At 47.1% G+C, this 63930-nt stretch overlaps 3 protein-coding genes across 7 annotated transcripts; 2 read left to right on the forward strand and 1 right to left on the reverse strand.

The window, feature by feature from the left end:
- Positions 1-13736: 13736 nt before the first annotated feature.
- On the forward strand, positions 13737-23464 carry Eef2kmt (eukaryotic elongation factor 2 lysine methyltransferase). Of its 4 annotated transcripts, XM_021233784.2 has the most exons (9): positions 13737-13882; positions 16899-16961; positions 18551-18637; positions 18911-18991; positions 19934-20035; positions 20339-20472; positions 20554-20819; positions 21764-21910; positions 23155-23464. In XM_021233784.2, exons 1-9 carry the CDS (start codon positions 13787-13789, stop codon positions 23277-23279), a joined length of 1101 nt encoding a protein of 366 aa, XP_021089443.1. In that variant the 5' UTR covers positions 13737-13786; the 3' UTR covers positions 23280-23464. The 4 variants fall into 4 exon arrangements, with proteins under 4 accessions (XP_021089443.1, XP_005081754.1, XP_040604054.1 ...); XM_005081697.4 differs by lacking the exon at positions 18551-18637; XM_040748120.1 differs by lacking the exons at positions 18551-18637; positions 18911-18991.
- On the reverse strand, positions 23434-34007 carry Alg1 (ALG1 chitobiosyldiphosphodolichol beta-mannosyltransferase). Of its 2 annotated transcripts, XM_005081758.4 has the most exons (13): positions 33774-34007; positions 32177-32254; positions 31953-32056; positions 31323-31471; positions 29398-29487; positions 28985-29095; positions 28113-28234; positions 27964-28002; positions 27616-27675; positions 26701-26811; positions 25747-25861; positions 24698-24773; positions 23434-23943 (listed from the first exon to the last, which is right to left on the reverse strand). In XM_005081758.4, exons 1-13 carry the CDS (start codon positions 33979-33981, stop codon positions 23812-23814), a joined length of 1395 nt encoding a protein of 464 aa, XP_005081815.1. In that variant the 5' UTR covers positions 33982-34007; the 3' UTR covers positions 23434-23811. The 2 variants fall into 2 exon arrangements, with proteins under 2 accessions (XP_005081815.1, XP_040604051.1); XM_040748117.1 differs by lacking the exons at positions 31323-31471; positions 31953-32056; positions 32177-32254; positions 33774-34007 and adding an exon at positions 30890-30914.
- Positions 34008-40680: 6673 nt separating this feature from the next.
- On the forward strand, positions 40681-60735 carry CUNH16orf89 (chromosome unknown C16orf89 homolog). The gene is made up of 8 exons (XM_005081696.4): positions 40681-40923; positions 42523-42672; positions 54797-54947; positions 55859-55976; positions 56582-56717; positions 57701-57805; positions 59926-60009; positions 60371-60735. The coding sequence occupies exons 1-8, from the start codon at positions 40728-40730 to the stop codon at positions 60559-60561; spliced, it is 1131 nt and encodes a 376-aa protein (XP_005081753.1). The 5' UTR covers positions 40681-40727; the 3' UTR covers positions 60562-60735.
- Positions 60736-63930: the final 3195 nt, after the last annotated feature.

A 63930-nucleotide genomic window follows, 5' to 3' on the forward strand; every position in this document is an offset into this window, starting at 1 on the left:
AAGCCCATACAAGGCACCATAGGCTAACAAACAAAATACCCAGTGCCAAGAATGTGTTAACCTCTTTTGAAATTCTTGGCAAGTAATGTCCCATAGACAACCCCCCCCCAAACATTATAAGCCATTGGCAATAATCTGGTTGGCCTTCAAAAGGTAAGACCCTACTACTAGAAACTTATTTGAGTCACAGAACAAAGAAATCAATCTGTACTCACCACGAAGTCCCATCCCCACTAGCTGACTTTTATAGTGCTGGAAGGTACTGTGTACACTACCAGAGGAAAAAAGTCATCATAATAGCATCCATCTGTCACTACTGAGTATACATACAATAGCCACCCACCTAGCAAGACATGCCCATTGGTGCAATAACGGCACAAATGTTATCGAGGCCCACTCCACAAGTTGAAACCCATTATTGGCACCCAAACAGGCCCAGAACCCTATGGCTCTTTCTAGGGGAGAACCTACCACTCTTACTCTGCTAAATGAGCACAGTATTATACTGACTCCCAATGACTTATCACTATACCTATAGATTAGTGTATCTCTCAACCCTCATCTCAGAAGCTTCTTTTGGCAGTAGACAGTGATTGACACAGACACCCACAACTGGTCATGGTACAGGGAATAAAAGACTATGGGATGCTTGGCCCAAAATAGATCATGTACATCACACACCTTCCTCCCAAGGTTCAGGGATCATTGCAAAAGAGAGACTAGAAATGTAGGGGCCTGAAGCAGTGAATGATGACTACAAGGAAAACAGCATCTTCCGGATACATGTGAACCGACAGCAGTTGGGACAGCATGCACAAGGTCTACACAAGCTCAGGCCAGCCTAAATCTCAGCATGAAGCGAGGAGGTGGGCGCTCCTTGCTAGGGAACTATTGGCAACTGGTAGCTTCAGCAAGAGAGAGGGTCAGTTTAAGGTATGGCCCTGGTGGTTTGCCCACACTCCAGTGGAAGGTCACACATTTAAGAGGGTATGAGAAGCATAAGTTAGACTTGAATATTTAAAAAAAATAAGATACAACATTGGATGTGTGGGGAAGGGATCTTTGAGGAGTTGATGGGGGTGAATATAAAAATACATTGTATGACTTTCTCAAAGGACTAATACAAAATGAGAAAAGGCAATCACAGAAAAAATAAGAGAACAGAACACGAGCTGGAGATGGGGTGAAGTGTTATTTCTGGAGAACAGAGAAGAGGAAGGGCTGGGAAGAAAGGGGAGGAAAGGGAGAGGAGAGGGGGATTCTGAGATTTTTATGTGTAAAATGATAGGTTTGGGGTTTTCTCCAAAACTGGTGAGAGAGCAAGCAGACACGGGGAGGGGTGACAGGAGGAGAGCTGGGCAAGCTGCCCGTTGCTGAAGCGGGGTGAGGAGACGACACTGCGTTTATTCTCCTGTCTTCACATTGTCTGAGGTTTGCATTAGGAAGAGCTGGCTTCTTGATGCTCTGGTTTTGTTTTTGAGATAGACTAGCCTGGAACGCACAGGCTGAACTTGAACTCTTGATCCTCTCGTCCCCACCTCCCCAGTGCTAGTTCTGTTTTCTTTCTGAAAAGTTCTCCCCATGTCTGCCTCTTCATGTCCAAGGGCTGGCGTGCACTTAACACTTGGTAAACATTTGCTGGGACTCAGTGTGATGGTGCCAACCAAGGCTCTGTAGTGAGACCCAGTCTCAGATTAATTAATTAAAATTGTTAGAATGTGTTTGTTTTTCCTGTGGAACCTGAGAACTCCCCAAATCCAGGAAAACAAGTGAGAGACCTAAGCCTGAGGGAGGCCTCAGGAGTTGGCACCATTCCATGGACATTTAGTATTCATTTTTCTAAAACAGAAATTCTATTCCTGTGAGGCTAACCTGTGGGCACGAGTGCAAAATTTCACCATTAGGACCAGCAAGATGATGGCTCAGCAGGTAACTGAGTTGTCACTAACCCTGATGACCTGAGTTCAAAACCCTAGGACCCATATAGTAGAAAGTGAGAACCAACTCCTATAAATTATCCTCTGACTACATGTGCACTGTGTCACATGCCACATGCAAGCACACATGTGCACACACACACACACACTCATGCACACACCAATTACATGTAAATTTAAAAAATTGCTGGGCATTAATGGCATGTACTATTAATCCCAGCCCTTGGGAGGCAGAGGGTGGTGGATCTCTCTGAGCTCAAGACTAGCCTGGACTACATAGTGAGTTCCTGATGAGCCAGAGCTACAAAGGGAGACCTTGTCTAAATAAATAAATAATTAGTAAAAATGAATTTGGGAGCTGGAGAGATAGATAGTTAGTGGCTAAGAGCACTGGTTGCTCTTCCAGGAGACCTGGACCCAAGTCCCAGCACCCACATGATGGCTCACAACTGTCTGTAACTCCAGTTCCAAACTATCCAACACCCTCTTCTGGACTCTACCAGATCTTCACACACATAGTACACAGACATTCTTGCAGGCAAAATACCCATGCATAAAATAAAAATAAATTTCAAAAAAATAAAGCAAAGTTATACCCTGAAGACATGGGCTTCAAATCCATCTACACAGACGGCCCTGACAGCCCCCTGTCAGAGCAGCTCAGGACAGACACAATGTGCTGGGACCCAGGGCCAGGGTAATGGGATGGGGCAGGAGATGCCATTTGAGGAATTCTGTCTGGGATGGAGTGCACTCTGCCACACTGAGCTCAGGCGACTGTCTGAAAGCTTGCCCCCACATTTGCCTCACCTGGGGAGTGCATTCTGGCTCAACAATAGTCTAGTCGCTCCTGAGGCTCCTCCTCTTCTTATCCTGTGTCACAAGTGTACAACAAGGCACCATGAATGCCCCTCCCAGTGAAGAGAAGAGGAGTGGAGAAGATGGGATGGGAGCTCGCCAACCCCAACCCATGGCATGCTTCACCACTACTTCACCCATGGAGGGTACTGCACAAAGAGAAGTCTGAGATATCAGGGAAACATAAATCAAAACTTCACTGATGTTCCAGCTCACCCCATTCGTCATGACTGTTGCACAGAAACAGGTAATTGCCAGTATGGATAGAGCCTTTGTGCAGAGCTAATGGCAATTCAAACCAGTGCAGCCACTGTGGAGATAGATCAGTATGAATGTTCCTTGAGAAAATAAAACTAGAACTACCACGTGATCTAGATATACCCCCATTACTCAAAGGAATCTAAGTCAGCACACCACAGAGGTACCTACCCATTCTGGCTGCCACTGCCACATGTACACACACCTGTCACTATACCAGAAACTAGGACTTGGAAAGTCTTCTCTTTGCTCAGCAAAACATATAAATCTGCTCTAATGGACTCAAGAAATCATCAAAGAATACTATATAAGCTTTAGCCCTACCACAGGCCCCTCCCTGCACAATCTCCCGAGAAAGAACAGAGGTTAATGAGGCTGCTGGTATCTGCTGACTAAGTGCTGGCCATGCAAGCTCAGTGCCTTGAGGTGGATTCCACAGTTGGACCCAATTTGTCTAGGAACACTTAAGAAATGCGTTCACAGACAAGAAGGCAAAGCTGCAGGCCTGTGTAAGCAGTCAGGCTTCCATGGGACTCTTGCTTTTCCAAAGTGTCACCCCACACTTTGAAGATTTATGTAGTATTCAAGGAGGCCAGAAGAGGGCGTCAGATCCCCAGAGCTGGGGTTATAGGCTGATGTGAGCTACCCAACGTGGGTTCTGGAAGCCAAACTTGGGTCCTCTGTGTAGGGAAAAGGGCCAGCCAAATAAACACACTTTGACCCTGAAACCAGAGCCAAATTTGCTCCTGGCCAACTAAGAGGAAAACCAACTAATCCCTGAGCAAGGAAAAAATTGCAGTCCCTGAGCAGAAAACCAACCAATCCCTGAGCTTAAGATCTAGCCAATCTGAGCTCAAGGGACTGAAATCTAACCAATCCCAACCCTGGAAATCTCCCTGGAAGAAGCCCTACAGAAGCCCTGTACCTGTTCTATTTGCTGCTACCTTCTTCTATCCTGGCAGAGGCAGGCATTCTCCTGAATTCTTCCCTCCCAAAAAATCTCTTGAATGAAGTTTGGTTGAGACCTTCTTTCACCAGAATGGAGCAGAGGAGGGAAGTAACAACTTTTTGCAGGAGCAGAGATGGAACGGAGCAGAGTGGAGCAGAGCTGCAACACTTTTGCTGGGGAAACTGTCTCCTGGCAGAGCAGAGCTGTTACACTGGAAAAACCTTTCCCTGGAGCAGGGTTGTAAGCTGCTATTCTTACTGTGACCTGTGGTAGTCCTGGGCTCCTGATTGCCAGGATACCTTTCCGTCCAAGCTGCAATGCTTACACTCTGCAAGATCAGAATGCTTTTAATCACTGAGCCATCTCTCCAGCCCCTATACCTCATATTTTGAAACAGCTCTTTTAAAGATTTTATCACACAATATATTTTTATCTTGTTTTCCCTCCCCAACTCCTCCTAGATCCTCTTCACCTTCCTACCCAACCAACTTCATGTTCTCTCTCTTTGCCTCTGTGTCTGTCTCTGTCTCTGTATCTTTATCTATCTATCTATCTATCTATCTATCTATCTATCTATCTATCTATCTATATCTTTCTTTGTACCATGCATTCTCCCCACCAGTCTGGTCCCAGAGCCTCGTCAGTCCCAAATGAACACACAGGACACTATATTAGTTATGAAGCTGTTGGACATTTGCTATGGTTTCTTAATGGCTAGCTCTGACTTAACTATTAACCAATAATTACTAATATATATTTTTATAAGGTCTTATCTTACCTAGAACGCCAGACTTGAGCCCTCTCCTCCCGGGATCACATGGCAACCCTCCACTCTTGATTACATTTCCCAGAATCCTCCTGGACTCCTAGTCCCACCTATCTTGCTTCCACATTGACCAACAGTGCTTTATTTATCAACCAATCAGACAAACATATACATAGAAGGACTTCCTCCATCATTTCTCTATCTCAAGTAGCCTTTTAAACCACTCTCTCACCATGGAACATAAACTCTAAGAAGAAAATGACCATGTTTGTACCCTCGTTTTATTTGCACACCCAGCTATGTGTGACTATATCTAGCATATGCACTCAAATGTTTGTGGAATGAATGAGGGGAAAAAGCAGATGCACTGGGAGAGGGAAATGAATGACCACAACGTGTGCTGACACCTGTGTTTGAAACCCACTACTCTACCTGCTGACTTTAAAATTTCATTTTAAAAAACTGGGGCTGGAGAGACAGCTCAGCAATTAAGAGCACTTTCAGAGGTTTCCTTCCCAGCACCCATATCAGGAGACACACTGCCTCTAACTCCAGCTCCACAAAGCCCCCTCTTGGTCCTTGTTCCTGTCTTGTTGGAGTTTGTCACACTCTCTGACTCCTGGTTCTTTCTGGCTGCTAACAGGCTATGGATTTTAGCTCCTCTTACAAGCAGCCCTTTTCAGTTAGAAGGACAAAACACTCATTCTCCTCAGCATTACCCAGCTCCATCACCGCCATCCCAGAGGTTCTTGGTACCATTCCAAGTGCAGACTGGTAGTATGCCCCTCACCTTTGGGAATTGAATTAATCCCAAAAACCTCCACCAGACAATGTAGTTCAGCATCTGACTGCATCAGACTGCCAAGTGGCAATCAGTCCTTTCTGCATCTTGCTGGACAGTGATAGGCAAACAAGTAGCCGACATCCCTTCTACAAGGTGAGGCTGATGGATGCTGAGATGGCATCACCCCCACAGGATTGGCTTCACTGTGGAGAACATGGCCTCCTTGGTTGGGTGCTTCCTCCTCTAAAGCTCCCTCAGGACACCTATGGGCATCTGAAAGGGACATCAGGGTGACCAAGGACAGGCACATTCTATGCTCAAGGTTTTGCTGATAGGAACTCCAAAGACCTCAAGGTTATGGCTTCTTGTCACTACCTAACCTTGACATCCACACCTGGCTTGTTAACAAGTTGAACCTGCAGCCGTGTGAACAAGATTAGACTGTTCTCAGTCCTCAGGGATTAGTAACTGACTCTGGGTACATCACTCTGGCTTCCCTGAGCCACTGAGACATCTGGGAGTTGTAACTGTAGCCCCATGTGATGGTGACCAGCACAGTGTCCTATCAAGCACAAAGGTGTTCTTCAAGGTCATAACACTTAGATAAGAAGCTGGGGAGCCCAAATAAAACCAACAGCCATAATTTAAAAGAAAAAAAGCATTCAAAGTAATAAAGACTTGAAGATGGTTCATTGGGTAAGTCACTAGCTGTAAAGACATGTGGATCTGAGTTCAGATCCCCAACATTCATGTAAGAAATTAGGCATAGGCCGGGCGGTGGTGGCGCACGCCTTTAATCCCAGCACTCGGGAGGCAGAGGCAGGCGGATCTTTGTGAGTTTGAGGCTGGGCTGGACCGACAGCCTCCAAAACAATACAGAGAAACCCTGTCTCCTAAGACCAAAAAAAAAAGAAAAGAAATTAGGCAGATCCTGAGGCCTCACTGGCCAGCCAGCCAAAGTAGCAAGCTCCAGGTTCAATGAAAGATACTGTCTCAAAAATTAAAATGGAGAAATCATCAAGGAAGACACCTGAGCTTCCACACATGCCCACATGATAGAAGGAAAGGACTTACTTCTGCTAATTGTGGCAGTAACACACACACACACACACACACACAGACAGAGAGAGAGAGAGAGAGAGAGAGAGAGAGAGAGAGAGAGTTAATGAAATTGTGTTTTAAATAATTCAAAGAAAGAAGGGTCTGGAAATGTAGTTCAGCAGCTAATACTATACATACTTTTGCAGAGGACCCCAGTTTGGTTCCCAGCATCCACTGGGTGACTCACAACTGCCTGTTAACTCTATCTCTGTTTCCTCTTCTGGCTTCTGCAGGCAGCTGCACTCATATGTTCACAGCCCCATTCGGACACACAAGCAAAAACACATTATTAAAAATAATTTTTAAAACAGGAGGCTAAGCACTGGGCAGTAATGGCACATGTCTTTAACTCCAGCACTCAGGAGGCATAGGCAGGCAGATTTCTGTGAGTTCAAGGCCAGCCTTGTCTACAGAACAAGTTCCAGGGCAGCCAGGGCTATACAGTCTGTCTCAAAAAAAGAGAAATAAAATAGGAGACTGGAGAGATAGCTTATCAGTTTAGGGCACATACATTGCTGCAGGCCTGAGGCCAATCCCCAGTGCCCACATCAGGCAGCTCACAACAGCCTGTAACTCCAGATGCCCATAGCTTCTGTGGGTATCTGCATATATATACTCACACAAATATACACTGTGACAGTCATTCTTGGTTGTCAACTTGGCTACATATGGAATGAACTACAATCCAGAAATGGAGGACACATCTGTGAGAGACTTCTTGCTTGGTTTGAAGTGGGTGAATCCACTTTTAGTCCAGACTTTGAGGCAGGAAGATACATGCCTTTAATTTGGATCTTGAGTGGGAAGACACAACTTTAACCTGGGCCATAACACCTTCTACTGGAAGTCTATTATGGACATAGAACAAGGAAGATTTGCTTGTCACCTGCTTGCCCTCATCTTGCTAGCACATCCATTCCTTCACTAGCATTCAGCTTACTTCTTCAGGATTCCAGCATATACTGAAGACCAGCTGAGACATGTAGCCTTGAGGACTGAGTAACTACTGGATTCTTGGACACAGTCAGCCATTGTTGGATTAGCTGGACTGCAGCCTGTAAGTCATTTCAATAAATCCCATGGTGGAAGGAGAGAACAGGCTCCTTCTCTGACCTCCATGAAAACACACACACACACACACACACTTCCACATGCGTGCACACATGCACGAGCATGCACAAGAGAAATTATAAAAATAAATTATAAGCCTAGGAATATAGCTCAATAGTAAGGGTGCTTGCCACCAAGCCTGACAACCTGAGTTAAATCCCAGGATCCTCATATAATGGAAGGAGAAAAGCAATTCAATACATGTGTTGTATATACACATACACAAATAAATGAACATACGTTTTTAATTTTATAAATAAAATGATTAACAAGCTCTCAAAGGAAAATGCTAAAAACTGATGCTGACTGTGAGATAAAAACAAAGTGGTTTGCATTTTACTCGTACAGACTGGTAATTCTCAGCAACAAGAAAATCTAGAAGATCTCAGAAGTACCCTGTGACAGATGTAGCCCCTTGTATGGTGTGAAGGACACTGGCTGTGAGCAGGAATCATATACTGTCACTACTTGGACAACCTACTTCCTCTGGGCTTGTCACCACGCCAGAATTTAACAAGGGTGAGAAAAGTGCTCTGTATTTGGCAGACATATGCTCAGTAAAATGCAGCTATTTATCACCTAAGGTGCTTTTCTTCTTTTGAGCCAGGATTTGGATTTGTAGCCGAGGCTAGCCTTGAACTTCCAATCCTCCTTAGCCCCGTGAGAGCTGGTATTACAGGTGTGGGCAGCCGCACTGACTTTGATTGTAGGAATATGACTCAGTCTCTGATAAGCAGAACATCCCATAAGCTAATTTTTCAGAAAATTGGCTTTTAGCAAATGAGTCCTTATGCAGAATGGTCATTGGGCAAATTTGTCATTTAGCCAAGAGGTCATTTAGTAAATCGACTTTCAACGACTTGCCCTCTGAAAGTTTGCTATTGCGAGCATTTTCTTGTGCTAAATGTCCATTTGATTTCCATAATTAATATTCACTGGAGCATGGATGGGAAACTTCGCAAGGACCCAGGAGCAACCAGAACAAGACTTCTAATAATCAGACTATTAAAAATGCTTTCATTAAAAAAAAAAAGAGGATCAAAGATACAGGGTGTTTCTGCTTCCTGAGACACAGCTATCTGGCTTAGAGTTGTGAAAAAAGGGTCTCAGGGTTCTGTTTGTTGTTCATATGACACATGCAGTCTCTCACTGGAAAAATAAATGTTCTTTGGATTTGGAGTGGTCAGTCATCGAGTCATCATATTGCTATACGCCATTGCGACAATATCCTACACTCCACTGGGGATCCAGTCATGTAAGACTAGGACCCAGGTCCAGCTCCCTGGCCTCCCAACCCAAGATGCCCAGGACAGTGCTTGATTTATTTTATCTTATTTTGAGACAAAGTCTCACACAGCCAAAGCTGGTTTCAAACTCCCAATGTAGTCAAATGTGTTCTTAAACTCCTGATCTCCTGGGCCCATCTCCCAAGTGCTGGGATTACAGGTCTGTGCCACCACTCTCCTGAGTGAGCAACATCCCCAACTGCTACTGTTTGTTAGATGGGCTCTTGTTATGTAGCCCAGGCTGGCCTTGAACTTTAGACCCTTCTGCCTTAGCTTCCTGAGTTCTGGAATTACAGGTATATACCACCATACCCAGCACCATTTTGAAATTCTTGATTCTTTATCAAATCCCCTAGTTCTTTTTTTGCAAAGGAGTCTCCAAAGTAACTGGCCAGTTATTTTCATTTCTAGGACTTCAATAGTCAAGTACCACACTGGGTGACTTAAGCAAGAGATGCCTGGTGTCTTAAAAACCTGGAGGGTGGAAATCCAAAACAAAGATGCTGGTAATGCCAGGCTCCCTCCACCTTTGCTTCTTCTAGCCTTCGATGCTACAGCACTTCTCAGTGGTGTTGGCTTGCTGCTGCATCACTCTGAGCTCTAAAGCAATGTGGCCATTTTCTTCTGTGCCTTTGATTTCATGTGGTATCTTCCTCTCCTATAAGGAGAGTCACTGGTACCCAGGATATCCCTAGTATGTTTTCCTCTGCAGTCACTCTACTTTCAAAAAGTATTCACACTCCTAGGAACCAGGGGTTAGGAATTCCAGTCTACCTTTGCAGAGGATAGTTCAACCATTAATACTGGTCCTATTGCAAACCCAAATATAATATAATTGGTGTTGACACTGTAGCTCAGCTGGTGGAGTGCTTATCTACCATGCCTGAAGCCTTGGACTTGTGTCCTGCACTGTTTGAAATGACCCACAGTTGGAATCCTGATGCTGTAACGATAAACGGCACACTTACTGAAAGTAAAACTAAGTATTTATTGTAGAAATTACTCACAAGATACCAAACAAGTAACCCAGATGAGCCGAGTAGTTTTCCGCCACCGAACTGGAAGCCAAAAGCCGGAAAAAGAGACCAAGATTTCCGTTATTCAATCTTTTATACCTTCCCCCGTAACGCCCCCTAGCCATGCCCAAAAGTGGGCCTGGCTAGTGATGTAGTTCACCGCCTACATACATAAATACGTCTTTACGTCCGGCCATATGCGTCTTTAGTCATGCCTAAAGTGGGTGTGGTTAGCGGTGTGGTAAACTGCTCTTTTATTACCTCATCTGTATGCACCTCTAGTAAGTCACATGGTTAATGGCCGCATTGTTTTCCTCCTACAGAATCCTGGTACTTGGGAGGCAGAGACAGAAGGATCTGGAGTACAAGGTCATTCTCAGCTACATAGCAAGTTGGAGGCCAGCCTGGGCTGCATGAGACCCTGTATCAAAAGCAAAACAAAAACAACAAGACCATCATATAATCCTGCTGTTTTGTCTTTGTGTGTCCTGGGACTGAGACCATTATACCAAGCTTCCTATATGTATTACACCCAAGCCTGTGGAGACTTTAATGAAGCACCTGTCTCCAAAGCTGCAGGGCTTCTTGGATGCTGGAAACAGCCTGAGGAAGGTTCAAACTTTATTTAACCTTAAATCCTATTATAGAGTCTGCATTTGATGCAATTTATATTTGAACTATAAAATTTTTCTGTAAGTTGAAACATGACCTATAAAAGGTCGCTGCACCCTGAAGCAACATTCTAGAAAGAAATCAATTGGTCCTTTTCCTTACAGAAGCCATTAGCCAGAGGATAGATAAAGGAAAAACTTCCTCATGCTGATTGAACTCCAAACCCAAAGCATAATTTCTAAAAGGCAATGGCTTCATACAGCTAAAATGCATTAGGCTATTATTAGATAATAGAAAGCCTTTAATACAGCTCGTGCACCTACTGCCTCCTACAATGAAGGGTCAGGAGCACTCAGATGTGTACCCAGGCCTTGTTCCAGACATCAACATCTGGAATCAACACTCTGCATGACAAGAGGGGTCTTAGCCTTCTCTTACACCTAACACATGGCTCCTGTGAGGTTCCTGGGTCCTTAACAGCCCTTCAGTGAGCTGAATAATGGTTCCGTTGGTAAAGGGCTTGCCTTACAAGCATGAAGGTTGGAATTTGATCCCCACACTCATGCACACTTGTAACACAAGTGTTAAGTTTCGGGGAGCAGATAGGTCCCTGGGGTTCCCGGGCCAGTCAGATGAGCAGTTGGCTCCAGGCCAATTACAAACAAGCCTTGCCTCAAAAGACCAAGATGAACAGGAACAACAGTGAAGGCACACATGTACAAACACACACACACACACACACACACCACACACACACAAGATCCTTCAGTGACTTGTCCCTCCTACATTCAGATCTAATTAAGATGTTTGGTTTTTTTGTTTGTTTGGTTGGTTGGTTTTTTTGTTTTTTGGTTTTTTTGGTTTTTTTTTTTTTTTTTTGTCTTGCTCCAAGAGAAGATGGCTCTGTAGCCCACAGAGGGTCTTTTCTCAATCTGCTCTGGGAAAGGCTAAACCAGCCCATCTAAAACCTTAGGAAAACATCACACAGTATTATTATGATGTCAACTGTTGCTCTTCTGTTCTGCAACAGTGATTAATAGCTAATATGGGTGATATACAAGTATCTCTCTCATTCCCATTTTTTTTGCATCACCAGCTGCAGAGAGCTGATCAAAAAGGCACATGTAAGCCAGTGTTCCTGAAGCCACCTCTAAAATCACCTCCCTCAGTTATCCAGACCCATACTCCTTGTGAGGCCTCAGAATCTCGGGTGACTGCAGCCAGGAGTGTGCAATGTAAAAAATACATGCATGGTAGCACATGCCTATAATCCTGGGCATTTAGGAAGTTGAGGCAGGAGTATCACTGCAAGTTCCAGGCCAAGATGGGCTACAAAGGGAATACCAACCTAGCTAGGCCTATATAACAAGACTCTGTTAAACAAGTAAGGCTAACTAGATAACTCACTTGCCTAATGCCTTGAGTTCAGCCCACATAATAGAAGGAAAGAACCAACTCCTGCAAGCTGTCCTCTGACTTCCACTTATATGGTGAATCTCTCCCTCTCCCTCCCTCCCTCCCTCTCTCTCTCTCTCTCTCTCTCTCTCTCTCTCTCTCTCTCTCTCTCTCTCTCTCTCTCACACACACACACACACACACACACACACACACACACACAAATAATAAATGTAAAAAAAAAAAAACGAAAAGACAAAATCCCACAGAAACAAGCACAGCTCACTATATTTAAGTCGACCCAGGCTGTGCTGGCCTGGCTTCTTGGAGGGTCACAGACCTGACTGCAATCAATTCCCCTCTGTTCTCCTAAACAGGCCTCAGGTGTTTCCCGTCTATAGGAACTAATGGGACTTAATATGTCCCCCTTATCTGCCTTCTGCAAGCATATTTAACAGGCTACATCAGGAAGCTTCCAAATGGAGTTTTTTGAGACATTTGCTAAAGTGAGCTGTTCTGCTTTGAATGACAGTACAGAATCCCAGTGCAGCAGGGGTGGCTTGCCAGAGTCCTGCCTTTCAACTCTAGCAAGACACATTAACTTTGAAAACTCGGCCACCTACTGCAACTAACTCCCACTCTTCGTTGGGATTTTTTTCCTTGCAAGATCAAACGAAATTCCTGTTGGATGCCCCTGTGCTTCTGTGCACTCATCTTCAGCGCAGATATTGCTACTGTTTTATGTTTCCGCTTGAGGCCCCAGGCCCTGGAAGACAGAGACCACATCGGCTTTATACCATTGTTGCAGCCCTGGTCTTGCCAATCATACTAGCGGTGCTTAATAAAAATTAGATGATAATTGGGTTGCAGACATAAAGGCTGGAGTAGACTGAGGGTGCCCTTCCTGGCGGGTCCCAGAGGGCGGAGCTGATGGAGAGGGTGTTGATAAGGACTGCCGCGTTGACTACACACGCCGGTGTACAGGACCCGGGAGATTACGGTGACCTGGAACTAGCCTGGGTGGGCACGAACCCGTCTCCCCGGACCAAACTTCGGGAGTGAGGCCCGCTAGGACTGCAGCAGGCAAGGCCGCGCCCTAGCCCACCCGACTCCGTCCCGCACTAAGCGACAACCCTGCCTCAGGCTGGCCAGGAGCTCAGCTGAAGGATCCCAGGCCGCGGGCAGCACTTCCGAGACCCGCCTCTGCAAACAGACGGACACTTTAGCCCCGCCTCCGGCTGATTTGAACCCGCCCCCAGATCAGCCAAAGGACCGCCCCCCTAAGCTCCGCCCCACCTCGGACCGCCCCATACCCACCTCGGGCCGCCTTCCAACCTCTAGACTCCACCCCCAGTCTTGGTCAAGGGCCGCCTTCCGAAACACCCCTCCATCCCCCCCCTCCCCACCCCCGCTCAGGCCAGTGTAGACCCCGCCTTCAGATTGCCAGCTCCAGTTCCACGAACTTGTTTAGAAGGCGTCCGGGCCGCCGGCGTTAGCCTCTCCCTAGCTAGGCCCCACCTCCCAAGGCGCAGCAGAGCACGGACCCCGAAGATTACACCCCGCCTCTGCTCCTGCCCCACCGTTCTCACCTTGCCCCACCTCCTGGGCCGGAGCTTGACTAGCCCCGCCCACATCTTGCCGCCTCTTTGCTCCGCCTCCTCAGACTCAGGTCTCGCTTCCGCTGGTTTCCAGGCAACGCTGGCCCCGCCCCGCGATGGCGCCTGAGAACCACGAGGGGCCCACGTCTCTGCTGCAGAGTTTCGAGCGCCGCTTCCTGGCGGCTCGTGCGCTTCCCACCTTTCCCTGGCAGGTGGGCGGTGGGCTCGCGGCGCGTGTCGGGGGTCGAGCACCGGGAGCTGCTGGGCCGGGCGTCTCGGGATGCCTTTGCTCACTTCCGGACCAGGGGAGGCATGCTGGGCCCTTCTCTGGCAGAACTTGGAGGCTGGATTATTTTAGCGACTTTTAAAGCCGGTGATCGGTCATCTTAGCGACTGCAGAAGCTTTGAAAACTAAACATCTTCAGACGGCACGAGCCGCGCTCTTTTGCAGGGGAGGTCAGGTCCCCATCCGAAGGGCAGGCTGCAGGCAGAACCATTTCTGGGCGGGGGGGGGGGCAGTTCAGAGGGGAAGGAACCTCCCGGTGGTCTGGGGACATGCAGCTCGGGCAGGAGATTCCTTTGGATCGTGCCTCGCTGGTAACTCGTGTGCAAGGAGCTCACCGGCATGAGTCACTGTAAATTTGTATTCCTCCAAAGTCTGCCCAGTTTCTTTGGGTGGTTTAGATAGTTGTGTTATTTCATCGACATAAAGCATAATCTAGTCTTAACACAGAATGGAACTCTGTAGTTTATGGGTCCCCATTCAATGGCAAGTATAGTTCATGTGCCTAGCTAAGTACTTGCTCCGGCTCTTGTCACTCGGTTTAAGAAGGAAAGGATCAGGGCCAGAATTCTGACCAGGGAGACCAGCTTCCTGCTTGGAGTCCTAACTCAAAGCCGGGAGGTGGCCTAGGCCTGTAATCCCAGCATTCTGCCGGGAGAGGCAGGCTGAGGCAGATCTCAAAGAGTTCAAGGCCAGCCTGGTCTACAAAAAGAAGAATCCTAGCTCAAACTCCTATGTGCTGTGGAAATTATATGCTGTGGGACCGTATGTAAGTGGCTACATCTCTGCCATCTTTCCTTCCTCCCTTTCTTGCTTGCTTTTCAAGACAGGGTTTGTCTGTGGCTTTCGAGCCTGTCCTGAAATTCACTCTGTAGACCAGGCTGGTCTTGAACTCACAGAGATCCGCCTGCCTCTGCCTCCCAAGTGCTGGGATTAGGCTGTGTCATCATTTCTAAATAGCACAGTGGAGATACAATGTCTCTTGCTACCAAACATCTGAGCTTCTTTTCCTTTGCCCAGCCAGAAACTATAGGTAGACAAGAGGCTCAGGGCACGCTGATCTCTGGTGACTTTGTTTTCCTGTGCCAACTGTAGGCAGGCAAGAGCAGCAATTGCAGGTTTCTTGCATATGGGGACCTCCTTGGTCCTTGTGGTCTTGAGGAGTTCTTGGGGTATTTTGGCTGTCAACTTTCTGGCAGACCTAGGTATTGAAGTTCTTCAACCCTTGGCAGCAGCCCTTACAAACATCCAGACAGGTCTTGTGCAGGCCTTGGAAGTGAAAATTCCTTAGCTCTTGACCATGTCCAGCAGCCAGGCAGCTTTTACCATTCTGCCAGCCACCGTTGGGTCGCTACAGCCACTGCTGCTCTGCTGTCTCTGCGTCTGCTTTCTCCTTGTGGCCACCTCAGCCTGCACTACTGAAATAGGCAGGAGACCACTCCCTCCTTGAGCCACGGCAGCAATTTTATGTAGGTATCTGAACCAGTCACAGCCTGGCCTCTTGGTACCATCCCAGCCACCAGGGGACATGCTCCCCGTCTGCACACCAAAATGGGTGCAGTGTAATAGAGTGTGGACCCAGGATTATGACAGCAAAAGGTCTGGTGCAGTGTTTCAAACAGCCCTGGATGAGGCTGCATCTTCAGGAGCCATGAGAATCAGCTATGGTGTCTAAAGGTGTTTATGGAGTGTTCAGACAGCCAAGGCTGATATGAGGGAAGTCCTGCTAGTTGTCTGACTGATAGTCCTTTTGCTTAAGGCAGCCAGGGCAGGAAGGGAGAGTTCAACAGCTCCAAATTAGGGAGTCACATTGCCTCCATCTCCCAAGCCTTTGCTTATTTATAGGAAAATGAACACAAGTGTGCTTACACCAAGGACCTAAAGGCTTTATCATGAACACTAATTGTGGATTTAACAGCCTTAGCAATGTTTGCTCCAAGATAGGCAGCCCCTCCTGCATCTCACTTTGTGGGAGTACTTAAATACAAACCCCAACTCGCACCTGGCTGTGGAAGTGCACCCAGTGTTGCCTAGCAGTTACTGGGTCACTAGATGTTTACTTACTGCTGTCCCTGAGCTAAACACCAGGGCAGAGCAGAGCACTTTAGAGACCAGGTCCGCTCAGACAAGAGACAATAAGTAACCAGAAAACACCAGGCAAAAACACGTGTGGAAGCCAATCACAGCTCGGGATGCTAAAGCAGGAGGAGCTCTGTGAGTCAGAGGCTAGCCCCAGCTACAGAGTGAGACCCTATCTCAAAAGAAAAAGCAAGGAAATGGCAGACAGTAGAGTCATCAAAGGCCTCCCAAAAGAGGTGACATTTGAACTGCTACCCGAGCCTTGAAGCAGTCAGCCATAGGATGGCCTTGGAAAACAGGAAGCAAAGGTCTTACGATAGGAATATGGCCGCTGTGATTAAGAACAGTAAAGGAGCTGGTATTGCTATAGAGAGCAGGGATGAGACCGAGTGTAGATGAGGTGGATCAAGGCAGGTTTTAAAGGACCTGTTAGGACATAGTAAAATACTCTGGGTGGCTTGCTGTGTGTCACATAATTGCCCTGATTGGAGCTGGAGTCCCTGTAAGAAAGATGGCATGGCCAGGCTTGGCACCACACATCTGAGTTCCCATTGTAGCTTGAGTGGCAGGTTGCAGGCCTTTACGCTGTAACTGATTCTTAGCTTACCAGCTCAGCCTCAAAGTTGCTGTGACCCGGGTAACTTCAGCACAGCCACAGTGATGTGAATTGGGAGTTAGTCTTCTCATACTCAGCACACATGGCCCATGGCATCAGACTGAGTTCACCTCTGGTGGCTTCCGCTTCAGGTTGGTTCCAAGTCCCTGGGTAGAGGTTACTAGTGCTCTTTTACCAGAATATTCCACAGCAGTATAATATTCTGAGAAAATGCCCCTTAGGATTATCCCTTTCTCTCTCCTTGGAACAGAGCCTAGAAGAGAAATTAAGGGAGCCCTCGGGTTCTGAGCTACTGCTGGCTATTCTGCAGAAGGTAAGAGCCCCAGCATCCCCAGACAGCAGAGCCAAGGCTCACTGGTACCCTCTTCAAACAGTGTCCAAAGAACAAAGATACAGCACTTGTGTTGGCATGCGCATGGGTGTCATCCCCTCACACAGCTCTGGCTGCTTGGTTTTAGTGAATGAAGATATTCAAATAGATTACTGTACAAAGTAAGGGAAGCTGGGGGATGTCTTTTTTATTTTTTAAGCCGGTCTTTATGAAGTACTACTATGCCATTTTTTTTAAAGATGGTTTTAACTTTCGAGTTTTTCTTTTTTAGTATGTGTGTGGGTGTTTGCCTACATGTATATCTGTGAAATATATGCATAGTGTTCTTGGGGGCCAGAAAAGGGACTGGAGTTAAAGACAGTTGTGATCCACCATGTGGGTACTGGGAATCAAACCTGGGTCCCTTGGAAGAGTGAGCATCCAGTGCTCTCAACCACTGAGCCGTCTCTCCAGCCCACCTACCTTGGGAAGTCTTGATCCACAGGGACACCAGGTGACCGGTTACTGCTTCCAGCACTTATTAGCTGCTTTTAAATGTTCTTCGAATTTAAGGCAAAAATAAGAAAGCTCATCTTAAGCCGGGCGTTGGTGGCGCACGCCTTTAATCCCAGCACTCGGGAGGCAGAGGCAGGCGGATCTCTGTGAGTTCGAGACCAGCCTGGACTACCAAGCAAGTTCCAGGACAGCCTCCAAAGCCACAGAGAAACCCTGTCTCGAAAAACCAAAAAAAAAGAAAGCTCATCTTGCTGGCTCAGTATCAGAGGCAGAGGTTTGGTCCCAGCAGTGCATGTGCCTGTGGGTAGAGGCCTCCTGAGTCAAGGACAGATCACACCACCGTGTCTTGGGCCTTGACCTTCTTAAGGTCCTGACCTTAGGAAGACTACAGTTCTTCCTCCCCCAAAGGAAATTACCAGAGGAGCATGTTTGCACACAGATTCAAGGAAAACACAGACATTTGCCCCCAGCTACTAAGCTCACCCTAGGAGCATAGACCAGGAATTCAAAGTCAGCCTGAACTATACGGGGAGATCCTGTTATCAGAAAGGAGATAAAGGAGGAAAAGAAGGAGGAAGCAGCCAGACTCTATTATATCCTTCCATGGGTAACCCAACAAAAATTAGAGCTTACTGCTTCAAGATCCTATGGGGTTACCCTATGGGGTTACCCATCGATAAACCCTCAGTAGGAAGCTCTGGAGGACTTAAGGGGATCCTGTGGTCCTCCCAAGGTAGCAAGCTACACCTTCCCTTAGGCCCATTCCCATCTGCTTCCTGCTGGTCCTGTGGTCTCCTTTCAAAACTTCCAGGCCAGAGCCACCAGAAAGCTACCCCACACTGCTCTCTCTGCCTGGAGACCCTGCTTCTGACTCCTGGAGGCTTCCACTGAGTCATTAGTTCATCTAAACGGAGCCTTTGCTCTTCCATATTTGCCCACTAAGCCCCCATCTCCAACCCCCCACCACCACCTAGGCCTCATAGCCAGGAGGACAGGCATCTGGTGGGTCTGGTTCCTGTCACTGGACTCCTACCTCCTCCATGAAGCCAGATACCCCACTTTTGTCCTCACAATAGACTAATATTCCTGCCAGCCTGGATGGACAGGAAAGGGCCTGTGAGCTCAGGTTCCTGCACAGAGCTGTGCCATTACATGGAAATGCGGTAAGGAAAGATCTTAAAACTCAACCTTAAATTGGGAGTGGGAGCACATGCGCTAACCCTAAGGCGGGAGGACTGCAAATGTGAGGCCAGTCTGTGCTATATAGCAAGACCATCTCAAGAAAAGACTCCGTCTTGCAGGGTACCCAGGACACACACCCCCATTGTCCCTGCACATCTTTGCTGGAACATCAGGCTCCCTCCAATCGTGTGAAGCTTCTAGGACACTAAAGGCATGTCTCTGTAGCAATCAACTTCTTGTGTTCTGTTGTCTAGACGGTGAAGCACCCTGTGTGTGTACAGCACCTGCCATCTGTGAAGTATGCCCGCTGCTTTCTCTCAAAGCTCATCAAAAAGGTCAATGATGGGCTGCAGCTGCCGGGGCCGGGCCACATAGGGGAGCACAGGGGTCCAGAGCTCTGCCAGGTTCTAGCAGCCCCAGCTCCCTGCCTTGGCTTGCTCTGTGGAATATGACGGGAGGGCAGGGTGGGGCAGGGTAGGAGAGAGACCAGGGCTCTCCGCAGCAGCTTCATTTCCTAGACTCAGGTTCTCCTTCCTGCCAGACACCCCTGCCACTGAATAAAGGATGCCACCTGCTTCCACACTACCAGCCATTTCCTGGCTGGCCCACCCACCCCTGCTGAAGTTTACAGTGTCTTCTCCTTGCCACTCTAGCCAACCAGCCAGAGACAGCAGCAGCAGGCTAGCCTCACTCAGCCCCTAACAACAGCAGCTGCTCACTCGGCTCAGCCCAGGTGTGATCTTCTGCACCACCCTGGACCCCAGAGCCCCCGTACCTCGGTGCCTCTGTAGGCAGCACCAGGAGAAACAGGGCTGTGAGGACAGGTGAAGCCGCACCTCAAAGCCACCGAAAGGCAGCCTGGAAGCTGCACTGGGAATCTGGGCTCACTTGAACACGTCATCTAAGGACAGTAGCACCTCTCCTAGGCAATGTGGCTTTCTCCTGGACTCTGCCTCCTGACCTAGGCCTTACCTGCTCTAACCCTCTCCTCACCTCTCCTTGAGGCACCCCACCAGCACACTTTTAATTCTGTTGATTTTAATTCTAAGTTGTTCATTTCTAAATCTGGTTAAAAAACAAAAACAAAAAAAGCAGGCTGCAGCATAGCTCAGCAGAATACCAGCCCAGCATACACAAGGTCCTGGGTTCCATCCCCAGCACCACGAATGCTGTGAACGCCACCTAGTCCTGTTCACAGAGCAGACAGAAGCAAGTGATGGAATGGTTATTTCCAGGGGTTAGTGAGCCCTCTGTTGAAGCTCACTCTCTGTTCCCAGCATGAGGCTGTGCCCACCGAGCCTTTGGATGCACTGTACGAGGCATTGGCAGAGGTTCTGATGGCCAAAGAGTCCACCCAGTGCCACCGGAGCTACTTACTGGTATGAGACATGCATGTTATTGTGTTGTGCCTACCCCTACCCCACCACACACACGCTTGTCTGTGATTGGGTCATTTGAAAAGTATTAGATGAAGGGGATCACATAGCATAGGACTTAGATTGGCTCCTTTCACTTAACACAGTACCCTCGAGATCACCCATATTTCTGAATGTAGTAAGTTTGTTCCTTTTTATTGAGTACATTCCAGTGTACAAATATTCTGCTCAGCCATTCAGTTGCCGTGGTTTAGGACCTTCCAGTAATACTGATAGCCTTGTTCACCCTCCTTCCTGTCTCTGCAGCCTTCAGGAGACTCAGTCACACTCTCTGAGAGCACAGCCATCGTGTCCCATGGCACCACAGGCTTGGTTACATGGGATGCTGCACTCTACCTAGCAGAGTGGGCCATCGAGAACCCAGCAACCTTCACTGACAGGTGACCTAGAGGTACAGGGCAGGGTACGAGGGCAGATTGCACTGGTGAAGTTGTGAACAAAGGTCCCTGTCTCCCACTCAGGACTGTCCTGGAGCTAGGCAGTGGAGCTGGCCTCACAGGTCTGGCCATTTGCAAGGCGTGCTACCCTAGAGCATTCATCTTCAGTGACTGTCACGATCAAGTGCTTGAGCAGCTCCGTGGAAACGTGCTCCTCAATGGCTTCCCTTTAGAGCTGCACACTCCCACTGACCCAAGCAGCCCAAAGGTGACAGTGGCCGAGCTGGACTGGGATGAGGTGACAGCTTCTCAGCTCTCTGCTTTCCAGGCAGACGTTGTCATTGCAGCAGGTAATGCCCAGACAACAGCAGAAAGAAGCAATGGGTGCTGCAGGCAGGGATAAGCAGGGCCCCAGAGAGACACCCTAGACACCCTAGACACACACAGCACACACTCCAGAGCCCCAGATCCCTCTGTGGAGACAGACGCCCTCATTGCTGTGGCATGAACAGCTGTCCCAAGAAGACTTAGGATGAGCAGGGCAGGTTCCAGGGCAGCACACTAGCCTAGACTACCTCGTCCCCTCCCTGATCCTATAATAAACACAAGAGCGGTCCTGCCCATCACACCAAGACTGTGCCTTCCATTGCTGGTGATAAACAGCCGCTGTGCATCGTCAGGTAGGGCGGACTGACCGTGCAGCCTTGGTTCTCTACCTGTTGATAGCACCATCCTAGGTCATGTTTCAATGGGCAGAGGCCAATTCAGGGAACGGGAGCTGAGTGGCCCTGCCACACTGTCTATGCTGGCTCCATGCAGATATGACAAGGATTCATTATTATCATCACTATGCCATATGGTCTTGGCTATACCCACCAGTACATCTGGGTCCCAGATCCCTGTCCTGATGGAATCTTTGAGAGAAAGCAATGTTTGCCTGGACTACCAAAGATTCTTCCTCCCCTAGCATAGCAGAGGTCACCAGAAACAGCACCTCCCACACTGCAGCTGATACACTAAGTCCCCCAAAAAGCCCAAAGCCAGGCTAGGACCTGCTCACCAAGCAAATGAGCAAGGGGCACAGAACCGATGTTGCCAGAAGGGTGGCTTCCACTGTAGAGGCTTTTAAACTCCCTTTCACCCAGGGCATCTGCCTGTGGAACAGCACAATTCTTTACACCGCCACTCAACATCATGGTCCTTTCCCCATGCAAGTCAGCCCAGAACTACACCCTCGCTCTGGGTGCAGATCCTAATAGGAGGCCTTTTCAATAACAGCCTTTCCGTTTTGTAGATGTGCTATACTGTGGGGAAGTGACACTGTCACTGGTCAGGGTTCTGAAGATGCTCAGCGACTGCCAGAGGAAGAATGCTCCTGATGTCTATGTGTCCTATACCATCCGCAGCCAAGATACCGGCAAGCTGTTCATCACAGAGCTGGGTCAGTTCCTGGCCTGTGGGCCACCAGTTTGTCCCCAGCAGGGTTTAAAAGCTGGGCTGACACTAGTCTTGCTAGCCTTGCTCCTCAGCAGCCATCGCCTGAGGCCCACCTGACCTGCTGAGGCAATGAGCAGACATTTGAGTACTCTGCAGCTAGGAGCTAGGGGGGATTTTAGGAAAGGGATAAGGGGCCCCATCTGCAGAGCCCCCAAATGGCAGTACCATGAGCCTTGTCTGTCCTCCAGTCTGACTCACTGAGTTATCAGCACTCGGGATGGCTGTACTATCATCCCGAGAATCTCACTAAGGCACTCAGGTCAAAGCTGCCCACACTCACCCACCACAGCATCTGTGGACAGACTGACAGACTACCCCCATTCCACATAGGGCAAACAAGCAGGGGAATGGTTCCAGAAAAATTAGAGCTAGGAGGAATTTGTAGTGTGCCAGCTTGTGTTTGCTGTACTCAGGTGGTAGGGTTATAGGACCTCCCATATTTTTATGCCTGTGCTACTATTATTTAAATTACTAGCCTTACTTAAAGTGTAGTTAAGAGACATATTGGCCCACAGTCCTTACAAGCCCCATGAAACCAGGCGGCTGCAGTTGGATCTTCACTCCTCTGCCTGTGCCAACAGAGTAGACAGGTACAGAGCAGTAGGGGACCCAGTAGGTGTGGTGGGAGGGGCCACACCTGTTTCAGGCTAGAGAGATCAGCAGGCAGATGTGCTCACTGCACAAACATGAAGACCTGAGTTTGAACCCTCAGCACCCGTGTATAAAGTTGGGTTGTGAGCCAAGAGGAGGTAGTGGCTCACACCTTTAATCCCAGCACTTGGGAGGCAGAGGCAGGTGGATCTCTGAGAGTTTTAGGCCAGCCTGATCTACGTAGTGAATTCCAGGACAGCCAGGGCTACAAAGAGAAACCCTGTCTTGAAACCCCAAAAAAAAAAAAAAAAAGTCAGGTTGTGGCCACAGCACTGTAACTCTAGTGCTGTTGGGTTGGGGTAGGAACAGGGTTGCTGGGGCTTGAGGGAATAAGGTGGAAACTGGCAGAGCAGCACCCTGCATGCTCCTTAGACTGAGCATGCCCACACATGCAGACCTTTAGGGCATCTGCATGGGCCTGGGAACCTGTGGCCAAGTAAATCAGCTCGAATACACAACTGTGTCAACAGCCATGCACTAACAGATTGGCTTTCTGTTCCCAACACTGCCCTCCTGAGATCTCTGTACTTTGTCTAGACCGAGCAGGGATCTACTGGGAAGAGCTGCCCCCTCACGCCAGCAAGCTGTTTCCTTATGAAGAGTATTCAGCCATCGTAATCCTGAAGCTGGTGCTGAACGGTTGCCACAGTGTTGGAAAGTGACTGGAAACGAGATCACTGTGGTGGGAAGAGTCCACAGGAAAGCTGAAAAGGCTCTTGTTAAATTACAAACCACAAAGGTACAGTAAGCATGGCTTTGAGTGCTGGTGCCTGCCCTGTCAGCTCGTCGAGAATGGACACAGGCTCGGAGCAAGCATTTCCATTGTACTAATAAAAACATGAATTTATCAAGTATGACTGTCCTGCCAGGCAGCTCAGGGCTTGCTCAGCTAAGCCCAGTGAGCACACGATGTCCCAGAGCTCATGGCAGCCCAGCAGAATTAGAACACAAGGAATGTGAAAGTCAGGAGACAAAAAAAAAAAAAAAAAAAAAAACAGGGTCACCAAAGAGAAGTGCCTCTCAGAGACACTGAAGCAGCTGCCAGACCATTCATTTCCCAGATGTCGTCCACTGCGGTCCTTAGGCTTCTGACCACTAGGTGGCACTCAAAAGCCCACCAGGGACAAAGTGGAGCAGGTGCTGTCTGGGAAGGGCTCCACACCAAGGATAGGTCTCTCGCCTCCAGCCTGAAGGTCATTTGTGAGTGACTAGAGGGAGCACAGTCCGCTGCCAGCTCTCATCCCACCGCAGTTGCTCCGACTCCCGGAGCTCCTTCCGAAACTGGTGTAGCTTTCCAGCAGGGTCAGGAAACTTGGAGAAAAGCATCTACAGGAAAAGGAAGACGGGAACTCAGCTCCCTGCCCACTCTAGCCCATGCCAGATCATTCTTGCTCATGTCCAGCAGTGCCCCTTCCCTCACTATATACTTGAGGGGCAATCTATTTACCCACAGCCCTGCCCTGGTGAATGGCCAGCCTCCACCTGCTGTCCTCTTCTCTCGCCCTCTCCCATCCCCAACACAACTGCAGGTTCAGTTAAGATGGAGGCTATGACAGCTCTGCTCTAGGTATCTATCAGGGACCAGCAAACTGCAGCCTTCAGGCTAGATCCTGCCCACCTGGCTTTGTAAATAAGGTTGTACTGGAACGCAGTCTACCTGCACATGGCCACAGCTGCATTTCCATCCACACCAGGATGGAGTTGCAGAATTCTCACATGGACTTAAGGACAGAGCCTCCCTCCATCAGTACAGAACAAGTCCCTTGTCAGAATGAGAGCACATTAGTTTTATAAGGACAAATAACCTTCTACAGCTCTCTTGGCCCACTCTCCCTAAAGGGCAGCACAGATCCCATCTTTACACACAGGAGGCAGGAGTATATGTCTGTGTCTGGCTCTTCTAGCCCTCAGCACTGTGAATGACCACCGGCAGCCCCGGCTGAGAGGCCATCTTGAAGGCCTCTGCTTCCTCCATCCCAGAGTCCCACCACAGCTGTCCTTGTGTGGGAGGCAGACCTCAGGGAGCCGGTCCAACACCAGGCTTCAAACCACCAAGCCCCGCAGGGAGAAGGCCCACTACCTGCAGCTGTGCGGCCAGCTCCTCCGCGTCCTTGAAGACCAGGCCATTCTCTCCATGTCTTACAAGCTCATGCAGACTGCAGAGAGAACGAGGGAAAAGAAAGGGAACACAACTGGGCCACCACTACTCCCTCAAGTGAAGCCAGCATCAAGAATGGCAGGGTGGCCTCTGTTCTAAGATGGAGTATTTGGACAGAAAAGCCTACAAGAGCACATGTCAAAATACCAGGCTGATTTAGAGAAGGGAAGGTGACCTTTCTGTGCCAAGATGGTTTCTATGGGTTTTTTTTCTCCACTCCAGCCTAGGGTCCCAGCTCTACACACTAAGGGCAGCTTTTCAGAGTCACTAATAGATTTGATCCTGACAAACCCTGAGCTTGGCTCACACAAGGGTTTCACATCCTGAACTCTGCATCCAGAGGCTTGTCCCCAGCTATCAAGCTCCAGCCTCCGTGTCCACACCCATCCTGCTGTGCATGATTCCCATCCAACTGTAAAAGATGAGCCACAGGACAGAGATAAATCCAGTTGACTGCAGACAGCTCTGGCTACCATGCCCTTCTCACAGCATCAGCCTGAACAGAATGCTAACCATGAACAAACTCCAGCCATCCCTGTCCCTGTATGTGTAGGACTCATTCCTGGAGCCCTTTTATAGCCACTGATGCTCAAGTCCCTTATGTAAACTGCTTTGCATATGACCCACATGAACCCTGCTCTATATTTCACATCCTCTTTAGATGATTTCTAACATCCCAGCAATGGAACAGGATAATGAAGCTAATGTTGACACAGACCCAATCAACATACACTCATTGTGTAGCACAGGCTGGCTTTAAGCTCAGGGATACTCTTGCCTCTGCCTCCAGGCTGCAGGCGTATACTAATATTTACCACACCCTAACGACATTTTGCATCTGGGTGACTGGCATGGTGTGGATGCGCCAAACTGACTGTCCTTCACTAAGGCTCAGCCCAACCACAGGGCATCAGGGCCGCCAGCTGTTGGTATAGAATATGCCCCAGGTAAGGCTCAGTATCTGCTCCTACCACTTGAAGTTCACAGCACACACAGGCAAGCAGCACCCAAACATGTCCACCACCTTCATGGGCAAGTCCAGACCACTGGAGGACATGTGTAGACAGACTCCCAGGTCCGCTGACCCTGCAGAGACAGTCAAAACACGAGGATACATTTCCCAGTCTATGTGCCAACCACTAGACAAGGAGTGGAAATCAGAAGCTGTCCCTGTGAGACTGTCCACAAATACAAATAGCTGGCCAAGGAGCCCGGCAGCCTGACCAGACACAAAAACATGATTGGCCACTGGGACCTGTCTCACACTGCCTAACGATTAAAATTTGTTTTTGTTTTTATTTGTATTGATTTATTGTTTCTACTCAGCCATAATTCAGTTTCAAAGAGAAAATTCCAAGGCAGTCACTGTGATCAGCAGAATTTTTGGCTATGGTTGTGGTTCTTTCAGCTTTGTCGATAACACTACCTAGTGACCACTTAAAAATGACTAGAGGCGGCTGGCTTGGCTTAGCAGGTGAAGGTGCTTGCTGCCAAGTCTGACAAACTGAGTTCCATCCCTGGACGCCATAGTAGAAGAGAGCCAACTTCTCTAAATTGTCCTCTGATCACCACATACTTGCCATGGCACAAGTGTGTCGTCATCCTACCCACCCACCCCTACCCCCACAATAAATAAATGAATGACTAGATACAGTGACGGCTTTTGTTTTATGTATTTTGCCAAAATAATTTTTAAAAAACTCAAGATAAATGTGGAGCATGCTGGGTGTGGTGACACAAACTTTTAATCCCAGCGCTCAGGGCTAAGGCATGAGGCTCTGCTGCAAACTCAGGGCTACCCTAGGCTACAAAGATCCTGTCTCAAAGATTATAGGGTAAAAAGAGAGGTTGGAAACATGTGCCCCATCTGCCCCTGTGGGATAGTGTAGTATGGTCCTCTGTCCCCCTGAAGCCTGCCCTCTCACCTAGAAGCAGCGGGTAGTCCTCGGCCTCCAGCCATGGGGTGCAGAACTGGACATGCCGGAAGCGCTTCTGGCTGATGAGCTGGCGGTAGTGCTCCCTGAGAGGCCCCTTCCCTTCAGAGAAGAAAAGTCACTTACATTGTCACTCTCCATCACTGCGCTGGGCAACCCTTTCCCATGACCACAACCACCAGTCCCCCATCAGACCCTGACATTCCATGGCCAAAACGCTAAGTATACCCCAGCCAGCTGGCACAGGGCTACAGGTTGCAAAAGGGTCTAAGATAAATACTAGAGTGCCAGCATATGGACACAGAATCTTCACCTGCACCGAGTGACACAGGGACTGTCCTAAGCATGCCAGGGTCCCCTAGGAACCTGACTGGGAGAGAGCAGGAGAAGGTGGCTGCCTAACCCTCTGACTGGACAGAAGACACACTGCTTCTAAACTACAGAGACTAGAAGTGCACTGGAAAGGGGAGAGTGTGGTCCAAATAGTACCATCCAGATTGAAATCTGAATTCTCCAGTCCTTTCTGAGCCTCAGCTTCCCTATTTATCAAGTGAATGAGAAACAATATTCCCAGGGACCTGGTGACACAGGCCTGTCCCAGCTACTTGGGAGGCTGAGGCAGGTTAGCATATCAAGGCCTGCCTGGACTACACAGTGGGTTCAAGGCCAACCTGGACAACCTGTAAGACCCTCTCTCTACACATAGATAAAAGCTAGAGATGTAGCTTGGTGGTGGAGCACCTGCCTAGCTTGAGCAAGGTCTTGGGGAGGAAGGGAGAAATTACCCTGGAGGACTGAGGTGATGACTAGTGAGACAGTACCCTACAGAGGTGTTCTGTAAAGGTCATATGCCTCTGCCATCCTCTGCCCTTCTAAAAGAATATGACATGGCATTCCCATCAGTACCTGTTATCACACAGACTAGGGAAGGAAGGCCGTCTCCACTGAGTGTTAGTTGTTCAAACTCTGTTAAAAAGAAAAAAGACACCAACCAGGAGAGGATAAGATGGTATGTATATTGGGGACGCTGCTCCCCAGGGGGCTGCTAGTCTCAAGATACATTCAGAATGAGGGTCTAGTCACCCAGTGACCATGTAAGGGCAATAAGCTTCCCATGCCTTCCCTTACTGTCTCAAGCTGGCCCACCCATGACACCAGAGGTACACCACATGACAGGTTGCCACAAAAAGCCAAGTAAGTGCCTAGCAGCAGCCCCTCACAAGCTCCAAGCTGCTAATGCAGCCACACACCTACTTTCTAATGCTCCCAGCAGGATGGAGAAGTCTTCGTCCTCTACAGAGAGAGAAGGGAGAGGGATCATAGACTGCCTCCCAAACTTCCCACCCAACTCATACATCCAAAGACAAGCTGGGCACACACCCCAGGTGCTGAGGGAAGCAGACCTGTCCAGCTAGTGCTGCTCACAAGCAGTGCTGGTCGCCCATGCAGACTCCTCACCATCCCGCTCTGACAGTCCCTCTCGGTGAAGGCCGACCTCTCCATGCCCGGGTCCAGGGGCTCTGAGCTGAGAATCAGAGGAAAGGGATGAGCTACTAGACACTGTGGCACAGGAGTAGAGCCACAGGCAGGCCCCAGCCCCAGCCATTTGGCACCCCATTACCTCACATCCTGGTTGCTGGCACTGAGGTTACAGAACAGCACCTACTCCACCACTCAGTTGCACCTGCACAGTCTCCCAACTCTACCTGCTCGGCATCCCAGTGAGGAGGACCTGCCCCGCCTCCCAGCAGCCACGCCTGGTTCCCAGGAGCACACACAGGACATGGGCAGAACTGTAACAGGTGCCTTCTCTCCCCAGTGTGACACCAAGAGGACACTGAGGTCCCCCTGTCCCACAAGAACCCACTGGCAGCAGGATGAGGTAACATAGGGCTCAGGAGGCCGTTTCTTAAAGGGCCGGAGAGTAGATGCTTCAGGTTTTGTGGCCCATAGACTCTTGTGAAACTTGGTTCCACTGCTGCAGTTTGGGAGAAACACTGCTTTTAAGGTAAGGTAAGGTAAGGGCTTGCTGCGTAGCCCAGGCTGGCCTCAAACTTACAATCTTCCTGCTTCAGCCTCCACAGTGCTGGGAATAGACATTCACCACCACCCCAGACATCCAGCAGCCACCGACATTACAGGTGAATGGGTAGACTGCTCCAATAAAACCTTATCTACAGCAATAGGTGGCAGGCCACAGCGTTAGCTTTCTGCCCTGGATAACGGATACACAGGTCTACAGGAGACCAAGACAGAAAAGGTAAGGGAGACATACCAGCTCTGGAAAGAGGAGTACGTGCGGCTCAGCTTCATGAAGAGCTCATGCTGCAAGTCCAGGGGCGTCTCCTTAAAGAAAGATGCTGGCTTGTCGTAGACAGTCACAGCCCTGACATGAGATGGGATTGGCAGAGAAAAATCTAAGCAACAGGACACAGCAGGATCCCCAAAAGCAAGGGAGCTTGGGGAATCCCGGAGACAAGAAAATTCAGGATTACTTAGAATAGTGTAGATATTTAGGACCAAAATGTCCTAGGCCACATGGCTGGGAGGGAAAGACAGCACAGTGCCCCCTCCCTTAGCTTCTCAAACCAGGAACTCTCTCCCAGGGCCTGCGTATTTCAGCACAACAGGGCAGGCGCATCAGCTCTAAAAGCACATGGGTTGGTACGCTTCCCAGGCCCTGCATACCTGATATGCCAGTTCTCCGCCAGGTCCTCCCGCATGGCACTGGTCACACACAGGTTCAGGTGGGACAGGCGCCCGAAGAACTTCTCGTACCTACAGAGATGTCTTGGGGATCAGCATGGAGTGTGGGATAAGCCTAGATGCCACCCCAACCTCCAAATGACTTGATACCCATGGGTAGTGAAAAGGCTGCTGAGCTAGGGCCCTTGAGCCTGTCGGGACATGCCATGAATGAGCCTGTCGGGACGTGCCATGAATGAGCCTGTCGGGACGTGCCATGAACTCCCTGTACAGTTACTCTAACTCCCGTACAGTTACTCTAACTCCCGTACAGTTACTCTAACTCCCGTACAGTTACTCTAACTCCCGTACAGTTACTCTTTCACACCTTCCTTCCCTGACACTGTTCAGCTTACACACAGTTACTTTAAAAAGAAACACTCTCCACAAATCCAGCCTCATGCAATAGAGGAGAAATCAAGTAATGGCCACTTAACCAAGCCTCGGCCACCCTGGACTAGCAGGGCTGCAGCTCTCTCACTGTGGTATGAAGGGAGTTGAGACTTTGTCCCAAGAGCATGAGGAAGAGGAAGTCGGGGTTACTAGGCTGTGGGCTGGGAATGTGGCTCAGCCGACAGTGCTTGCCTGGCAAGCTCAAGGCCCTGGTTCTGCTTCGAGTGCTGCAAACCCAGGGCACAGTGGTACACTCCTATCCAAACACTCAGGAGAAAAGGCAGGAGGATCAGAAGCTCAAGTTCATCCTGTGATACACAGGGACTCTGAGGCCAGCCTGGGACAGTCACTGTTTCATATACATATGCATGACTAAGGATGTAGCTCAGTTGGTAGACTGCTTGCCCATAATGCATCAGAGTCCTGGATTCCATCCCAGGCATATCATAAAAGTGTGGCAGTGCACACCTGTAATCCCAGCACTTGAGAGAGAGACGAAGGCCAGCCTACATTAAATGAGACTCAAAAAACAAATTTAGGGGCCAGATAGCACGGGCTGCTCTTCCAGGGGACTCTGGTTCAATTGCCTACATCCACATGGCAGCTCACAACCAGGAGATCTGATGCCCTCTTCTGGCCTCCACAGGTACCAAACACATGACAAGCATTTAAGGAAAATGCCCATATAAAACTAGTTTTTAAAAATTAAAATAAATCTGAAAAAAAATTACAAAAAAATACATGAAAGTAGGATTACCAGCTGGGCAGCGGTGGCGCATGCCTTTAACCTAAGCATTCAGGAGGTAAAGGCAGGCAGATCTCTGAGTTCGAGGCCAGCCTGGTCTACAAAGGGAGTTCCAGGACAGCCAGAGCTACACAGAGAAACCCTGTCTCATCGAGGGAAAAAAGGATTACTAAACTGGGTGTGGTGGAGTGTGCCTATAATCCCAGAGGATAAGCAGCTGAGAGAAGAGGACCAACACGAATTCAAAGCCAAAGTGAGCAACGAAATGAGAAAAAGTATTAGCTGCCACCATAGTACCTACTGCAGTCGTTTCTTCCCTCCACATATGGAGAAGGCTCTGGAATGGAACTCCCTGAGACTGATTCCTGACTTACTTCCTGGGTGGGAAGAGACAATATGACTCTCAGCCCACTCTCCTAACTTATACAGTGCACCATATCCAGGGGTGATGGAGACAGATGGGAGACACAAGGGCCTGGCCTGGCACCCAGCATGAAGCTGGTGCTGTGTGACAACTGCCCGGGCTGCTGGTCAACAATGAGCATCAGTCCCGGGAGGGGAAGGGAAAAGGCACAACTAGCTACTCCCAGAGCTGGAAGCACACAATGAGACAGGCAGCCAGGGTCAGAGGAGAACCAAGGACCCTGCTCCAGATCCAGCCCGCTCCCCCAGGCCCTTCTCCTCCCCCCCCACTCCAATGAGGACTCAGGGAACCGCCCAACCCTCTCACCATTTGGCCAGCAGCACAATGGGATGCCGGGGGCCGTGTACCAGGGCCATGATGGAATAGCCATAGTTGTGCCAGTCGATGACCAGTTTGCTCCCACAAATGCAGCCCACAAACCAGCATACAGCAATGGCAGGCAGGCCTGGTGGGTTCTAGGAAAGAGAGACTTGGAGGCAGTGGAGGAAGCGCAGACCATGGCCTGTGTAGCCCGACTGAAGAGGAGTTTCCACACAGCAAAGAGCAAAGAGACCATGACCTATAAGGTTCTCACCAGTCAGTGGGCAGAGGGAAAACCCTCTCCACCATCAAAAAGAAAAACAAAGAGTAAGAAGTTATTTTAAAAAAAAACTTCCCAGTCTGAAAACCCCCAAATCATCAACAATCAACAGCAACTGAGTTAAGGAGATGGCTCAGTAGGTAAAGAATTTGCCACACAAGCATGAGGACCTGCATTCATGCTAGACCCCACATATGTAATATACTTAAAAATCTGTGCATTCTGTGTATTGCCTGGGACTCAAATTCAAGACCTCACTGAAGCTCACCCACAACCCAGTTTGTGCATGTTTAAAAGGCCAGCAAGTGAACTGCTAACGGCGGTTCTCACAGGAGGAGGCGGCAGCTGGAACACACCTGGAGGAAGATGTAGGCTGCAGGCTCTGTGCACACCAACTTCCATAGCAAGTACACTGCCTGAAATACAACTTTGACTCCATACTGGAGAACTCGGGGTCCAGCTGCAAGTCAGAAAACAACGGAGCTCTTGGAAGTCTGCTAGTCCCCTCATCTGCCCAGTACACAACCACCCCTCCAAACCACCTACCCCTATTCAGGAACCTGGAGCTGTCTAGACCTACCTCCCAGACTCGGCAGCTCTGACAACTTCACAATCTGAATGCTATCATTCTGCAAGAGCTCATCTCGAGGTTTAGAGTCTGCAAATGCAAATAAATGTGCCCTTTAAGGTATCAGAAGTAGTTACAAACAGCTGGATGTGTTCCTTCACATCTGTAATTCCAGTATTTGAAAGGACAAAGCAGGATAGGGTATTCAAGGCCAGCATGTGCTACAAAGCAAGACCCTCTCTCAAATAAATAAGGCGGGGGGGGGGAGTGTTCCTATCAATACCTCTCTGGTCCTCAGTAGCCAGAACGGAAAGTGAAGCCACTTTGTGTTCTTCTACTAGAATATCTTCGAAGCTGGGCATTGGTGGCTCACACCTTTAATCCCAGTACTTGGGAAGCAGAGGCAGGTGGATCTCTGTGAGTCCAAGGCCAGCCTGGTCTACACAGCAAGTTCCAGGACAGGCTCCATAGCTACACAGAGAAACCCTGTCTCAAAAAAATCAAAAGGAGGAGAAGAAGGAGAAGGAGGAAGAGGGGGGAGGGGAGAGGAGGGAGGGAGGGGGAGGAGAGAGGAGGGAGGGGAAGGAGGAAGAAGATGGAATGCCCTCAAAGGGCATTCAGCATATCCATGTTCTTTGTTTTGTTGTTGTTGTTTGTTTGTTTTTCTTGACAAGGTTTCTCTGTGGCTTGGAAGGCTGTCCTGGAACTAGCTCTTGTAGACCAGGCTGGTCTAGAACTCACAGAGATCCGCCTGCCTCTGCCTCCTAAGCTGGGATTAAAGGCGTGCGCCACCAACGCCCTGCATATCCATGTTCTTTAGCTTGATGGCTGGCTAGCAATTGGGACTCAAATTGATGTAGAGTAGACTCCTGGATGTCAGAGTCTGGGTCAGTCCCTTCCAAACAAGGCCTGTGATGGCATTCCACAGGGACCAATAAAAGCTACTCCCACCTTTCCTTAAACGGAGCTGAGCCACCCCCTAAATTCGCAGATGTGTCCAACTTGAGATGCCCAGAATGTGTGGGAGGATGGCTATGAATGTGCCTGGTGTGCTGGTAGATTTCATATCGCTGTGTCAAAAAGCCTGCAGGGCTTGGTAGTGCACATCTTTCATGCCAGCACTCTAAAGGCAGAGGCAGGTGGATTTCTGTGAGTTCAGGGGCACTGTGGTCTACATAGCAAGGTCCAGGACAGCTGCTTAGTGAGACTGAACCCCTGCAAAATCAACATGGGGCATAATGAGGAAGTGTACACTTCTGCCTGCACCTTAGGGAACAAGAAAAACATCCCTAGATAGAAAGGCTCTGCGCTGGATGAGGGACGTAAAGAAACACGGCCTCTTAGCTCATTGACAAGGCAGCACGAGGAAATAGTGGCCAGTACTGAGGTCTCAGCCCCGGTCTTTGTACTACCTAGAATTAAGTGGGACCTTGGAACCGATCTCTTCGTAGTGCTCACGTATGGTAACCGGCGGGTGACACAGGCAGTAGGAAGCAGCGGTTCTGGCCAGAACAGGCAGGACAAGAGCACAGCCACTCCTGCCTCGGTCTCAGTACAGAACGAGCCAAGGCTCTAGGCTGAGCATCCCTCCCAGGTCCCCGCCACTCACTGTAGAACCCCAGCAGCGTCACCGAGAAGCCGCTCTGAGCCAATGACAGCGCGTGGTACTGCATGCGGGGGCTTCGGCCCACGTCGCCCAGCACCACGACGACCACGTGAGAGGCTGAGCCCGCCTGCCACCCTCGCTTCCACGCGCCCAGCAGCAGCACCGGCAGCAGCAGCACCAAAGCCAGCAGCGCCACACAGGTCGCCGCCATCTTGGCCGGCCGGCGCCGGGCACGTGACCTAGAATCCTCGCAGTGCGCAGCCGCAGACCCAGGCCCTGCTGGGGGACGATGAGACCGCCTCTGTAAGGTAGGGGGCGGGGCCTTGGATAAGGCGGTGTCTGGAAGAAAAGGAAAGGGGGGGGGGCTGGAAGGTGGGGGCGGGGCCTGAAAGGGGGGCGGAGCCTAAAGAGAATCCCAGGCCCTTCAGTAACTAACTGCTTAAGCAGCCCAAGAATCGGTAAGTCATAGCCATGTCAAGTTCCCTGAACTGTGTTTTTTCCCTATGAAAAAGCTGTTCCTTTATTAGACTCTAAGAACTTCTTTTTCAGAACTCTAAGATAAATTTCAAACTATACTGATGATGTTTCCTGCTGAAAGACTATACTTCCAGCTTCCTTCGCAGACTATGAAGTGATTTCCATCCCTGTAAAAGGCCATATTTCATCTTCTGTGGGCATCTTGGCCACCGGCACACGTAGGTAACAAAAATACCCCCAGCGGTGAACAAAAAAGGTCCCAACTAAGATCAGACCAAAGCTCTCTTTCCACCCTCCTCTCGCTACAGCTACCTTTAAATGTAGCAAGTGAGATTTTAAAAAGGTCCTTGTTGTCACGGTAGATTTCAAGCTCAGGAACCCACACAATGGAAGGAGAGAACCAACTCCCTCTAATGTCCTCTGACCTCCAACTCACACTGTGACACACGTCTCCCCAACACACACACACACACACACACACATGCGTACACACGCTAAATAAAATTAATTTGGATGAATATTCTAGTTATGTTAAAGAAAGAAGCCATTCCCTGGAGAGTGTATATACATGGGAACTGATCTTTGTTGATAGAAGGGAAAGGTCCACAGGGCCTCCAGCTGGTCATTCTCTCTTTAACAGAGGTGCCTTCCAGTGGGAAAAATCTGTTAAGCAAAATACTTCCCTCTTCATGTGTTAAGATGCACGCATATTGGTTACATTTCAAATACAAAAGAGCAGCCAGGCATGGATAGCATATACCTGGAAACCTAGCACTTTGGGGATAAGCAGAAAGATCAGGAACTCAAGGTTGGCCTCTGCTTCATAAAGAGTTCAAAGTCAACCTGGGCAGCATAAGACTGGATCTCAAAAAAAATAAATAAGGGGCTGGAGAAATGGCTCAGCATTTAGGAACTCTTGCTTGCAGTTATGAGGACAGGCGTTCAGATCCTAACATCCATGTATCAAGCTAGGCATCACTCCAGCTTATAAGGAAGAACAGGATCCTCAAGTTGAGAGAGAGAAGGAACAGGCAAAGAGTTGCAAAGGAAGACAGTCAGTCCCATAGTATATACACAAGCATGGATACCTGTGAGCTCACACGTGCATGCACACACACTCACAAAGATGCACACAGAAACATAAATAAACAAATTTTATTGTATTTTTGTTTTTGTTTTTTTACGAGACAGGGTTTCTGTGTATTGTTTTGGAGGCTGTCGGACCAGCCCGGCCTCGAACTCACAGAGATCCTCCTGCTTCTGCCTCCCGAATGCTGGGATTAAAGACATGTGCCACCATCACCTGGCAAACAAATGTTTTAATTAACTAAATAAGTGAAGTGGAAAAACAAAAATAAATAAACTAAGAAAGATAGCAAAAGCCATAGATTTTATTGGCATGTACTGGTCACACAAAGTCAGAGGTAGACTATGTTTTTTTAAAAATGATATTTCTTCTTTATTTTGTGTGTATGAGTGTCTGACTGCATGTGCATATAGGCACTGTATGTCTGAAGAGGTCAGCAGAGGGCGCTGCATCCTCTGGAACTGGAGATGGCTGCGAACTGCTAGGCAGGTGCTGAGAACCAAACCTGGATTGACAGCTGAACCATCTCTTCAGCTCACTGTGGCGGCTCTGTGCGTACATGTAGCACATTTGGACCTTGCTCATTGTGGTGGTTCAAATGAAAACGTCTGCTAAAGGCCCACAGGAAATGGCACTGTTGTCAGGTGGTGTGACCTTGTTAGAGGAAGTGGTCCCTGTGGGCAGGCTTTGAGGTCTCAGATGCTCAAGCCACACCCAGTGTGAAAGTCACTTCCTTGCGGCCTGTGGATCCAGATGTAGAACTCTCGGCCGCTTCTCCAGCACCATGTCTGCCTGCACACTGCTATGCTTCCCACCATGATGATGATGGACTGAGCCTCTGAACTGAAGACCAGCCCCAGTTAAATGTGTTCCTCTGTAAGAGTTGACTTGGTCATGGTTTCTCTTCACAGTGGTTAGATCCTAACTAAGACGCCATCCTCATGCTGAGAAACCCGGTGAGCACATTGTGAAGCCAGCCATATCCTCCTGGTGGGAGCTGTGCCAGCTCATCAGAGGCATGCCTGGAGCCCTCAGTGGCCACTCCTAGGCCAGTCTCAGTGTCCCCAGGGCTTGAGACAGGACTTGGCAATCTTTCACTGGCTTTTTACAATGGTCCATGACCTTACATTCCACAGACTGGGGAAATCAAAGCCACACCATTGGAAAGTATGTGTTAGGCGGAGCAGGAGGCTGTGGCTTTCAGATGAAAAGGAAGCTCTGAAGGTATTGATTACTTTTCTCATTGCTTTGACAAAACAACCTAAGGAAGCAAGAGTTTATTTTGGCTCCTAGTTTGATTGTACAGTCCATCAAGTGGGGAAGGCGTGGCAGGAGGAGTATGACGCAGCTGGCCAGATAGTGTCCACAGTCAGAAAGCAGGGAGCTGTGAGTCCTGGAGCCCAATTCACTTTCTCCCTTTTATTCAATCCAGGATCCCAGGATCCAACCCATGGGATGGTGCTGCCCACATCTAGGGAGGGTCTTCACACAGCAGTTAACAGAAATCTAGAAACACCCTCAAAAAGATACCCAGGGGTTCGTTTCCCACGTGATTTTAGATCCTATGAGGTCAATGGTCAAGATTAACTCACATCTCAAATGTGAGATGATGGCAGACCCAAACCATGAGCACAGTGGTCACTCCAGGTCCACTTGAGGCTTCCTGGCTGGATAGACTGACTACATGTACCAAGGGCAGCTGCCACCCATGCCTGTGAGCTGCAGAGGAGACACAGCTCTCTTCAAAAACTTCTCAGATAAAGCTAGGATTCTTGAAAAGAATTTCAGGATGAGTCAAAAAGAATTGAGGTTTATCAACAAGACCACACCTCCTAATAGTGCCACCCCATTTGGGAGCCATTTTCTTTCAAATCACCACACTGAGAAAGGAAAAATACAAAATGTACGGTTTGAGGAGATTAGGAAAATTAGGAAGTGCAATGTTGGAGCCAAATCCAGATAAAACGTTTAAAGAAAAGCCAAGTGCTAAATGGAATAAAAGGAGTGGTGGCCTCAGGCAAGACCACACTGAGCTAAGCAAATTACAAATTATGAAAAGAAATTAAAGAAAAGCAAAGGCAGTGAAGAAAAGCAACAGCAACAGAAAACTGGTGCAGATGTAACTGAATGAGGAGGCCAAGTTCCAGCCGCAGTCAAGGATCAGAACTTGGCAGCTTTGATCAAGTGGTTCTGACTTTAGAATCAAGGAAACAGGAAAGGAATTGTGAAATACTTCCCTCCATAGCCAAGGAAGGCTACTGAGGCGGGCATGTATCAAGGGTGCCCCTGTGTGGAGGCCCAGAGAGGCTATTGTGGGAAGCTGTGAAGGTGAACATGGATTGTGTTGGAGACCCCCAAATGTTAGACATGCCAGAGTCATGGGATAATGGACTAAACATCTGAACTATAAGCAAACACCCAATTAAATGTTTTATTTTATGAGTGGCTGTGTCGTAGTGTCTCTTCATAGCAACAGGACAGTGACTAAAACACGCCTTTCCTCACTGGCTCATGGTACAATCTGGGTCTTGTCTTTCCCTCTACCACTTAAATTTGTTTTCTTTCTTATCATTGTTTTCCTCAACAAAAGCCATGTGCAGGGTAACCTATGGTTTGCATCCTGTTTTTCCTAAAGCTTATCAGATACATGACCTTATCATGTCTGCAGATCCTTGGGAACCCTGGCTGTCCTTGTCTGTTAGTGACTTTTCATTCTAAACATCTAGTTTTGGGGATGGCAGTCAGACTAACTGTTCAGATGGTAGTAGCTGTTCAGTTGGAACCTGCACCTCACCCTACATAATATGGAAAACAGCCATTCCTATCTTCTGTCTTTCTGCCTCCAAACCCTGCCCAGAGAGTCTCCAAATTCAAAAGAAACAAAAACCAAAACCAAAAACAGTTCCTCATTTTTGGCAGTTATTACAATTTCCTCCCCTGAAGTTGCCAGCCACCCAAGTCCCCAAGTAAAGAGCTCAGCTTTTGACAATACTTGGGCACAACAAGCCCAATTTGTGGTAGGCATGTCATCACCCCTTGCCTACAACCTATAAAGTCTTCCTACTTTAGTTATTGGGGGGGGTGGAGTGCTTCTCAGGCCTCAATCTCTGGGACTGGAGAAATAGCCTGGGAGTTGTTTTGCTCAAATAAACTTTTTGTTTATAACTTTTCAATTTGGCTTAATCTGGTTTACTGGGTCAGTGAAGAAATTCGTTATAGGGCAAAGGGTTGGGGAGGGCAGAAAACCTATTAGTAGCTAATAGACTGCCATCGGGAGTCCAGCATTTTCTGTTTATCAATAATTGGACCCACACTATTTTCGCTTTGAAAATGAGCCATTTGATTTTACTTCTTATATTCTGTATGACTGATCTACATCTTAGCACTCCTGTTATGTTTTTAAGTTTTGAGTCAGGATCATCAGGTTGCTCTGGCCTTGAACTCGCTATAGATTACAAGTTGCCCTTAGATTTACAGTGGTCCTCCTTCGTCACCCTCCCAAGTACTGTGATCAGAAGCATGTTCCAACACCTAACTTCATAGCTTAGATCTGTTCCCGCTGCTCCAGTGCCATCCTGTGAAAGCTTGTGAATACAATGTACCTGCCAATGAGTTAGCTCCAAACTTACTTAAAACAAGCAAACCTGTTGGTCACAGTGGAACACACCTTATTTTATTTTATTAATTTTTTTCATTTATTTGAAATACCAACCAGTTTCTCCTCCCTCCTCTCCTCCCATTCCTTTCCGACCTCGCCTCCCTTTACCTCTCTCCCCATTCACTCTTCCTCTGTCTCCATTCAGAAAGGGGAGGGCCTCTCATGGACTTGAACAAAGCATGGCACATCAAGTTGAGGCAAGACCAAGCTCTTCCCTCTGCATCAAGGCTGGGCAAGGTAATCCAGCACAGGGAACAGGTTTCCAAATGCCAGCTAAGCACCAGGGACAGGTCCTGATCTCACCACTAGGAGTCTTACAAACAGACCAAGCTACACACCTGTCACACACATGCAGAGGGCCAAGGTCAGTCCTATACAGGCTCCCTAACTGTTGGTTCTGAATCCCATGAGCTCCCACGAGTTCAGGTCAGCTGTCTTTGTGGGCTCCCCTGTCATGACCTTGACCCCCCCTGGCTCATACAATCCTTCCTCCCTTTCTTTAGCAAGACTCCAGAGCTTAGCCCAGTGCTTGGCTGTGGAACTCCACATCGGCTTCCATCAGTTACTGGATAAAGGCTCTCTGATGACAATTAGGATAGTCACCAATCTGATTGCAGAAGGTGGCCAGTTCAGGCACACTCTCCACTATTGCTAAGAGTCTTAGCTGGGGTCATCCTTGTGGATTCCTGGGGGCTTCCCTGGCACCAGTTTTCTCCCTAACCCTGAAATGGGACCCCTTATCAAGATGTCTCTTTCCTTACTTTCAGACCCCCAACCTGCCTCCTGCACCCAGTCCACCCCACCCACTCCCTCAAGTTCCCATCCCCCTGCCATCCCCCCACCCTCACCCTCAGTTTCCCCAGGAGAGCTCTTCTATTTTCCCTCCCCAGGGGAATCCATGCCTCCCTCTTTGGGCCCTTCTTGTTATCTAGCCTGGGGTACATGTGTTTAATTATAGCACTTGGGAGGCAGAAGCAGGTGAATCTCTAAGTTCCAGGCCAGTCTGGTCTACAAAGTGAGTTCCAGGACAGCCAGGGTGACATAGTGTAGTCCTAGTGGTAGGGAGAAAACTTTGGATTTTTTTTTTAGCTTCAGTCACCCATGGCTAGATCAGTGGTGGGAAACTAAGTCAAGAAAGATAAGGGAGCTGGGGACACAACTGTCATTCAGTGAAGTGCTTGAAGTGCTTGCTGAACAAGCATGAGGACCTGAGTTCAATCCCTAGAACCTACATAAAGCCAGGCATGATAACACATGCTTGCAATCCCAGCACCAAGACGACTGAGACAGTAGGATCCCTGGAGCTCACTGGCCAGCCAACCCAGACTGCTTAGCAAGTTTCAGGCCATTGAGAGGCTCTATCTCAGTCAAGGTGGATGGCTCCTAAGCAGTGGTACCATGATACCAGAGGCTGGCCCCTGGCTTCCACATGTGCTCGAACACACACACACACACACACACACACACACACACACACACACACACACACACTGCACCCACACAAACTCATACCCATACACACTTACACACAAAAACAACCAGCAAACCTCCTGTGCCAGACTGGTCTGACCATGCCCATGGCCTTGTGGTGACCCCGGCAGCCCTGCCCTAGCATTGGTCTCCAAGTCTTCCTGGGGAAGAGGGGTGGAGGGAGAGGCGGGAACAAGGTATTTAAAGGATCTGGGAGGGTTCCTGGCCTTTCAGGGTGTGGCCATTCACCAACAGAAAGCCATTCATGGCCAGGTTCAGGCTGTTTCTACTCCTGCTGCTGGCCCTGCCACCACAGCCCTCCTCACTGCCATGGCCAGACACTGCGCAGGGCACCATGGCAGGCCTGATCCTGACTGCACTAGAGAAAGCCACCTTATTCCTGGAGGACAGGCTGCCTGCAATCAACCTGGACGGAGCAGTGGGATTCCAAGTGCTAGAAGGTATGTGATCCTTGCCACCGGATGGATGCTAGGAAAGCCAGTTCCCCCAAGACCTGAGACCCCAGGGCCCCCTGGATAAGGTGAGGATCCTTGGGCTCTTCCTGAGAGTGTGGTTCTCAGCCAGCTCTTATCAAACTTTGTAGAATAATGACTTAAAGACAATATGAAAAAATATTTGGCAATTATAGTCTCAGAAGGAAAAGATCTCTTTGACAGCCCTTTCTGACAGGCTGGGAACAGTAAGGGATTATCACTCCCCTTGCCTAAGGGTGGCTGGAGACAAAACAGGAACCCTCCCCCAAAACATGCCCCTGCCTGATTTCCTCCCCTTCTGACAAAAGCAGCTAAAGGCCCCAAGAAAACAGCCAAGTGTTTGTTAGCTTTGGGAGGCATATGATCTGGAAGGAGTGGGCTGGAAACTGGCCAAAGTACACCAAGACACAACGGTGTGCGAGCATATGAGTACTCGTGCAGGTGGCAGTGAGCTCCTGCCCAAAGTGACAAAGATCTCATGCCTGGTGTCTACCTAGTCTTGGGCAATAGTCGTCCCCTCGGAGATTCCCATCCCCTCCAGGCTGAGATTAAGTGAGACAGAGACATATGCAGTTTTGCCAAACCCCATCTAGCATAAGCTAGATGAGGTGATGTGTGCTTGTGATCCTAGCTCTCAGGAGACAAATCAGGTGAGCTTTGTGACACTGAGGCCAGAATGATATACATGGTGAGTTCCAGGACAGCCAGGGATACAGAGAGAGATCCTGTCTCCAAAAAAAAAAAAAAATCCAACAAGGAATGAAGAAGGAGGAAGAGAAAAAGGAAGAGGAGAGATAGTGGGAGGGAGAAAAAGAAATAATAGTCATGATTTACCTCAGGCTGTCTGGCTTTCATACCAATGCTACCCCCCATAGTTTTAGGAACCTATGAAGATATCTTAAATGGTAGATAAATAGACACCGGCCATAAGAACAAATCCATGCCTCCAAATGCCTTCACCAGTCTAGACTGTTCCCTGCTTATCCCTCACATACTAAAGTCTGTCAAGTCAATACAAAAAGCTGAGATTTGGGGCTGGAGAGATGGCTCAGTAGTTACGAGCACTGACTGCTCTTCTAGAGGTCCCAAATTCAATTCCCAGCAGCCAAATGGTGGTTCACAACCATCCATAATGAGATATGGTGCCCTCTTCTGGCCTGTAGGGTCATAGGCTCATATGCAGGCAGAACACAGTATACATAATAAATAAATAAATCTAAAAGAAAGGCAAACTTCGTTAGTTGCTTTCTTTGCACAACGGAAAATGCTGTCTCCACACATTAGCTCACTTAATCCCTAAAACATCCCCCCTAAGAAGTAACAATTTATGATGATGAAGGAAGAGAGAGTAAGTGACTTTTTCTGGCCAGTTGATGAAAAGGCATGGAGAGTGAAGATTTGAACCTAAGCCTGTTTCTAGAATTCAGGCTTAACCTCACCCCCAGCCCAGATCTGCTTTATAGGAGCCTCATTTCCACTCAGGACCATGAGTATAGCCTTGAATGTTTTTCCCTGCACACGTTTGATCAAATGCTAAGATGAATGACCTCTGACCTCCCCTTCCAGTGCAACTGAAAGGAGTCCATGAAAAATGGGCTTCCAACCCCCTGCTGCAGCCTCTCAGCTTTCGTGCTGAACAGCTGGCCAAAACACTGTCTGCTCTACTACAAAAATCCATCTTCTACCTCAAGCAGAGTGACCCCACATACCTAAGAGGTAAGAGCAGGGTGGGCCTATTGCATCCTGGGTGCTCACTGAAACACCTAGATATGAGCTTCCCCTGAAGCATGGCAGGGTCAGGACAGTCCACACCAGTCACTGGGAAGCCACAGATGACACAGCCACTTCCTGGCTTTAATCCAGACTACCCATCATAGACCAGAGAGACAATCTGAGGTGGCCTGACTCCTTGCAAAAAAAAAAAAAGTCCATCGTCTTGCCCCTTTTAAGGATCCCCCCACAGAGCAGTGGTTCTCAACCTTGCTAATGCTGTGACCCTTTAATACAGTTCTTCATGTTGTGGTGACCCCCAGACATAAAACTATGTTCATTGCTACTTAATAACTGTAGTTTTGCTACAGTTATAAATCATAATGTAAATATCTGTCTTTCCCAATGGTCTTAGGTGACCCCTGTGAAAGGGGTCAAGACCTACAGGTTGAGAGCCACTGCCACAGAGGCTCCTGTCTTATAAGCCTCATTCATCTGTTCCTTGTAGATGGGCTTTTCTTTCCCACCTGCCAGTTCCCAAATAACTGACATGGAGACTCAATATTAATTATAAATGCTCGGCCAATAGCGCAGGCTCATTACTAACTAGTTCTTACAACTTAGATTAACCCACTTCTACTAATCTACGTATTGCCACATAGCTCATGGCTTTACCTGTCCTCCAGCATGTCTTGTTGCCTCTGTATCTCCTGGCAACTCCTCTAACCCTGCCCTTCTTCTCCCCAGAACTCTGCTAGTCTGGCTCTTCTGCCCAAACCCTCCGGTTCAGCTATAGGCCATTCAACTCTTTATTAACCAATGACATTAATACATATAGGACTAATATATTACATATAATACAGGAGTATGGGTGAGGGGGTACTCACAGGAGTATTGGTGAGAAGTTACTCACAGGCTTATGGGTGAAGGGTTACTCACAGGAGTATGGGTGAGGAGTTACTCACAGGAGTATGGGTGAGGAGTTACTCACAGGCTTATGGGTGAAGGGTTACTCACAGGAGTATGGGTGAGGAGTTACTCACAGGAGTATGGGTGAAGGGTTACTCACAGGAGTATGGGTGAGGACTTACTCACAGGAGTATGGGTGAGGAGTTACTCACAGGAGTATGTGTGAGGAGTTACCCACAGGAGTATGGGTGAGGACTTACAGGAGTATGGGTGAAGGGTTACTCACAGGAGTATGGGTGAGGACTTACTCACAGGAGTATGGGTGAGGGGTTACTCACAGGAGTATGGGTGAGGAGTTACTCACAGGAGTATGGGTGAAGGGTTACTCACAGGAGTATGGGTGAGGGGTTACTCACAGGAGTATGGGTGAGGAGTTACTCACAGGAGTATGGGTGAGGAGTTACTCACAGGCTTATGGGTGAAGGGTTACTCACAGGAGTATGGGTGAGGAGTTACTCACAGGAGTATGGGTGAGGAGTTACTCACAGGAGTATCTCTGTTTCCCACCTGGCTAAATCCTCCCTGTCAGTTGGCTGAAACAGCTTTATTCATCAATCAATAAGAGAAACATATATTCACAACATACAGAAGGACATCCCCCATCATCTCTCTTTTCTAAAATAAAAGGGAAGGTTTTAAATTTAACATAGCAAAGTTATATATAACAAAACAGTTATCAAACAATAATTATAGTTACAATATTTAGTCCATTAACATTTGACAAAATTTAAAGAAAATATTCTATCATCTATCCTATCTTTGTGAGTCTACAGTTTTATATGTAATCTATCTTTTACCATACCTAAGGAAAATCATAACTATCTGTCTTCAATTCCATCAAAGACCCCAGAAGGATAAAATATAAACTCTAGAATTGACAGAGACATCTTGCTGCCTGGAGAGTCACCCTAAGTTCCTTTGTAATGTTGAGTCATCCATCTTCAGCCTATAGGCCCAGAGTGTCTGACAGACTTTTTTTTTTGGTTTTTCGAGACAGAGTTTCTCTATATTGTTTTGGAGGCTGTCCTGGAACTCGCTCTGTAGACCAGGCTGGCCTCGAACTCACAGAGATCCGCCTGCCTCTGCCTCCCGAGTGCTGGAATTAAAGGTGTGTGCTACCAACACCCGACTCTGACAGACTTTTTGATGAAGCAGGAACATTGAAGGACCATCCTGTCCCTTGGCAAGTTCAGCAATCTCTTTTCTTTGTAACCTGCTTGTTTAGTTTGGACAGTGTGCTGTCAAGCAGTCCAGGCAAGAGAAGTTTTTGTCCAAATGGCTGTCCTTGCCACAATGAAGGCAAGCCCAATAATGAGTTTCATTGATACCCATCATTCTCTCTCATGTAATTGGTGTTGCCAGGAATAAATGTGCCTCATTGTCATGAAAAGTCCTAAGTTAAAAAAACATTTTAAATGTCGTATTCTGTAAGTCTTTGAAATGTTTTAAGACTATCTCTCCTTCTCAAATATGTCTCTGTATATTTAGAGAACTAACATGACTATAAGTTTTGACTATTAAGATGACTATCTATAAACTGTGCTTTTTAATTATACATTACATTTTGTTTTGTTTTTCGAGACAGGGTTTCTCAGTGTAGCTTTGGAGTCTATCCTGGCACTCGCTCTGTAGACCAGCTGGCCTCAAACTCACAGCAATCCGCCTGCCTCTGCCTCCCAAGTGCTGGGATTAAAGGCGTGTGCCACCAACATTACATTTTAAATGAACTGTATGGACACAATACCTAAACGATAGTAGAAAATATACATATAACAAAACTAACCTTAAATTTGTATCAGTAAACTAAAATCTAAACCAATGTATTAATTTTATATCATATTTTCTTTAGAAAGAGATTGACTGTGATCACGAACTATTTATGATTAACCCCATTTAAAGGAAACAAACATTTATAAACAATATTTGGGTATTTGGGGATTTGAACATAGTTCCCTCCAAACTGCTTCCTGCTGTTTGGGTGCACTGTCAGTCCCATGGGGATCCTGAGAAAACCCAGTGAGGCTGCATTGTCTCAGCTGTTTTGGATGTTGCACCACCTGGGCCACTGCTTCAGGGGCTCTTGCTTGATCATATTAGTCTGGAAGGAATTCACAGTTTTTCATCTTCTATGGAGACAAAAGCAGAACCTCTTTTGCAAAGTAACATGTCCTTAGACTTAAATTTTGAAGTCAAAGCATTGTGAAAATATATAGGTGGGATTAATCCAGCAGCGTTTATAATCAAATGTCTTTTAGCAGCTGTTGCTCTTTCCTCAGCAGTCAAGCAATTCAAAGATGACATAATAACATACAATATCCAGACTCTCTGTGTATTTTCCATCTTTATGTGGCTTTTTAAAATTACTATATTTTGGTTTTTTTGAAACAGGGTTTTTCTGTGTATCCTTGGCTGTCCTGGAACTCGCTCTGTAGAACAGATTGGCCTTGAACTCACAGAGATTCACCTGCCTCTGCCTCCCGAGTACTGGAATTAAAGGTGTGCATCACCAACGCCCAGCTCTATTTCTTTTTTAAGGACTTTATACTTTTTTTCTCTCCCAAGCCTACATATATTCTTAAACACACTATAAACTGTTTAAAGGGGTTTTGTTGTTGTTGTTTGTTTTCCATCTGGATCTTTCTTTACTGTATATCTCTATCTTTTCTGACCACATGAGTCTTTATTCTGCTAAGCTGCATGGATTAAAGCTGTGGCTTGGTGGCTGGCTCTGCCTCATTCTTGACTTCCCGGGAGTCTAGCTTCGTGGCAGAGGTACTGGCAGGAGACATGTTTATTGCCACAACTCTGCAGAGTTTCTTGGTCCATGCTACCACCAAGAAGTGTGCCGCCAGCTGCTCATAAACACCACCTAAGATTTGGCAGCAGGGCCTCTTAAAAGAGCCCTGCAGTTTTTGGCACTAACATTGAGTCAGGAAGCCTCCTGTAGAAAACAGAGCCCATCTGAGGGAACGCTGCTACCACCATGCTTGACACTATTCTTTTGTGTTCAGAATTCTTTTTTAAGTTTTCTTGACCTGCCTTGTCTTGGCAAGGTTTTCAGTCACTCTTTTTGGTGTCCTGTTTGTCAACTTAGCTGGGATTGACATGCTGATAATTATCATTTTGATAATTTTTGTTGTCATTTTGATAACTCTTAGTTTATCTCTAAATAATTGGTTGATGTAAGTGCTAAGAAGCAGACCTTAGAAAAACTTATTAAAACACATTATAAAGATATTAAAACCCAGACTGAGGAATTACATGGAGAACCAAATTCAGCATTGCATTTTCAGGTTAAAAACGAAAACTCTAAGGTCTTAAGAGAACCACCTTTAATATATCCAGTAATGGAATAGATTCTAGAAGAGCTACTTGGAAGCCTGTGACAAGTTAGATTTAGGGAAATTCAAGGAAGTAATAGTCTCATATGCCATCCATTCACCATTTGTGAAGCAGATGATAAACACATGGTCTGTTTGTAATAGAGTTATCCCTATAAATTGCATAGATTTGATTAAAGCTGTCCTAGATCCTAGACCACAATTACAGTGGACTTCCTGGTTCATAGAAGAGGCTAAGGATATTGAACAAAATACTAAAGCTAAAGGTATAGATATCTTACAAGATCAAATTCTTGGTGAAGGAAATTATGCTCCTTTAGAAAGGCAATGTCAATATGATGACCACCTCTTGGGTTTATTCCATGTAGCAGCTTTGAATGCTTGGAACAGAATTGGAGAAGCAAGAAAGAAAACTGAATCATTTACAAAAGTTATACATGGCCCGGGGCTGGAGAGATGGCTCAGAGGTTAAGAGCACTGACTGCTCTTCCAGAGGTCTTGAGTTCAATTCCCAGCAACTACATAGTGGCTGACAACCATCTACAATTCAATTTGGTGTATATGTAATAAATAAATAAATCTTGAAAAAAAAGTTATGCATGGCCCAAAGGAAGCATTCATGGATTTCTTACAAAGGCTCATCAGCAGTCAATAGCGTGATATCATACACAGAAGCTAGAAAAATAATAATTGAAATTATGGTTTTTGAAAATGCTAATGCCCAATGCAAAAGGATGATTAGGCCTTTAAACTCAAGATCAGCACCTTTGGAGGATTGGCTCTGAGACACAATTAACATTAAAGTTCATGGTCATGATGATGATACATGGATAGGCAAGGTGATTTCAAGAGGTTTAAAGAAAAATCAAATGTCAAATGTTTTAATTGTGGCAGACAAGGTCACCCGAAAAGGGCATTTCTAGAAAAAATTCTTTTTATAAATATATTCCAAACAGACCATCCCTCCCTTCTGAATTATGCAGAAGGTGTGACAAAGGCAGGCATTGGACAAAAGAAGGTAGGTCCACAAGAGATTATCAAGGTAATACTTTACTGCTTGGAAATGCCTTGAGGGACTTCTCACAGACCCTTATGCAAAGCTCTATGCCAACTTCTGTTCAGTCCTTCCCTGTTGCCTTGGAAATCACTTCCCAGAGAAAATCAAACTGCTCTGGATTATAGAAGAGCCATAAAAGAGAGAACAAAAAAGTCAGAAAAAAAATCACAAAGTGAGTATATTGGCAAACTTCCATAAATGAGCAGAGACCAAAATTAAAAGTACAAATAGCCAGGCGTTGGTGGTGCATGCCTTTAATCCCAGCACTTGGGAGGCAGAGGCAGGGATTCCTTTGCTTCTCTATTGCCTAAAAATGGCATCTCATCATTATTGATTTAAAAGATTGTTTCTTTAGTATATCATTACAAGAAAAGAACAGAGACAAATTTGCCTTCACAATGCCTACTTATAATAATTCTCAGCCTGCTAAGAGATATCAATGGAAGGTTCTCCCACAGTGAATGTTAATTAGCCCCACCTTGTGCCAATATTTTGTAATGCAGCCATTGGAAATAATACATAAGCAATTTCCTCAATCTATATCATATCATGACATGAATGACATTTTATTGCCTAATTCAAATATAGATCATTTAGAAAAAAATGTTTGAAGAAGTAAAGAAAATTTTGCCTTGTTTGGGATTACAAATTGCTTCTGGCCAGGTGGTGGTGGCACACACCTTTAATACCAGCACTCTGGAGGCAGAGGCAGGTAGATCTATGTGAGTTCCAGACCAGACTGGTCTACAAGAGCTAGTTCCAAGACAGCCTATAAAGCCACAGAGGACCCTGTCTCAAAAAGTAAAAAAAAATGCTCCTGAAAAGATATGAAGAGGAGATTCTATTAATTATTTAGGTTATAAAATAGGTTTACAAAAAAATTAGACCTCAAGCTGGGCAGTGGTGGTATATACCTTTAATCCCAGCATCTGGGAGACAGAGGCAGGTGGATCTCTGTGAGTTTGAGGCCAGCCTGGTCTACAAAACTACACAGAGAAACCCTGTCTTGAAAAAATAGCCCCCAAATGGTGCAAATTAGGAGAGATGGATCTCAGACTCTTAATGATTTTCAAATATTGCTAGGAAACATTTCCTATCTACAACCTTGGGATAAAAGCTGATTGTAAAGGGAAACCTTACTGCCAGCCTGGTTCCAGAGCCGCATCAGTCCCAAATAAACACACAGGAGGCTATATTAATTATGAAGCTGTTGGCCTTGCTTGTTTCTTATTGGCTAGCTCTGACTTAAGTATTTATCCCATAATTGCTAATCTAAGTATTTCTCTTATCGGAGAGGTTTCCGGGCTTCCTACCCCATGGCGTTACCTCTTGACTCTCTGTGTTTCTCCTTCCCAGAGTCCTCCTCAACTCCTAGTCCCACCTATCTTGGTTCCCTATTGGCCAACAGTGCTTTATTGACATATACACAGGACTTCCCCCATCATCTCCTCTTTTCTGTCTAAACAAAAGAAAGGTCTTAACTTTAACATAGTCAAATTATATATAACAGAACAGTTATCAAGTAAGAACACAGTTACAATATTTTGTCTACTAACATTTAGCAAGATTTAAAGAAAATATCATCCATCCCATCCTTGTGAGTCCAAAGTTCTATATGTAGCTTATCTTTTATCATAACTAAGGAAAACTATAATCATAACTATCTGCCTTCAACTCCATCAAAGACCACAGAAGGATAATATATAAACACTAGAATTGACAGAGACATCTTACTGCCTGGACAGTCACCCGAAGTTCCTCTGTAATGTTGAGTTCAGCAGTCACTTTCCTGTGGGTCCTGCATATCCAATTTACACAGCAACAGTCAAGCAGTCTAGGCTAATCTTGCCATGTTGAAAGCAAACTCCATAACGAGTTTCTTTGATGCCCATCTTCCTCTCAGATGTAATTGGTGATGCCGGGAGCAGACATTTCTCATTGTCAAGAAAAACCTAAAATATTTTAAATGCCATTTTCTGAAGGTCTTTGAAATGTTTGAAGACTATCTATCTCAAATATATTTCTGTATATCTAGAAAACCTAACTTACCTAACTATAAGTTCTGACTATCTATAATCTGTATTTAATTATGCATTATATTTTAAAAGACAGTATAAGCACAATACTTAATCAAGAGGAGAAATATACGCATCACAAAATTGACCTTGAATTTGTATCAATAAATGAAAAACCATACCAATACAAAGTATTCATTTCCATACCATAATCCCATTTTTCCTTTAAAAAGAGATTGATTGTGATCATTAACCAATTATAAACAATCCCATTTAAATGAAAACAAAGATTTATAAACAAGATGGGAATTAGGACGTCGCTCATTCCAAACTGCTTCATGCTGGAAAGGGGCGCTGTTCATACCATGGGGATCATGACAAAACCTAGAAACCTGTATAAGTCTGTATTTTCGGGGTCTGTAAGACTGCATCATCTTAGCTGTTTCAATTGTTGGAACCCCTGGTCCACTGCTTCCGGGAGTCTTGGTTCATCAAACCACAGAAGCCTGGAAGGAATCCTCGGCTTTTCATTTTCTGTAGAAACATAAACAAAAACTCCTTTCCCAAGTAACATATCTTTATACTTAAATTTTGAAGTCAAGGCATTTTCAAAAGATATAAGTTGAATTAATTTAGCAGCATTTATAATCAAGTGTACTTTAGCAGTTGTTCCTTCCTGAGCAATCAAAAAACTGAAAAACACAATAGTATACAGTATCCAGACATTTTGTGTATTTTCCATCTTTATGTGGCTTACATTACTCTATTTCTTTTACTTTATTTATTTATTTATTTCTCTGAGACAGGGTTTCTCTTTGGAAATCAGCCTGCCTCTGCCTCTGCAGCAAATCCTACCAGCTTGCACCACCACAGCTAGATTCTCTATTTATCACTATGCCGTTTCTTTTTCTCTCTCAATCCTATGTATATTTTTAAACACACTGTAAGCCTTTAGAGGTTTCTCTTCATCCAAGTCTGACTTTACTGTAAATCTTTATGTTTTTTCTGGTCACATGTCTTATCTGTTAAAACCGTGGCTGTTTAAACTGCAGTTTTTCCAAGATGGTGGGCGTAAGCGTGACTCCAGCTTACCGCCTCAGTCCATGCTGACATCCAGCAAAAGCTGCCGGCTTGGAGATATGGTCATTGCCACTTCCAGCTGTCCGTACACACCTTTCAATTGTTAGCAGAGCCTCTTAAAAGAACCTTGTTTTTGTTTTGTTTTGTTTTGTTTTGCTTATGCTGAGTCAGGATGACTTTCTTAAGTGAGCCGTGCATGAGTCTCTGCTTGTAGATAGCAAAAGAGCCCACCTGAGAAAACGCTGCTACCAAAAATCTGTGCTTCTCTCCATTCTTCTGTTTCTAAAATTCCTTTAAAGCTTTTGTCATTCTACGTGGAAATTCATCATCCCACTCCTGATCACCATTATGTAAAGGGAAACCTTCCCGCCCCTTTCTTTTTGTTTAGACAGAAAAGAGATGATGGGGGAAGTCCTGTGTATATGTCAATAAAGCACTGTTGGCCAATAGGGAAGTAAGGTAGGTGGGACTAGGAGTCAAGGAGGACTCTGGGTAGGAGAAACACAGAGAGTCAAGATGTACCACCATGGGATAAGAAGCCCGGAAACTACTCCGGTAAGAGGAATACTTAGATTAGCAGCTATGGGATAAATACTTAAGTCAGAGCTAACCAATAAGAAACAAGCAAGGCCAACAGCTTCATAATTAATATAGCCTCCTGTGTGTTTATTTGGGACTGATACGACTCTGGAACCAGGCTGGTGGGAAGGCTTCTCTTTACACCTGATCAATGGATTAATTTATACAAAACCTTAGATGGTGACAAGAACTTAAATAGTCCCATGGAATTAACAGCTGAAGCTGAGAGAGAATTGTATTTTGTGGAAGACGAATTACAGATTTCACATGTGGATTGTGTGGATCTAAAGCTTAATTGCATTCTAGTCATATTACACTCTAAGCATTTCCCAACAGGGGTTTTAATGCAGAGGGGAGATGTTATCATAGAACAGATCTTTTGCCACATAAACTAAGTAAAAATTTTAAAATCTATGTGGAAAAGATCTCTGAGTTGATCCTAAAAGGAAAATTGAGAACTCATCAGATAGCAGGAATAGATCCAGTAGAAATTATAGTGCCTTTTACCAATGATAAAATTTACAAATTATGGGTAGAAAGTGAACCCTGGTAAAGAGGTTCTAGTAATTTTTTGAGAGAGATTAATGACAAAAGCAAGAAAATTCAACTTATAAAGAGAACTAACTGGATCCTTCCTTACATTGTACAGGAAACACCAATAACTGGAGCCCCTACATTCTATGCTGATGCAAATAAAACAGGAAAGGCAGAATACAAATCATAAAGTTTAAGTAAAGTGGATCTAAGTCCTTATAATTCTGTCCAAAAGTCAGAATTAGCCAGGGGTTGGTGGCATATGCCTTTAATCCAAGCAATAGGGAGGCAGAGGCAGGAGGATCTCTGTGAGTTCAAGGCCAGCCTGGTCTACAGAGTGAGTTCCAGGACAGCCTCCAAAACAATACAGAGAAACCCTGTCTCAAAAAATCAAAAAAAATGTCAGAATTATATGCTATTCTCATGGTGTTAATGAATCATAAAGAACCTCTCAACATAGTTACTGATTCACAAGAAAGACTTATTTTGCATATTAAAACCGATGAATTTATACCAAATGATACGGAATTGACTTCATTATTTATTCAGTTACAGGGCATAATCAGGAATAGGAATCATCCCATATATATATAAAACACACATCCAATCCCATATGGGTCTGCCAGGCCCTCTGGCACAAGGTGATCATGAAATTGATCAGCTATTGATAGGAAATATGCTAAAGTCCTCAGAATTTAAAGAAAAAAACCTATGGCAGATGAATGTGTTCCATTTTGTAGAATTTGAAAAGTTAAAATATGTACATCACACCATTGATACCTAGTCAGGTTTTCAACAGGCAGCTGCTTTGAGTTTGGAAAAAGCTGATTCAGTAATTACATATTTGCTAGAAGTTATGACCATCATGGGTATACCTGCTCAAAATAAAACAGACAATGCTCCAGAACATGTTTCTAGTAAAATGAAACAGGTTTTTTTAACTTATTATGATAAAGCATATTACAGGTATGGCACACAATCCTACAGGGCAGGCTTTAATAAATCATAAATAATACATCACCACACCCTGTGCCTGTCAGATCTGTCTAATTCCTAGTACCTCAGAACCAACGAGCTCTCCACATAACGACAGCTCACAGCCTCTCGCAGGCCTCTTGGATAGTTTTTGACTCCCCACAGAATCAGTACACAGATGAAGAGGAGAGATGAGACCTTTAACACTGCACCCAACCTCCTCAGAAGCCCCTGGCTGGGCAATGATCTCATAAGAGCTCCACCTTGCACCCCATCCAAGAGGCCTGGGGACTTCTAGCGACACCTCACAGTCCCATGGGGTGCTGTGGATTTAGGCAGAACCTGTCCATAAATCCTTGGTATTGATTAGGAGAGTGTTCATTCCCCGACAAGTGAGAGGCTTTGTGCATCAGGTAAACTTCAGGGTCGTAACAGCCTCCCTTTAGATATGTTTAAAATTGTCTATGGTTGTGAGTGTTTCATCTGCATACATGTCTGAGCCCCATATGCATGCCTGCTGTGTATTTAGATAAATCCTATCCCCTATGGACTAGGGGGAGTGTTCTGGTTTTGCCGTTTTTGAAAGGGGGACCAGTGGCTATGGATGTAGCTCAGTTGGTAGAGTGTTTGCCTAACATGTACAAAGTCCTGAGTTCCCTCCCAACACCGTGTAAATCAGTTGTGGCGGTGCATGCCCATAATCCCAGAACTTGTTGAGGTGGAGACGAGGAGAGGGGAGCTCAAGGCCATCCTCAGCTATGTTGTAAGTCTGAGGTCAGCCTGGGCTGACCTCACAGAAGAAAGGTAACTGGTGTGATTCAAACTTCATGCTCAATCCAGGCAAAGCTCAGGCTTTGCCACCGATTGTGGGCTTAGGTCCCAGGAGGGTGTCCTGCTAGTTTTATGTCAGTTTGACAAAAGCTAGAGTCATTTATTTGAGAAGAGGCACTCGATGCTGAGAAATGCCCCCATAAAATGATGCCACACTCCTTTAATCCCAGCACTCAGGAGGCAGAGGCAGGCGGATTCTTTGTGAGTTTGGGGCCAGCCTGGTCTACAAATTGAGTTCCAGGATAGCCAGGGATACACAGAGAAACCCTGTATCAAAAAGAAAGAAAGAAAGAAAGAAAGAAAGAAAGGAAGGAAGGAAGGAAGGAAGGAAGGAAGGAAGGAAGGAAGGAAGGAAGGAAAAAGAAAAAAAGATTTGCCTGTAGGAGGGTGTGTGGTTAATGATTGATTGACGGGGGAGGGCCCATGTTGCTGTGAGTGGTTCACTCCTGGCAAGGCCTCCTAGGTGCTATAAGAAGCAGGCTGAGCAAGCACTCCTCCACAGCCTCTGTATCATCAGCTGCTGCATACAGCTTCCTGCCTTGTTTGAGTTCCTCATTGACTCCCTCGGTGATAGAGTGCGTGTGACCTGAGGGCTGTAAGCTGAAAGAGATGCTTTCCTCCCAAAGTTGCTTTTGGTCATGGTGTTTATCAGTGGAAACCCCAGCGTAAGACGAGGGGCATCCACTTTCTGGGCTGGGAATAATCATCACTATTGTGGATCTTGGTTCTCTTCCTCTCCTTCTCTGCAGAGTTCCAACCGAGCATTCAGCCTGGGTTTTGGAAGTTGCCCCATGCCTGGAGACGCACCAATGCCTCCTTGGTCTACCCCTGGCTGGAGCCCCTGGATTCATTCTCAGAGGAAAGCAGTGACGCATGCTTGGTGCAACTGCTAGGAACAGGGTGGGTCCTCCCTATCTCCCCAGTACCGAAAAGCCCCACAGTTTTCCTTCAGCCATAAGCGGAGCTTTGAGCAAATGTAGGTGTGTGTGCACAGCTGCTCGGTAACCCTCTCCCACCCTGCTCCGTGCAGTCCAGACCTCACTTTCCCTGGACCACAGAGTTTGAACTCCTCCCCAAAGTGGCTTTGTCCAAGTCCCTCTGTGCACAGGACAAAGCCTCGGTCCCCACCAGGCCCCTGCAGGGCCCCAAGCACATCTCATCCAGCCTCTGGGGGCCCCTTACAGACTCGGTGGGTCCAGGAAGGCAACTGAACAGTCTTACTCCCCATTTCCTTCTGCAGCTGACGGACTTGCAGCAAGGCCTAGGGCATTTTAGTGCAGGGGGCAGGGCAGGATGGAGGGGGCAATGTCTTCTTAGCCTCCTTCAGCTGACCCACAGAGGGGCCGCACCCTGGGTGGTGACCTATACTGTCATGTAGGGCATGAGTAAGTATGATGAATCCAGACCACACTTCCCAGTTTGCTGGGTTTGAATTGTCCTTTATGTAGGAGACTGATAGGAAAGATATTTGGGGACTCCGTGGAGTGATAGGAAGTCTCAGACACTGGTGGCTGTCCAAGCCCAGGACAGTTCAGCATCGGCTCCTCTGAGCTAGATAAGATCAGGACACAGCAGCCATGTTGTCATATACCGTAGTCCCAGCACTCAAGGAGGCTGAGACAGAAGGAGTGGGATACAGCATGAGATCTTGTCCCAAAACAAAGTAAGACCTGGGACACCTGTATTGTATTTGGTAACCCTTGTGCCCCGAACCCTCACCCTAACAATCATGGGGGAAACACAGGGTGTGTGAACTCTGGGTAGGATGGGAGGGAGCATTGTCCTCATCAGTCTGGCTTGTGTTCTCGCAGGACAGACAGCAGCCAGCCTTGCAGGCTCTCCAATTTCTGCAGGACCCTTATGACCAAGGCTGGATGCTCAGGCTACAGCCTGTCCCACCAGCTGCTCTTCTTCCTCTGGGCCAGAATGGTAAGTGCTGAGCAGAGAAGCCAAGCCTATTCTCAACTCTTTTTTCCTCCCATAGCTTGGCATGGTGTGCTGTGAGGCTCCCTGGCCCACGCTTTCTAGCGGCACTTGGAGCTGCCTTAGAGCGCCGCCTACTGTTTGTTCTCATGTCAGGCGCTACCACTACTTAACCCACATTGCCAACCCAAGCAAAATCCCCTCTATGGGTAGTTAGTGTTCAACCTATGAATGCAGCGCAACACAAAACTGTAATCCCACTTAAAACATTATAAAGTTTTCTGAGGGTCCTTTGTAACTCCACTGTGCATATGATATCAGCCCAGAATATCAAAAGGTTGGACACACCTGCATGGCCTTCCCTTTCTGGAAATAGACTTTGAGGCTCAGAAAGGCTAATCAGCGAGCCACGGTCATTTAGCTCCTAGTGGACAAACCAGAATCTAAGCTGACTTCGCTGACCTGCAGAGAGGCGAGTGTGGCTGGGAAAGGAGGAGAGCCCCTCCTCCAGACACAGCCCCTACAAAACCAGCTAGAGCTGCAGGCCCTCCCTAACTGAGCATGTGTCTCCCACACACCCACATCCTGGTCTCCTGCTGTCTGTCCCCCAGCAAGGGTGCACCCAGGGGCTGTTCCACCAGAGCCAGCACTACATGGATGTCTTCTGTGCCAATATGATGGAACTGAACCGGAGAGCCGAGGCCATGGGATACACCTACCCCACCCAAGACCTCTTCATGGAAAACAGTAAGCCTAGCCTTCTTCCCTCAGGGTAGGGGAGGGAAGAGGGTGCTGACAAGGGGACTGCATGCACACACTACAATTGCTAAATTAAGTAAACACCGAAGGTGCAAGCCTGGGGAGGTGGCTTTGTCAGGACCTGAGCTTGAGCCCCAGCGCTCCTGTGAAAAAACCAGGTGTGGTGACACGTGACCCGTGCTTGTAATCCTTGAGGCAGGGACAGGCAGAGCCCTAAGGGAACTGGGAAGGCAGAGACTGGATCCTCTGGACTTGGTGGCCAGCCAGCTTAAGTGAATGGGCAAGTCAAGGTCCCAAGAGGTCCTGTCTTCAAAAGTGAGGTGGGCCTAGCTAGATGGTTCTAGGGGTGAAAAGGTGAATTCAGTCCCTGAGAGTCACAAGGTAGAAGGAGAGAATCAGCTCCCACCAGCTGTCCTCTGATCTCTACACACATGCTGACGGGCAATAAGAAAATAAATAATGTAATAAAAAATAAGGTGGACAGCACTTTAGGGATGACACCATAGTTAACCTCTGGCCTCCACTTATACAAATACATATGTTGCTTATTAGGGGCTTAAATGTAACTGACCACTGTGTATGTTTGTCACAGTGACTGCTCTTTACTCACCAAATCCCATCTACTGAGGGAGTTCTGGACAGACTGACCAACTGGCAAACAGACCCCCCAACCCATCCCCAAGGTCTTGGAGATAAAGAGAAAGGGAGCCCTTGGGTGGCTGCTTCTTTCCAAATTCCTCCACAAAGCCTGACTCCTCAGTCTGGTGATAGGACCAGAGAGGAAGGACGAGGGCCTGGGAGCCTCTGGTGACTAAGACAGAACATCCAGCCCCTCCCCACCCCATAATCCTAGAGCAGAGGAGGCAGAAGCAGGCAGGTTCCTTAACCATGCCTCCTGTGGTGGCCCCAGAGACACAAGGAAAAACACAGGTAGAGACAGGCCTACAGAGGAACCTTGATGTGTGTTGCAGTTATGTTCTGTGGTATGGCTGGCTTCTCTGACTTCTACAAGCTGCACTGGCTGGAGGCTATCCTCAGCTGGCAGAAGCCCCTGGCGGGATGCTTCGGGAAGCCTGGTGAGTTGTCTGTCTGCCCTGGATGGGAGCAATGGTTGGTGGGGTCCTGGTTTTGGGGTCATTCAAGAAAAGGACGTACTGGCACTGAGCATTAACTGTGATTTGCAACACATACGTGTGTGTGTGTGTGTGTGTGTGTGTGTGTGTGTATGCTGGAGATGGGCTTTGCATTCTGAGAGCCCAGTTTGGCAAATGGGAAGGCATCCCTGTGAGGAAGTTTGACCTGCTGCACTTGTGTTAATAAATCCATTCCTTCAGCATTTCCTGAGTGTATGTGAATGTGCCAGACATTGTCTGGGTACTAGGGAAGTCAGGGCTGAAGGAAGGGAACAGAACCCCTACACACACAGACATGGTCATGCCAAGTTCTGCCAAGAGCTGAGAAAGCACAGTACACTGGAGAAGAAGTTTCTTTATACAGGTGTTATCAGGGAAGTCTGCAAGGAAGGGGTGACAGTTGAGAAGCCACGGGAGAAGCCTCTTCCAACCATGTGACACAGGACAGCAGATTGTCTTCAATTTTCCCATCTGAAAATAAATGAGCACAAGCATCATCACCTTCCAGAAATTTCCAGATTGTGCCCGCTACAGGGCAGGCTCCTGAGAAGTGCCAGGATCTTCATGAGAAGCTCGGAGTCCTTAAAGCAGCAACCACCTTTGCAATACGAAGAAAGCTAAGATGTGGTGATGCGCTGAGGCGTGGTGATGCGCTGAGGCGTGGTGATGCGCTGAGGCGTGATTATGTACGATGGTGATGTGGCGCCGTCTCTCTAGCCACTGGAGAGACTGAGGGCAGAGGATCAGAAGCCCAAAGCCTGCCTGGCCTCAGAGTGTGTCTCAGGTTGGCCTGAGCCATTCAGTGAGACCCTGCCTCAAAATAGCAATTGGGGGAGGGGCACTTCAAGTAGGCATAGGGTGTGTGCAAAGACCATTGCCACCAAATCCGATGACCTAGTTCCTGTGGTAGAAGAGAATTGACTCCCACAAGTTGTCTCCTGATCTCTACACACATGCCATATCACCCCCAAATAATTCAATGTAATAAGAATTTTATTTAGGTGTATGAGTGTTTTCCTGAACGTGTCTGTGTACCACATGTATGCAGTACCCACAGAGGTTAGAAGAGAACTTGGGTCCTCTAGGACTGCAGTTACAGAGAGTTGTGAGCTGCTGTGTTGGTGCTGGGAATCAAACCTGGGTCCTCTGGGAGCACAGGAAGTGCTCTTGACAGCTGATCTGTTTCTCCACCCCTGATAATAATTTTAAAAGGGATTAGGTGGCAGAGTGCAGGCCCAGCATATGCAAGACTCCAGATTCAACATAAAGTACCACAAAAATAAATAAGTAAAAGAAGTTACAAAAACAGCTTACAGTGGCTCACATATATAATACCAATGCTTGGGAGGCTGAGGCAGGAGGATTGTTATAATTTCTAAGCCAACTTGGTCTATGGGGTGAGAACCTATTTCAATCCAACAGCTTGTCTTGGTAGCACACACCTTTAATCCCAGCACTAGGGAGGTAGAGGACGCAGGAGGATCTTTGTGAGTTTGAGGCCATCCTGGTCTATAGGTCAAGTTCCTGGAGAGTCAGAGCTACATAGTGAGAAACACATCTCAAACAAACAAAAACAAACAAACAAACAAACAGTATTACCATGGTTTATAAAATGCAGAGGCCTAGGACGCTTAAGGAGTGAATGGTCCTATAGGGCAGACCTTTGCATTTCTTAGGAGCCCTCTAGAGGTTCTGATGTATGGGGTGGAGTTAAGAGGACAAACATGACCCTGTGGTGGGCTCTATAGATAGCCACAGGCAGAAACCTCTAGAACAGTGGTTCTCAACCTTTCTAATGCTGGGACTCTTTAACACAGTTCCTTGTGTTGTGGTGACCCCCCAACCTTAAAAATCATTCCATTGCTACTTTGTAACGGTAAATTTGGTACTGTTACAAACCTTAATGTAAACATCCAATATGTAGGATATCTGATCTACAACTACCAAAGGGGTCACGACCCACATGTGATAACCCCTGCTCTAAGTCCCTAAAAGGGTCAGGAGGGCAAGAGGCTTATTGAGTGAGAGTTAAAGCCTGTCCTTCTCCTTTGGCTCTTCTCCAGATGCAAAGAGGGAACTTCTGGAAGGCACTCCACATCGTCAGGGCATTCTAAGAAGAATTCGAAGATGGGAAAAACTGTTTACAGGTGACAAATACTCAGGGGCTCACTTACCCATCACCCAAGCAATCAAGGCTTTCTCCTGTTTGGTGGTGGTTGTTTTCCCCAGTACAAGGGGATAAGACCAAGGGTCTTGGGCATGCTGGTGAGTGCTTTACTACTGAGCTTTCCCACCTGTTTGCTCCCTCAGTGGGAAAAGGCCTGAGCCTTACTTGTAGAGGGCAAGGGAAGGGTTGGCATCTATGATGGTCTTCTTAGGTCAGGACACCAAATATGCCTACTCGGTGCCTGGAAGATCATCTGGAGAAATCCATGAAGCATTTATGATAGAGGGGAGGGTATTGAACAAAAGTCCAATTTGCTCCCGGGACCTCTCTCCTCCCTACAGATGGCTGCTCTTGCCACAACACAGCCACCGCAGTCGCAGCCTTGGGTGGCTTTCTCTACATCCTGGCAGAATACCACCCAGACAATGGAGAGCCACATCCACCCACACAGTCACCAGAGAGCGACTATCAAGATGGTGCTACCATGCCTGAGGTGCAGAGGATTGGCAGGCCTCTTAGAGTTTCTTCTTAGATCCTGGAGTCAAGGGTCACATGCTGAGGGAACACCTGGGGAAATTGAGCAGCTATAACCCCATCACCACATCCGGGTGTTTAAAAGTATCAAGAGAGCAGGGCCAAGGAAAGCAGAGTTGGAGAGTCGGGTCGACCAGATGTCAGCAGAGTACATAAAGCATAGTCAATTGCAGCTGAGTCTTTTGTCTTTTGTGTATATGTATCAGATCGGTGTTTGTTGAGACAGGGTCTCATAGGGTATCCCTGGCTGGACTGGAACTCACAGAGACCTGCCTGCTTCTGCCTCCACAGTGCTGGGATTAAAGGTGCATGTCCAGTTGTGTATCTGATAGTGGTGTGTAGTCCAGATTGGGCTCAAGATCCTCCTGCCTCCACTTCCAGAGTGCTAGGATCACAGGTGTGTGCCGTCACACCCTGTTGGGAGTTGGGTCTTGTTTCTCAGCCATAAGGACAATCTTGGATGACTTCAGGGTCTGTTTCAAGTCCCCAGTCTCAGTCAGCACAAATCCTGAATGGACCCAATGTCCTACTCTATTCTCTGTAACTATAGCAGAATTTATAAGCAATGGAAGTTTATCTGGCCTACAGTTCTGGAGTCTGTGAAGTGCAGGGGCATGGTACTAGAATCAAGTGAGGGCCTGTATGCTGCTTCATATCATGGCGGAAAGGCAAGAACATGTGTAAGACAGAGATGGGGAAAGAGACTGGAGCAGGACAGACCCATGCCATGATAAGAAACACTCCTGACAGCATGGCATGAATCCTACCAGAAGCACCCAGAACCAAATTTCCTCCTAACAGTCCCTGTCTTAGCTTAGGTTTTTATTGCTGTGTATGATGTAAGCAGCCATAACACTGTACAGACAGTGCAGAGTGCCCAGTGGTCAGACGGTGGCTTTGTGCACAGGCTCCAGTGCTCTGTCATTGGACGAAGCCCCTAACTTCTCTGTGACTCTGTTTCTCCTTCTGTAACATCAGGATGATGACATCATCTGTCTCGATATGATGTTCACAGCATAAAGATGCTGTCTTTAGGGTGCCAAAAACTGCCGGTCACACTCAGTGCCAGCAAATGCCACGTAGAGTTATGAGATCAGAATGTCACAGACTGAGGGGAGTGTCCCAAAGCATTAGAAGGGACAACTGGCCCTCCCTGGAGTATCTCTCCCTCTCAGTTCTTCCTCTCCTCTGCCTCAGGAAGGTATCTGAATGCTTTAGCATTTAAGAAAAGATCTTCTAGGACATTCTTAGGGGTTCAGAACCATCCATAGGGATGACTGCACACTGTAAATATTGCTTGCACCAGGCTCGAGAGTAGAAAACAAGCTCCCAACTCAGTCCTAATCCAAAGGTGCTTTGACCACACAGGCCCTCTTTGCCTTAAGTGGAAAAGGCTGCTGATATCCTTATGTGACAGCTGAGCCACACCAGAGTCTGGGAATTAACATGTCTCTCATGTAGTCAATCAAGCATGGTGGCACACACCTGAAATTCCCAGCACTTGAGAGGTGGAGGCACGAGAATCAGGAGTTTTAGGTCATCCTTGGCTACATACTGAGTTCAAGACTAGGCTGTACTACATGTCTCAAAAAACCAAAAAGGAACTAGTCATGTAAGCCTTACAAGCCAATTTCAATCCTTCCAGTAAAAACTAAACAAAACAAAAAATAGGTATGGATGGGCCTGATGGTGCATGTCTTTAGTCCTAGCACTTGAAAGGCAGAGGCAGGCTGATCTCTATGAGTTCCAGGCCAGTCTATTAGCTAGATCTTCTCTCATAAATAAACAGATGTGGGTCTACAAGATAACCTACCAGGTAAAGACACTGCCTGATGATCTGAATTTGATCCCCAGGACCCTCATATGTTAGAAGGAAAAAGCCCTCCCCCTCGAACTGTCATCTGACAGCCACACCTGTGTCTTGGCTTGCACATCACCCACACACCCCTATGCACAGCTCAGATGGTAAATATCTGGCACTCCTACATGGAGTTATGAGACAGGGATGAGAGACTCTCCTAAAAGCCTGTGGCCAACTCGATTAGACAGCACAGCAGCAGAAATGAAGAAGACCCTGCATCAACAAGAAAGAAGCTAGAAGCAATCCTAAAAGCCGTCCTTCAACCTCCAAGTCCCAGAGTGCATGCCCATGCATGAACACACACACACACACACACTAAAAATTCTAAAGAAGAGTTATGTCCTTAACACTTTTAATTAAATAACCAACCCGTTGTTCCTGTTTTCAGTCCAATACCAGTGGTAGGGCTGTGGGACTGATCTTTTAAATCTCTCTTTTCACCTAATCTTCCCTATGGTCCCCAGGACACTTTACCACAATCCTTCTTAAGTTGTCAGACCCAAGAATAGTGGCTGGAATCGCTGGCAAGTTTGACATGCTTCTGAGGCTGCTGTCTTCTTAGGGAATCAGGAGCCAGAATTTAATCCCTATTGGCCTTGAAGGATTTCCTTCGCATCACTTTATCAACACAAAGTTACCAAGACAGGCTCTCAGATTTGGGAGAAGTTGGCTGCACATAAACAGATTAGAGGAGAGTTACACCCACCCCATCCTTTCTGAATCTGAGCGGGGTTAGTGACTGAGCTGGTTAATGATGTAGTTCCAAAGCTTAAGTTACTAAACTAGGGCTGGAAGAAGGTAAGGGAGCCTGTGCTGACAGGTCAGGGCACCCTCCCAGAGAGCCACAAGCCAGAACCACACCGAGGGAATAAGAGACAAAGACAGGAGATAGAGGACAGGAAGAGGGGGAAAGGAACAAGGGAGAGGAGGAAGGGATATTTGCCCCAGAGAGACAAAGGACTGATTACTTCTGGATAGAGAAGACAGCTGCGCCCACAGGCAAATTGAAGTTTATAAAAGGAAAGGGGGGAACCCCATGTTAGGATGAGTTGGTTTGTCTTGATTGGCCATGTTAATTAGGTGAGCCAAAGGGGGCTTTTGATTGATGGGCTTCGATACTTTGATAGCTGGACCTTGGTAGTCAGCCTCAGGAAGAGGAAACGGCCAAATAAGGAAACAGACCCTTGGTGGCTAGCTATAGGAATGTAATCTAAGGATTTTAACAAAGCAGAGGGAATCAAGAAAGGACAAGGCCTTCCAGAATCACATTTGTTATGCTAGGACCTGTGTTTGACATCCTGGGGCCTGCAAGAGCCCTTCATCCTGTCTCCAAAAACAAAATACAATAATGTAAAATTAAAAAAAAACAACTTAAAATAGATCTACCATATGACTCACCATTCCTGGGTATTTACCCAAAAAGACTGTAAGTCAGCACAGCACAGAGATATCTGTTTATCACAGAACTGTTCTCACAGCCAAGATAGGGCATCGGTCTAGATGCCT

The sequence above is a fragment of the Mesocricetus auratus genome, unplaced genomic scaffold, assembly GCF_017639785.1.
Source record: "Mesocricetus auratus isolate SY011 unplaced genomic scaffold, BCM_Maur_2.0 Super-Scaffold_100007, whole genome shotgun sequence".
NCBI classification, from domain to species: Eukaryota; Metazoa; Chordata; class Mammalia; order Rodentia; family Cricetidae; genus Mesocricetus; species Mesocricetus auratus.

What these genes read in the sequence shown, in the direction of transcription:
- Eef2kmt (XM_021233784.2), top strand. Translation starts at nt 13,787, where the DNA reads ATGGCGCCTGAGAACCACGAGGGGCCCACGTCTCTGCTGCAGAGTTTC. An exon ending in TTCCCACCTTTCCCTGGCAG is followed by an intron (nt 13,883 to 16,898) that starts GTGGGCGGTGGG and finishes TCCTTGGAACAG; the next exon opens with AGCCTAGAAGAGAAATTAAG. An exon ending in GCCACCGGAGCTACTTACTG is followed by an intron (nt 20,036 to 20,338) that starts GTATGAGACATG and finishes CTGTCTCTGCAG; the next exon opens with CCTTCAGGAGACTCAGTCAC.
- Alg1 (XM_005081758.4), bottom strand. Translation starts at nt 33,981, where the DNA reads ATGGCGGCGACCTGTGTGGCGCTGCTGGCTTTGGTGCTGCTGCTGCCG. An exon ending in CCTGCTGGGAGCATTAGAAA is followed by an intron (nt 27,676 to 27,963) that starts GTAGGTGTGTGG and finishes TCTTTTTAACAG; the next exon opens with AGTTTGAACAACTAACACTC. An exon ending in TGTGCTGTGAACTTCAAGTG is followed by an intron (nt 24,774 to 25,746) that starts GTAGGAGCAGAT and finishes TTCTCTCTGCAG; the next exon opens with TCTGCATGAGCTTGTAAGAC.
- CUNH16orf89 (XM_005081696.4), top strand. Translation starts at nt 40,728, where the DNA reads ATGGCCAGGTTCAGGCTGTTTCTACTCCTGCTGCTGGCCCTGCCACCA. An exon ending in TGACCCCACATACCTAAGAG is followed by an intron (nt 42,673 to 54,796) that starts GTAAGAGCAGGG and finishes CCTTCTCTGCAG; the next exon opens with AGTTCCAACCGAGCATTCAG. An exon ending in AGACCTCTTCATGGAAAACA is followed by an intron (nt 56,718 to 57,700) that starts GTAAGCCTAGCC and finishes TGTGTGTTGCAG; the next exon opens with TTATGTTCTGTGGTATGGCT.